The 72,089-nt window shown below is 42.2% G+C and overlaps 1 protein-coding gene and 3 long non-coding RNA genes across 4 annotated transcripts; 3 read left to right on the forward strand and 1 right to left on the reverse strand.

The window, feature by feature from the left end:
- Positions 1-4,198: 4,198 nt before the first annotated feature.
- Positions 4,199-18,807, forward strand: LOC135363144 (uncharacterized). Its single transcript, XR_010408827.1, has 4 exons — positions 4,199-4,416; positions 4,518-4,649; positions 15,530-17,090; positions 18,340-18,807. It is a non-coding gene; the product is annotated as an uncharacterized LOC135363144 (long non-coding RNA).
- Positions 18,808-19,225: 418 nt separating this feature from the next.
- On the reverse strand, positions 19,226-24,252 carry LOC135363146 (uncharacterized). Its single transcript, XR_010408829.1, has 3 exons — positions 23,644-24,252; positions 22,479-22,533; positions 19,226-19,363 (listed from the first exon to the last, which is right to left on the reverse strand). It is a non-coding gene; the product is annotated as an uncharacterized LOC135363146 (long non-coding RNA).
- LOC135363145 (uncharacterized) lies at positions 23,973-38,531 on the forward strand. The gene is made up of 3 exons (XR_010408828.1): positions 23,973-24,106; positions 37,404-37,638; positions 38,318-38,531. It is a non-coding gene; the product is annotated as an uncharacterized LOC135363145 (long non-coding RNA).
- Positions 38,532-39,264: 733 nt separating this feature from the next.
- Positions 39,265-51,846, forward strand: MMP13 (matrix metallopeptidase 13). The gene is made up of 11 exons (XM_045892903.2): positions 39,265-39,384; positions 40,369-40,756; positions 40,845-41,086; positions 41,783-41,931; positions 42,104-42,229; positions 44,184-44,345; positions 45,730-45,847; positions 46,410-46,543; positions 47,495-47,654; positions 49,522-49,625; positions 50,496-51,846. The coding sequence occupies exons 2-11, from the start codon at positions 40,559-40,561 to the stop codon at positions 50,594-50,596; spliced, it is 1,494 nt and encodes a 497-aa protein (XP_045748859.2). The 5' UTR covers positions 39,265-39,384; positions 40,369-40,558; the 3' UTR covers positions 50,597-51,846.
- The last annotated feature ends 20,243 nt before the right edge of the window (positions 51,847-72,089 follow it).

A 72,089-nucleotide genomic window follows, 5' to 3' on the forward strand; every position in this document is an offset into this window, starting at 1 on the left:
TGATAAAAAGATCAAATTGGAAATTTGACTCATCTGAGTACTTAAAAACTTTAAGAAATAGCAACTCCATTATTATCATTGAATTTTCTTATCTATCTTCTCCATTAGATTATACACCCCTTAAGGGAATGGATCATTTCTTATTCATCAAATCTTCACTGACTAGATCACTTTTTAATAGAAATGTCCATTTAATAAGTATTTGTTGAATGAATGAACAGATAGAATTTGGTCAGATGTGATAAAGAACACCCTGGACAGACACAGTTCAGGAAGGCATTTAAGTGAGTTTTGATATGTGAAATCTTCCCTGATTACTTTTCAAAATGCATTTAGGTGGGAAATCTGAAGAGCACTCTTAAGGTGCCTTATTCTAGAAGGCAGTTCTTTGGATAGTGACAACAGCTGGAGGGAAACAACATCAGTTCAGTTGTTTTATGATCTCCGTTGAGCATTTTTTCCTCAAAAGGTACTTTATAGCTTTGTGCAAAGACATTTTAAAGTCTACTGTTTAATTCTCATTATGAGAGTAGGTAGGTTCCATATAGATTTTAAAGCCCTTTGAGAGAGTATCAAGTTCGTAATAGAAAAGGTAAGCTGACTGCCAAAGCAGCACGATAAATCCTAAGGCACTTACAGTGCAGATGCAAGAGAAAGCCCATGAACTGCTCATCTAGTTTTGCAGAATACCAAATGACAAACCTTCAGGGGAAAGCATACGTACTGTTTGTCATCAAAATTGCTTATACTTGCTTGACAGGAGTTCTGCTACCTCGTCTGTTTACTATATAAATTATGTGTCTATCGCTGTGGTTTTAAAAGTCTCAGACAAACACCGTCGGCAAAATCAGAACACATATGTAAAAGAAATACGTGGTCCCTCACCCTCCTCTGACTCTGTGCTGGGTAGATTTTGGATGCCAGAGTTTGAGTCGGAGGATTAAGGGGAAGCCTCAACATTCTGATGTGCAATCTCAGGGCTGGCTTTCCAGACATGAGTGAATATATGGACTGCATTCTCCAAGGAGATCTTCCTAGGGCCGAGAGGCCCTGGTTGTAGAATGAGAACTCCGTGTGGTGGTGATGATGTATTACTTCACGTAATTCTCCTAGCAGCCCTATTAGGGAATATTTATTATGATGTCCATTTTCAAGTGAGGAAACTAAAGTATAGGGAACTATGAAACATGGCCAAGGTCAAACAGGAGGAGTCAATTAGAAATTGGATGTGTGTCCTTCTAGAATTGTTTATGAAGCCATTCATTAGACACACATTTATTGAGCACCTACTAGATGCTAGATACCTAGGTAAAATACGGAACAAAACAGATGTGTTCCAGCTTTCGGGGAATTTAGAGTCTAATGTGGCAGAGAGACAATCTAATCGTACAAAAGTGTATAATTGTAGTGAACGCTGTGAAGAAAATGTACCGGGAGATATTAGCACCTGTAAAGAATGACCATAGCCCTTGGCACTATGGTGGTGTTCCAACTATTTACCACCAGTATGGTGCTGGCATCGGCCACCAGAGTGGAGCTAGCTGGTGCTGCACTTCCAATGTGGACCGGGAGACTGTCTGCTGTGTTTGGCACATGGACTGTGATTGTGGGTCTTTATCCCATTTCCCTGGTGCAAACAAATGCCAACTGAACTATTTATTCATTTACCTAAGTGAATACATTATTTTAATTCCAGGAGCTCTTGCCAATCCATTGTAAAGATGAGGAGCTTTGTCTCTCTGTTTTTATTCATATTCTCACCAGGTCATCCTGGCTTGCAGGAAGGATCTGGCTTCTTGTATCCATCATTTTAGTGGATCTGGCCCTTTCTAAGGATTCAGGATAATTACCCAGTAATATCTGTGTAAAATGTTTAGAACTGTGCTTGGCGCATAGGAAGCACCATGTAGATATAGCTAGTATTATTGTTATTATTTATATTGTTGCTATCATGATTATACCACTGTTTATTTACTACTTTTGTAGGCAATAATTTATGTGACAATTTATGAGCATTATACTCAGAACAATGAAAAGCATCTATTATCTGTATTGAATAAGACATCTTAGGTAGCCATCTGGGAAAAAGAATAGCAGCTTAAACCTCTAACTTCACTTAAAATAACTTCCAGATGGTACAAAGATTTGAATGTGAAATACAAAATCATAAAAGTAATAAAACATATATAGGATAATTTTAATATGATTCGGGAATAGGGAAGGTCTTTCTAAGTCGAAATAAAACTCAGAAGCCATAAAAGAAAACACTGATATTTAATTCAACTGCATAAAGTTAAAAAATAAATCCGTGAGTGAAAAACATAAAGTCAAAATACAAATATAACTGGGGGGGAAATTTGCAACCCATATCATAGACAAATGGCTGATTTCCTTAATATATAAAGAATGCAAATTAATCGCTAAGGAAAAGGTCAATAACCCAGACACAAACTAGCTACGGTTATATATTTTTTAAATTATACAAGTGGCTCTTTAACATAAAATGTTAAAGATTAATATAAATATTCAACCTCATTCATAATAAGAGAAATGAAAATTAAGCGACAAGGAAGACCATTTTTGAACCATCATATTGGCAGAGATTTAAAAAATGAAAACACTGTGTTGAATTGGGGGTTGAGAGTGAGGGGAAGTGGATATTCTCAAATATTTTGGGTGAAAGAGTAAATTGGTGGACACCAATGGAAAGCAATTTTGTAATCTCTACCAAAACCAAGAATGCAGACCATATGATTCAAGCAACTCTATTAGTAATTGATCCTAAAGACAGTTATTTTCACAAATGCAAAATGAAGAATGCACAAGTGTATTCACTGCAGCATTGTCTGTAATAGCAAAAATGGGCAACGGCATCACCATCCATCAGCAGAGGTCTGGTTAAATTTATAGCAATTCCATACTATGGGATACTGTAGGCCTTTTAATAAGAATAGAATTGTCTCAGGGCGCCTGGGTGGCTCAGTCGTTAAGCGTCTGCCTTCAGCTCAGGTCATGATCCCAGAGTCCTGGGATCGAGCCCCACATCGGGCTCCCTGCTGAGCGGGGAGTCCACTTCTCCCTCTCCCTCGCTCCCCCTCCTTGTGTTCCTGCTCTCGCTGTCTCTCTCTCTGTCAAATAAATGAATAAAATCTTAAAAAAAAAAAAAAGAATAGAATTGTCTTTCTGTATTTATATGATCTACAATTTGCAAAGTAGATATTAACGTGGAAAATGCACAATGCAAAACATTGTGTATAACAAGCTATCATTTGTGTAAAGGTACATAAATATAGACAGAGAAAGACATGTATCATATGACCTCACTGATACGAGGAATTCTTTTTTTTTTTTTTTTAAGATTTTATTTATTTGTGAGAGAGAGAACAAGAGACAGAGAGCATGAGAGGGAGGAGGGTCAGAGGGAGAAGCAGACTCCCTGCTGAGCAGGGAGCCCGATGTGGGACTCGATCCCGGGACTCCAGGATCATGACCTGAGCCGAAGGCAGTCGCCCAACCAACTGAGCCACCGAGGTGCCCGATTCGAGGAATTCTTAATCTCAGGAAACAAACTGAGGGTTGCTGGAGTGGGGGGTGGGGTGGGAGGGATGGGGTGACTGGGTGATAGACACTGGGGAGGGTATGTGCTATGGTGAGTGCTGTGAAGTGTGCAAGACTGTTGAATCTCAGATCTGTACCTCTGAAACAAATAATGCAATATATGTTAAGAAAAAAAAAAAAGATAGCGGGAGGGGAAGAATGAAGGGGGAGAAATCTGAGGGGTGGACGAACCATGAGAGACGATGGACTCTGAAAAACAAACGGAGGGTTCTAGAGGGGAGGGGGGTGGGAGGATGGGTTAGCCTGGTGGGGTATTGAAGAGGGCACGTTCTGCATGGAGCACTGGGTGTTATGCACAAACAATGAATCATGGAACACTACATCTAAAACTAATGATGTAATGTATGGGGATTAACATAACAATAAAAAAAAAGAAAGAAAAAAAATATAGACTATCTCTGGCACCTCTGGAGTGGAACACAGTGACGGTGATGCGGGGAGTGGGAGGAAGATCTAAGAACTAATATTTCACCGTACTCCCTTTGCACCTTAAATTTGTCCTTCTATTGTTGCTAATTTAAAATTAATTAGAAATTACAATCTCCATCAATAGCCATTTGATTGGGGTTTTTAAGTAACAGACTCCTAGATGTGGGAGGGACTTTGGAGGTAATCTCATTCGATCTTTGTTCCCAGGGCAGGAAGCCTTTTCCACCACAAGAGCTGCACGTCATCCCTACTTTCTTGAACATTTCATCAGTGGGAGCCTACTCCTTGTTGAAACTGCTTGTCCTACCTCTGGGTAGGTCTCCTTCATCCGTTTATGGATTAGTTAAACTAATATTGATGAAGCACCTAGTAAGTACTCGGCACTGTGTGCCTGTTGTCATTCTCTCCTTATATACACCCCAAATGTGTTTCTTTCTTTGGCATCCACTTACTTTACTTTTGTTTTTCAGAGGATTACCTGGGTATCCTTTACCAGTTGGAGAACCCTCATTCTGTGCTAAATACATCTGCTTCCTATTCTGTTCCTCGTATGAAATATGGAATGATTTTCAACCAGGAAGATTTTATCTCATTTTTTTTAGGTATGCCTTCTACACTGTGGTGCTCTAAATTGATTTCATCAGTAGTCAGGTTAGCAGCCAATAGTTATATTTTGATCTAGACTCTCCACTTCTATTAATACAGTCTAATGTTATATTAATTTGTGCTAGCTCAAGTGAATTTTACAACCAAGAACAGTCAATAAAAATAAAAAGACAAGCCACAGATTGGGAAAAATATTTGCAAATCATGTATTTGGTAAGGGACTTGTATTCCAGTTGTACAAAGAACACCTGCAACTCAGTAATAAATAGACAAATGAGCCAATTAAAATGGGCAAAGGATTTGAATAGACATTTCTCCTGAAAGAATATATAGATGGTCAATAAGCACATGAAAATATGCTCAAAAATTCCTAGTCACTAGGGAAATGTAAATCAGAATTACAAAGTACCACTTCACACCCACTAGAATAGCTGTAATAAAAAAGACAGATAATGGCAAGTGTTAGAGAGGCGGTGGAGAAATTGGAACCCTCCTACATTGATATTGGGATTGTAAAGTGGGGCAGCCACTTTGGAAAACAATCTGGCAGTTCCTTAGAAACTCAAGCATAGAGTGACCCTAGGACCCAGCAAGTCCACTCCTAGGCATGTGCCTCAGAAAAATGGAAACATATGTCCACACAAGAGCTTGTACATCAATGTTCATACCTGCATTATTCATTATGGCCCAAAAATGGAAAGAACCCAGATTTCAATCAACTGATGAATGGATGAATAAATATAATATACTCATTAAATAGAATATTATTTGGCCAGAAAAATGAATGAACTACTAATACATTCTACAAGGTGAGTGAACCTTGAAAATACTATACTAAAAAGCCAGTCATGAAAGATCATATATTGTACGACTTCTTTTATATGAAATGTCCAGAATAGGCAAATCTATAGAGACCAAAAGTGGATTTGTGATTGCCAAGCAGTGGGGACAGGAGAGGGGGAAGTGACTAATGAGCATGGGATTTCTTTTATGGGTGACAAAATGTTCTAAAATTTGACTTTGGTGATGTTCGCATACTCTGTCAATATACTAGATACCACTGAATTTTACACTCTAAATGGGTATATTTTATGGTATGTGAATTATAGCTCAATAAAGCTGTTTTTCAGAAAAGTAGAAGCTGTAGGTCAGGGATTCTTGGCGATTTTGTGCCACGAACTCCATTGGCAACCTGGTGTTGGATCCCTTCATGGAATATTTTTAAATGCAAAAATAAAATACTTTTAAATGCAGAAATAGAATAGTACAAATGAAGGCAATTAGCTGAAATACAGCAAATAAAAGAACATAGTTCTATGGAGAAAAATAAAGCAGGGTAGGATGGATGGACAGGATGTGTGTGTGTGTGTGTGTGTGTGTGTGTGTGTGTGTGGCAGGGGTGTGGATGGAGTTGCAATTTAAAAATAGGGTCCTCAGAGAAAGCCTTACTTTAGCTGCTATCATCTCAGTAAGACCTGAAAGAGTTAAAGAAGCGAGCCATGCTTCCATCTTTTTATTTTATTTTATTTTATTATGTTAGTCACCATACAGTACATAATTAATTTTTGATGTGGTGATCCACAATTCATTGTTTTCGTATAACACCCAGTGCTCCATGCAGTTCATGCCATCCTTAATACCCATTACCCAGTTAACCCATGCCCCCACCCTCCTCCCCTCTAAAACCCTCAGTTTGTTTCTCAGAGTCCATAGTCTCTCATGGTTTGTCTCCCCTCCGATTTCCGCCCCTTCATTTTTCCCTTCCTTCTCCTAATGTCCTCCATGCTATTCTTTATGTTCCACAAATAAGTGAAATCATATGATAATTGACTTTCTCTGCTTGACTTATTTCACTTAGCATACTCTCCTCCAGTCCCATCCATGCTGATGTAAAAGTTGGGTATTCATCCTTTCTGAAGGCTGAGTAATATTCCATTGTATATATGGACCACATCTTCTTTATCCATTCATCTGTTGAAGGGCATCTCGGCTCTTTCCATAGTTTGGCTCTTGTGGTCGTTGCTGCTATGAACATTGGGGTGCATATGGCCCTTCTTTTCACTACATCTGTGTCTTTGGGGTAAATACCCAGTAGTGCAATTGTTGGGTCATAGGGTAGCTCTATTTTTAATTTTTTGAGGCACCTCCACACTGTTTTCCAAAGTGTCTGTACCACCTTGCATTCCCACCAACAGTGTAAGAGGGTTCCCCTTTCTCCACAACCTCTCCAACATTTGTTGTTTCTTGCCCAGTCAACTTTTGCCATTCTAACTGGTGTAAGGTGGTATCTCAATGTGGTTTTGATTTGAATTTCCCTGATGGCTAATGATGATGAACATTTTTTCATGTGTCTGTTAGCCATTTGTATGTCTTCTTCAGAGAAGTGTCTGTTCATGTCTTCTGCCCATTTTTTGACTTGATTATTTGTTTTTTGGGTGTTGAGTTTGAGAAGTTCTTTATAGATCTTGAATACCAGCCCTTTATCTGTAGTGTCATTTGCAAATATCTTCTCCTATTCTGTGGGTTGCCTCTTTGTTTTGTTGACTGTTTCCTTTTCTGTGCAGAAGCTTTTTATCTTGATGAAGTCCCAAAAGTTCATTTTTGCTTTTGTTTCACTAGCTTTGGAGCTGTATCTTGAAAGAAGTTGCTGTGGCCGATATCAAAGAGATTACTGCCTATGTTCTCCTCTAGGATTTTGATGGTTTCCTGTCTCATATTGAGGTCTTGTGAAGCCATGCTCCCATCTTGAGGAAGAGTGTTCTGGGCGGAGGGAAAGGGAAACCAAGAGAAAAGGCCCTGAGGCAGGGTCTTTCCTGCTGTATTCTAGGACAGGGAAGACCCGCCTGGCAGAGAGGAGAGATTATGGTGGGGAAATCTGCAGGAGAAGAGATCAGAGGGGTGCCCCCAGGGTCACACCAAGTAGGATCTTTCAGCCCCTTTAATTACTTTGTCTTGTATTCTACTGAGATGGAAAGCCACGGAGTCTGAGTAGATGAGTTTGTATTGGGAACTTTTAAAGAGTCCCTCTGGGATGCTCTACTGAGCAAATGAATTGAGTGGGAGACAAAGGCTAACTGTGGTACTTTGGGGAGAGGGCTGGGTCCAGGCAGGAGCCCGCAGTGGCCAGAGGCGGGCTGAGTCTGGATGTGAGTGTTACCATGGAGCAGAATGAATCATCTGCTCGTATTAATTCCCCAAATTCCCAACCCTCGGGGAGCAAATGAGCAAATTAGAAAGTTCAGTGGAATTGATTCTAAATAGCTGTTGTAAAATAAATGTGTATTATATATATTTAATATGATATATATTATATATTCTTATATATTATTTTTAACACCAAAGAATCTTGTTCACAGGCAGGAACTCCCTTTTCTCGACCTGAGTAGTTGGTAATATGAATCTCTTGCTGTTCGAAGGGTCATGGGCTTTGAAGTTGGGTAGACCAGGGCTTGCTTGCATCCTTATGCCTTCACTTACAAGGTGTGCGAGTCAGGCTAGCACCTCAAAGGCTTTGCTGTCATGTGTAGGGGCATCAGTGATTCCATGAAACAGCGTGTGTAAGTGTCCGGCACAGTGCCTGGCACGTAGTAAATACACACTCATATTCGTACCTTTTCCTGTTACCGTTCCAACATAGCTCTCCAGCTCCGCCCAGGAACCTTTTCCATAAATCCACTGGAGAATCTAGATCTTTTTTTTTCTTTTTCTTTTAATTTAAATTCCAGTTAGTTAACACACAGTGTAGTATTACTTTCTGGTGTACAATACAGTGATTCAACACTTCATACATCACCTGGTGTTCATCACGACAGGTGCGCTCCTTCATCCCCATCACCTGTTCCCCCATACCCCACCCATCTCCCCTCTGGTGACTATCAGTGTGTTCTTTGTAGTTCAGAGTCTGTTTCTTGGTTTGCCTCTTTTTTTTTTTTCTCTTTGTTCATTTGTTTTGTTTCTTAAACTGCACATATGAGTGAAAATCCAAATCTAAATGTGCCTTTGTCACTTTTATAAATTAAGAAAATGTATTTCAGAAACAGGAGAATAGAAAATAAATATTTTATGATGTCCTTTTCTAGGAAAAACGTTTGAGTCTGATAAGAATTAGTCTATCAAATTTATTATCAAAACCAATCATTTATATTAGGATTTGAAATTGAAGTAGTCCTGCTGTTTTCTAGTAATTCAGAAGTGGAGCTGTCTTCCAAAAAACAAATTTCACAAAGTTTCATTAATTTTATTCCTCTTGAATAAAGATCCTTTTACTGAATCCTAAGATTTCAGAGAGGTAAAGTGAAGTGTAAGAGATTTGTGGTGCATTGGGGAAGTTAGGCTAGTTCATTTTACATTCTGGGAATAAATTAAGAAATATACCTGTGATCATTTAAAAAAAAGCCAATCCACAAGCACGCAGACCTCAACAATTTCCTCCTATATTTGTGCACATACCACATTCAGATAACGCTTTGCACCCTGTCCCCCCAACACGCACACATTCCTAAGCATGCCCTGAGGAAAGCTCACTCTCGTATCCCAAAACATTTTACTTGGCTCAGGTGGCTTTTAGAATGTCACACCAGAACGATGTTCTATTCCCTACCTTTCATTTTCAAAAGCCCCTGTTAGAAAGCTATGTTCCTATTACACCCAGATAATAAGTTCATGGATGAAGACATTAATTTATCTAATAATCTTTTGTCTGCACAAACTCAAAAACCTTGTTGGGTAGAGATTTTGCCCCAATGCTAATTTTGGACCTCAATGCCTTGCTTTTGTGATTGTTCACCACCTGGTCCTTCCTTAACTAATCGTGCCCATTTCTTGCTGAGATGGTGTGTCCCACTGCAGCCAGGCAAATCTGCGGGTGATCCTGGACGTGACTCATCCACTCCTTCCTTTTAGTCATTTTTCTGACCATGCCCTAGCCTGACCTCCTGTTATGTCTCCACTTCATGCCATTTCCTTTCTGGTTTCAAAACACTTCTCAAAACTTCATGTGACCTTCCCAGATTAACCTGCTCCTCATAATTCCATTACCCCCTTAGAATATACACATCTCCATTAAAGAGTGATGTGAGTAAGCCTCTTACCACATCGAGAAGTAGGCAAAGTTTCTAGACAGAACTTTGGGGCTGGGATGTGTCTTAGAGGGTTATCTGGTGTCACCTCTTAACTTTCCAGATGAAGGAAGCTGAGGTCTAGTGAGCTTGCCTTTCTCTGAACACAACTCCAGGCCCTTGACTCCTGGTCCGGTTCTTTCTACCACCCTGAGCTCCATTTTATACTCACCTCCCTCCCTCAGTACACTTATTTTAATCTGGTTACTAGCACAACTTAACGAGTCAGGTGATAACATCAGAGTTTCTATTTCCCATCACTTACTAGCTGTTAATTGTTAATTTCTTTGTCTGTGGAATGAGAAGTGTTAGTACCTACCTTACAGGGTTGTTGTGATGTCTAAACGGGATGATCCATGTACCTGAGAAAGGGCAGGTGTTCAGTGAATATTCGAGGGGGCAGTGATGGTGGTGACTACAGTGATGAGGACAATTGTATTGAGTTGATTTTGTTTGCTCTTTGGGGGCTCTGTCCTAGTTCTTCTCCTACCTTTCTTAAATGTCCTCTCTTTATGAGATTGTCATGGCGATTTATATCCTTATTCTTGAGTATTGCAGGAAGATCTGGAGTGAAGGAAGCCATGAATGTGAGGTCACAGAAGCCGTGAGTAGGTGTGGACCATCCAGCTGAGATAATGACAGAAAAATGGGTGAGACTTGGTTCTCACCGCAGGGACGTCAGATCTAAAACCCCAGAACGCAGCATAGTTAAGTACCCGGTCCTTAACGGGCCTGTGGGCAGAACTGGCTGGAGGAGACACAGCTAAGCCTGGAGTGGCCAGGGAGGACTTCTGAGACCAGGCTGGGGTGTCGGGGAGCGTGGGGAGGGGAGGGCAGCAGGCTCGGGGTGGCCAGCCCTGTGCGCATGGAGGGGAGCGCAAGCCTGGAGATGCAGGACCAGCATTCATGGCCTCCCGCTGACCGGCAAGCGGTGGCCCCTCTCAGACCCTCCTTCCTCTCTGATGGGCTCATGCGATCGGCTGAATCCTGCCTTTCACGGGTCTCCTTTTGCTGTGCCCCGCCCTGTCCTGCATTCAGACTCTCAGTCCCCTCTCTCTCCAAGACTGTTCACTGTCCTCCTGCCAGTTTGTCTGAGCTTGTCCTGGCTCCCGTCCGCTCCCGCACCATGCCAGATACATCTTCCCACAACAGCTGCCATGCACTCAGTGCCTACTGCCTCGCTCTGGCAGCCCCAGGTGGTCTTCTTATCCTCTTTGTGTAGGGAAAGACTCAGAGAGGTTACAGGGCCGGCCGGAGGCTACACAGCTGATGGAAGCTGTGCAGAGAATCAAAACCACCTCCTTCTGACACGAAGGTTCACGCATCACCCAAACCACATGGCCTGCACTACATCAAATAAAGCCAACACTGCAAATAGTGGTCCCGTGCCTCTCCAATCCTGCACCCCTGCATGCTGTCTCCCTCGTGCCCCTCATCACTGGACACAAGCCCCTGGCCCTCTCCCGACCTGCACCCCAGCTATACACGCAAGCATGCACACACACGGGCACACACACTGTCTACTTGTGCACAAAGTGTTCTATAGACATTGTAAGATTTGAATTGTTCCTAAAAGTTTTCCAGTGAACGCCTATAGCCTTCTGCCAACTGGCTTCCGTTTGCTCTCTTTCCCATGTCAACCTTAAGTGTTCAACTACTCCAAATTCGATTCTGGAATCAATAAGGAAATTCTCCCCCTTGTCCTGCACAGACTAGCCCACATGCAGGCCACAAAGTGGCCTCTGTTTTGACCCCAAGAGGAAAGTCCTGAACAACATGTTCTCCTTCTTCCTGCATTGGGAAGAACAAACCATTCTGCAACCCCCTGAGGTTATTGTTTTGTGGATAGAGTTACAAGTAGAGAAAAGCATCCGACTTTGGTCTAAAATATAAGCACTTCCTGTATCCTTGAGCCTTAGCCCCGAATATGCTAGGAGATGTGAAGAGGTAACAGAGAGCCAGCGCAGCCTTCTAAGCAAGCCAGGGGCCCACTCTCTCACAACCTTCAGGTCTTTATGCAAATGTCAACTTCTCAGGGAAGATTCTCTGTGCTCTACTCACCCCAGCAATGACCATCCCCTCCAACCTTCCAAGCTGTTTGCTCCATAATAATTACCACCCTCTACCAAGCTTGTTATTTTTCCAGTTCTCAAAGGTTAGTTGTCTGCCTTCTCTCACTAAAATGTACGTTCCTTGAGAGTAAGTGTTCTTTGTTTATTATATTTACTTCTATTTATCCCCAGCTCCTAGAAGAACGCCTGGCTCATTGGAGGCACTCAATAAAAAATTTGAGAATTGAATGAATGAGTGTCACTGTGGGCAGCTGATTTTATGAGCTCTTCAGGGGTCGCTGAATAGTTACCTATAGACAGTGAGTTCTTTACAAGTATCCACGGGTCTACTGCTTCTAATCCACTCTGTTATGTGCACTTCCTCTCCCCCCTCCTCTCAAGAAGAGCTTACCATCTTTCTCTCCTGACCATCAAGTTTCATAATTTTACATTGACTGTGGTTCAGATTCCTGGCAAAATAAAAACCTCTGGGAGTCTAACCTATAGTTTTCTAAGTATACAAACAGACAGCCTGGTCAACGCAATTACTTTTTCACAGCTGGGTCATCCTGGAGTTAAATCAACAAAAGAGTGTGCTGTTTGCCTGGCATCTGGGCAATTGGTCTGAATACTTCCCATCACAACCTGTGAAAAAGAGCATGTGGAATCAAAATGTGAAAATGATTTTTTAAGTCACACAAATCAAAAAGGCAATACGACGTTTGGTTATTGTTTAGTTCCATTTCTCCCTGACCACTCTGTGATCCTCTTGATCCCTCGCCTGGCCCATCGTGGCTACTTTCTGAGCAGAGTCCCTGCCTCCAACCAGGGCTCACCCTGTCACCAGGGGGATATTTCTGACATGAGACTCTGATGTGTCAACCTATGCTTCCTTGCTCTTGTATGTGAATTACTCATGTCTATGTTGATCCTGATGGGAATACAAACTCTTGGAAGGCTAGTGTCACTTTATGCGCATACTAATATGGCACTCATCATATCATAATTCTGTTCAAAACCCTCTTCTTGCTACCCATTCTCTAGGGAATAAAATATAAACCCACTTGAAGGTTATTCCAGTCCTCTGCAATTTCACCCAATCTTTTTTAAAAAAAAATCCCTATCTCCTCCTTTCTTCCTTCTATACATATGAAGCAGGCTATTCTGGGATATGAGACATTTTGACAAATCTGCTTTCAAAATGGCACATCAGAACGTCCATCACTGTTTTGTTTTTGTTTTATAAATCATCAAGTAACCTGGACAACAGATATTCCCGTCCCCATTTTTGGCACCCACTAATTGAATTTCCCCTACCCTCAAACTTAACCCCATCCTGAGTGATGATGAAATACATTTGCACATTGCTCAATAATTTAAAAAGTTGAAAGCTGTTTGCTTTTTATGCCAAGCCCAAAACCATCCAGATGAAATTGGCCTCCTGCAATGACCCTGTCCCCTGGATACTTGTTTCTTTAGCTCTCCATGAATGTTCATGTTTGTACCTTGGTCATGTTGTTCCCTCTGCCCCTCAGTCCGCTCCTCACCCCACTATTCTTTTCCTGGGTAGACTTGTCCAAACCCTACTCATCTTTTTGAGGCAATTAGACAACTACCTCCCACATATGGTACTACTCCCCTCTATCTGCATCAATTCCTTTCTTTTTTGTGTCTCCAAAAGGCATTGTTCATACCACTTTTAGAACAGGTATCATAGTCAGACTTGAGGCACAGAGAGTTGTGTGTATGTCTTCTTGGGGGTGAAGGTCTCTTTTCTACTCATTTCAATGAAGAAGGATTTTTCCCTTAACATTCCTGGCATCTTGCTCCTCGCTGACTTTTCCTCTCGGAGAAAGTACCTGCTCAGTGGGTGACAGCTTGATCCATGTATCTTAACTGGGTGGAGTTAATCCACTAATTGTCCTGAGGTTGTGTGTTTGGTCCCTTTTCTCATCTCATCTCCACTTTGACACTTACTGAAGTAAGTGTGTCTACTTTGCAGACCCAAACTTTCCCTCTGTTGGGCTGTTCCAAGGTCTAAACTACAGGGTGAAAGAACAGTAAAAAATAGTGACAAAAAAGTGCACCAAATCCAATTTGGCTTTCACACTAAGCTTTGTCCTTCAACCTAGTCTTTGTTGTTAATAAAGTTGATGTATTACTTGTCTACTTTTTATTGTTTTTTTTTTTCATCTTATTTCTCAGTTTGTTCTGAAGCCTGGTGGGGAAGAAGATGCTACTTATTGGGCTTCCTTCATTCCTGTCTTCTCAACATTATTTATTAAGCTTTTAGAACTGAGACCCTGTCAGAATCATCTTGTGTCTGATGCCTCTGGCTCAGGGACTAACATGTGTTTTTTGGATTTAGTTAAGCAAATGAGCAAATCACCTTAAAACTGTGCTGAAAAATCAAGAATAATAGTCCTATACTCTCTCAATTCACTCTTTGTATCTTCAAATGTTTTCAGTTACTATATTAAAAAATTCAATTTAGGGTATGTCTATAATATGCAGTTTATAGTAACTACACACACACACATATATAATGACTATGTATATATGACATGCATGATTTATATTGACAGTATATATATGTGCATTTATATAAAATAGACGCATATGTAACTTTAAGGGAATATATATATTGCTTTAATCATCACATGTTTTTAGACCTTATTCTTTTTTTTTCTTTTTACTTTTTGACCCCCTTCACCATTTCTCTTATGTCCCACTCCCTGCCTCTGACAACCACCAATCTGCTCTCTGTATTTATGAGCTTGGTTGTGTTTGTTTTTAGATTCCACATATAAGAGAGATCACATGGTATTGGTGTTTCTCTGTCTATTTTGCTTAGCATAATGCCCTAGAGGTCCATCCATGTTGTTCCAAAGGGCAAGATTTCATTATTTTTTATGATTGAATAATATTCCTTTATATATATAAAGGAATATTATTCAATATATATATATATATATATATATATATCCACTCGTCCCTTGATGGACACTTAGGTTATTTCCATATCTTGGCTATTGTAGATGATGATGCAATAAGATGGGAAGGCATACATCTTTTCAAGTTAGTGTTTTTGTTGCCTTTAGATAAATGCCCAAAAGTGGAATTGCTGGATTATGCAGTAGCTTATTTTTCATTTTTTTGAGGAAACTCCATTACTGTTTTCCAGAGCTGCTGCACCAGTTTGCACTCCCACCAACAGAGCACGAGGGTTCCCCTTTCTCCATATCCTCACTGACACCTGTTATTTCTTGGGTTGTTGATTTTACCCATTCTGGCAGGCGTGAGATGATATCTCATGGTGGTTTTGATTTGCATTTCCTGGTGATGAGTGATGTTGAGCATCTTTTCATGTACATGTTGGCTAAATCTATGTCTTCTTTGGAAAAATGTCTATTCAGGTTCTCTGCCCATTTTAAAATCAGATTGCTTTTTTGCTATTGGGTGGTATGACTTTTTAAATATATTTTGGATATTAGCCCCTTATCAGGGATATGATTGGCAAATATTTTCTCCCATTCTATAGGTTGTCATTTCATTTCATGGATGGTTTCCTTTGCTGTGGAGAAGCTTTTTAATGTTGTGGTCCCACTTAATTATTTTTGCTTTTGTTGTGTTTGCATTTGGTGTCAGATTCAAAAAATCATCACTAAGACCCATGTCAAGGAGTTTATGGCCTCTGTTTCCTTGTAGGAGTTTTATGGCTTCAAGTCTTCCATTTAAGTCTTCAATCCATTTTGAATTGATTTCTATGAGATGGTATTTGAGTTCCATTCTTTTGTTCGTGACCATCCAGCTCCCCCAACACTGAGTATTGAAGAGACTGTCCCTTCCCCATTGTTATTGTTGGCTTCTTTGCCGTGAATCAACTGAGCATGTAAGTGTGACTTCTGGACTCCCTGTTCTGTCCCATTGATCTCTGCGGCTGTTTGTCCCAATGCCACACTGTTTTACTTACTCTAGTTTTGTAATATAGTTTGAAATCAGACACAGTGATTCCTCCAGCGTTCTCATTCTTTCTCAAGATTGCTCGGGTTATTTGAATTTGCCCAGCACCTGGTCCCCATCTGTCATTAGGGATCCAGCCTCCTCACATGATTTTGTGTCTTCTCCAGGTGGTAAATATCATCAGATTGGGGATAAGTCAACTCTATGCTCTGTTGATCAAGCTATCCCAGAGGTACTTTAACCACTTCCTGTGCTGCTACTTCCTTGCATGAAAACACATGCCTCGGTGTTGAGGACGCTGGCTCCCGGGGCACTCCACGTCCCCAACCTTGAGTTGCCAGAGCAGAGCTGGGACCTGTACCGCCTTTTGTCACCAGGGAAACAATACAGAGAGAAGAGCTGAGGCCAGAAAATTGCCTACACCTTGGAGACTGGTTACCCCTCCTGAGGGGGGGCGGAAGAGGGAGGAAGCTAACCAGTGAGAGACACTAAACATAAAAGTTTCCAGAGGTGGCTTGGCAGAAAAGCTCAAACATGTCTTAAACTAATTTTTTACCAATTTATTTTTAAGGCTATCATCATCTTCGGAGATCCTCATGAACATGTGACATATGGATGTTTATTTCGACATTATTTATATGAGTTACTTCCAGTTGCACTTCTGCTTAAGTGGTAGGACAAAGGTCAGACTGTAGTGGTGAGGAGGGAGCAGAGGGAGTGAGACCAAGAGGAGGAACATGACAGACCTGGAGGAGAACAGCAAACATCCACAGTCATTCGGGAACAGAAGGGAAGCCCGAGTTGTGCGCAGAGGGGAAGACAGGGCATGTATGGATGGGGCTGGGATAGGACAGCTCAGGACTTCATAGGCAGTGAGAGTGGGCTCGGGCTTATTTTGAATGAGATGGAAAATAATTGAAAGATTTTAGCCAGGAAGTGAGATATCCTGACCACCTGTCAGAAGACATTTGCTCAGGCTCTTATTGGAAGAATAAATTTTAGGGGGAAAGAGTGGAGTCCATGGGGACCAGGTAGCAGGATCCAAGAGCCACCAGTCAGCTTGGGTTTTATTACAACCATATTTTTTTCCCAGTTATACTAATAACCCTGCCATAAACAGAAGGATATAGGTTTTTCCAGACTTTAGGTTATTCTCTTTGGGGAGAATTCTTGAATTAGAATGACTGAATAAAAGATAGGATTTCTTTCTTTCCTGAAGGTGGTCTGTACCAGCACTCTTCACAATAGCCAAGAGATGGACACAATCCACATGCCCACCAGCGGAGGAATAGATGAGCAGACTCTGGTACGTATACACAGTGGAATATTATTCAGCCATCACACAGAATGAAGTACATGCGTTAAGGGGATGAACCTCCAAAACACAGTGTTACATGAAAGCAGCCAGACATGAAAGATGACACATATGAATTCATTTATAGGAAATATCCAGAAGAGGCAAATCCAAAGAGACAAAAAGCAGACTGGTGGTTGCCAGGGGCTGAGGGGCTGGGGGACTATGGAGTGTTATGGTTTAGCGCACCCAGGCTTTTCCTTGGGGAAGACAGAAAGGTTTAGGAACTCGGTGTCTAAGTGCTCCTTGTGCAACCCTGTGAGCGCACTAGATGTCACAGAATTGCACACTTTACAGTGGTTAATTTTGTTGTATATGAATTTTATCTCAATAAAACATGTTTTTAAGTCATCTGTACATTTCTGAACTTTGAGAAACCTTAGAGTGTTTTCTAAGCAGGTGGCAGCAAGGTGAAGGATCCCGGTTTCTCTCTGTACTCCTGCCCCTATGTTCGCAAATAATACTTCAGTGAAAAAGTCCCATTTCTTTGACTATTTGTTTCTCACATTTCCTCGTCTAAAATTTTTCTTTTTTTTACTTACTTGCCTATTGCAGTCTGTGCTTCTGTTATCATTTTGTCTGTGCCTTGTCAAATAAACATATCCCCTTTTCTGTTCTGTGTGTTGTACATATTTTTCCCCAGTCTGTCTTTTTAAAGTGTCCAATTTTTTCCTCCATTTTTATACCATTAAGTTTATTTGTCTTTTTCCATCTTAATTCTTCTTTTACCTCTAGGTTGAGAGATTCATCCTTTACAAGAGGTCTGACTAAATATTCAATTCTACTTTTCTCCCCAGATTTTCTATGGTTTGGCCCATCAGGAGTTTATTTTTAAGAGTTAAAGATTTATTATAAGGTTTCTTATGGGCAAATGAGAAGTTATAAATTGTTGTTCTTACCAGATGATATAATCCTGAGCATGGTTTCTCAAAATTAAGCAATATGCAGACCACTTTTAAAGGGGAAAAAATATTTGGGCTCTTTAATGATGTTTCAAATTATTTTTATTATGTAATTTCCTGTTTTGGATCGAATTGTGTCCCCTCCCTACCAAATTCATATGTTGAAGTCCTAACCCCTAGGACTTCTAAATGTGACCTTATTTGGATATAGGGTTGTGGCCGGTGTTATTACTGAAGATGAGGTCATACTGGATGGAGTGGGGCAGGTCCCTCATCCAATAGGACTGGTGTCTTTACAGAAAGGGGGAGTTTGGGTGCAGACGTGCGCACAGGGAGAGCGTCATGTGGAGCCCGGAGTCACAGTCACACGCCAAGGAACTACCCAAAGCAAGACCTGGAACAGATCCTCCCCTAGTGCCTTTGGGGAAACACGGGCCTGTCAACATCTGGATTCGGCCTAACCGTGAGATAATGGTTTCTGTTGTTGGAACCACTCAGTCTGCGGTACTTTGTTACAGGTGCTCCAGCAAACCAGTACGTTCCTGACACCGCTCACACGTCCATAGAGCAGCGGCTCTTTTATGGCTGCCCAAGCAAGACAAGTTTACAGAACACACACATTTAACACCATAAACCCAACAGGTTTTAAATCCGCTGCATTAAATTAATGCGATAGTCCGTACCACTCGGCCGCAACCGTGTCATGACTGGCCAAGTGAAAACGGTCCTGACTGCCCTCGTTCACGTACAGGTGGAACGCCTCGTTTCTCCCACCTTTCTGCCGCACCAGAAACCCCCCTATAATGCTCATTACATCAGTTAGCTTTTACCAGCCCTGTTCAGTTCTTCCTGTGTTTTTTTATTTTTTTCAATAATTCTCAGCCATTTGTAGGGACAACTACAAACACGGACCCCGAAATCATGCCTAGTTCTTGGTTACAAGGTGGGCATCCACATAATCTTACACTGATTATTTTTAGGCGACCATTAAAATGGAAACAGAAAATTAAAAAAAAAAAAAGTCTCTCAGGAAACTTGCAGACCCCCTGAGAATAAACTAGCAAGCCCGCGATGAACTCAGTTTGAGAAAACCGTGATCCCGAAGGGTTCTCTCACTGGCAAGGTGACTCTCCCTCTCCTTCTATTTTCAGTTAATGAACGAGGTTGTTGGCACAGACATCGTCCTAGTGCCTCACTCTGGTTTGCTGGTCTGTGTTACGTTGACTTCTTCATGTCCTATTCCATGCTCAGAGGGTCCTGAGGCTGCTGTGATTCTCAGGCAAAGCCAGCTCTCTTGCTGCTAGTGGTCATAAAACACGTGAGCTGTAAATAGGGTTTAACACAGTGTTTCATAATTGAGTGAAAGCTTTTTTTGTTTTTTTAATAACTTCACTTCAGCCAAGAATCTGAGTTGCAAACAAACTAGTCAAAAACCAACAGGAAAGGATGGATTTGTATAAGCATTTACTGAAAAAAAAAAAAAAAATCCCAACAATGTAAATCTAGACTCCTGTGGTCTCACTTCCCAAAATGCACGGAGCAGGAAGCAGAAAGCTGGAAAACCACTTCTCACGCTCTGTAATTTGGGAGAGGAGAGAAACTAGATTTCACAGTGTTTGGACACCTTTGCTCAACTATATTATAAGCACATTTTCCCTTCAAATTTCTGGGAAAACTAGCATTTCTCTAAAATAAATGCGAGATTTTGCCCAAACCTGGTTCTTCCCTTCCCGCCCCCTTCAAATGACTTGAAGAATTTATTCAAAGTTTCTTGGAGAAAGAAGCATTCAGTCTTTGAAACGTTCCACATTAATTGTAGCGATGTTTGCTAAGGGGCCGAGCACACACGGGACATGCTGACTTCTTCCCTTGTGCCATACCATGTCCTGGGAAAGGATGTGAGAGGAGACATCTGCAAGCTTGGGAGCACTCAGCCAGCTTTCTTCTCAAGGAGCCTCTGAAGTCCAGAGGATTCAGTGGTCTGAATCAAGTAGACCATGCAGTAGGCCCCGTACTAGGGAGCATGTGACCCAGGGCTAGAAATCAGAATTGAAATCCTGGAAGACCTCAGGGAAACAAGTTATTGGATTTTCTTAGCTCTTGTTTTCAGGTGCATACCTCAAAGAAATGGACCTGCCTTACAGGATATTGTAGATTTAATTGGAGTAAAGCATGCACAGTGCTTCTGCCTCACACACGTGTACGCATGCAAAGACACATTATATAATACATACACATACTCACACACCAATGTCAGGCCAGACCTCTTAAAAGCACCTGTATTGACCATGTTTATGTACAAAAATGGCAATTTCGTCTGTTTTGATCTAATATGTATATAAGGAATGATGGGCAGTGGCAGAAAAGTCAGAAGGATGCTCGTTGGGATACAGAAAGCACACACCCATACTTCCGGGCATGGTGGATGGTTCCTGCCCCAGTGGGACACACAGATGGCTCAGTGGGCGAAGAGAGGACAGAAAAGAAGAGCAGTACACACATGTCTGTCCCTAGGATGTGTCTGACAAAGAGTGAAGAGAACCGAACCAGGCACGAGGGCCATTTTGGCACCTGGATGTTGTGTGAATGTCAACTCTTCAAAAAAGTCATCTGTAAGACGAAAAAGAGAATATGCCCAACTTTCCAAGGCAAATTAAAAATACATCTTGGCATTGCCTTGATATTTGTTTTTTATTTCCTTTATTAACCTTGAGGTGTTGTCTCATGTTGATGCCAGGATGTGAGTCATAATATTTTTCTCTGTAGCCTTCATTGGCTATCACAATGGAATGGGCCAGCCCCAACACAGGCACGATTACATTGTTTTTCAGCCTCTCAGACCTGCAATGAGCAATGTTCTATCAATTCGCCACCCCCTTGTTCAGCCTCCTGGAAATGACTTGCCACCCCGGGTTTTGTCTCCTGATTAATGGTTCAGATCTGGATTATTCAACTAGGGGACTTTCCTACCCAGTGGCTTGATGGGTCCCTGTGGCTTCATCCAGTGAGGAGACAGGTGACCACTAATAGGAATTGGGTCAAAATGGTGAAGAGTCAGGTCAGGAGTGTTTTGTTTTTCGCAGCCAGCGGGGATAGAATGAGGTCCGGAGATCAGTTTAGTGTCTGTATTGAATTCTTACTCTTTGGGCTTAAAAAAGGAAAAGCCCAAGAAATGTGGCTTTGCAGGGGCTGGGACCAGAGGGGAGCGGTCAAGGAGAGCTCCAGCATGCTCTCCAATTCCAATACCAATACCCCAATTTCTATTCCCTTCATGAGTTCTCTGGAATTAGGAGTTCAGGGAAACCCTCCAATGGTTTAGCAAATACAGAGATTTCATCAGGCTTCTTACCAGATAAACATAGACCCAATGCATTGCTCAATGTCTCTATGGTGAAAATTATATGCTGTGGGTATGTAAAAGAGAAAAAGCCGTAAGTGGAGGGCATTTCATCCCACAGTAGAGTGGTGCCAACTTTCTGTTGGTAGCCCCACAGTGGCTTCCAGTAACCTAAAGAAAAATATTATGTGAGACTATTTTCCTAATGTGACACTTTCTTCAAAACAGAAACAGTGAAACGTTTACCTTGATAACAATATTCTAGACCTTATAACGGGATCTTGACAAACCTTTAATTATTTTTGCTTGTTTTGAGTCTCTTGTTTTTCTCCTGGTTGGTTTATTGTTGGTCATTTTATAGAGAATGGAGATCTGGGTGACAAGTCCTCTTTATTTTGACTTGGCATTTTGTTCTGCCCAAAGTTTGAAGAGCTCTTACCCAGCAATTATTTAGGGCAGGTTTACCCAAATGGTGACTAGTAGCATTATGTATAATTAACACTTGTCTAATAGAAGCCAATATGCACTTTGGGATGTTAATTTTGATCTGGACAAATTTGGCTTATGTTATATAAGACAAAATCTGTCGTAGTGAAGACATGATCAAGTTCAGAATTATGCAGTACAACTAAGCATATACTTAGTTTTCAAGATGCCTATTGGTGATTATTGTAAAATGCTTTAGCATGTATCAGCAGGTGAAAAGTACTGGAGTAATACCTCACTAGGAAATCATGAGTCTGGGACAATTCTCATTTTCTCCCAGCTTGGCCGTTGAGGCCGGTCTTTGTTTGCTGCCCCAGGACTCTCAAAGCAAACAAGTTCCTGAGTCACCACCAGCAGAAAGCCATTGGGCTGGTGTTTGTCCCCTACCAGACTGATGGCACTGACCAAGTGTTATATAGAGATCTTTTGAATCTTTCAGTCTTGAGTATTGACCTCTTCATATATCCCCCCGTGTTGATCTCTAGTCTCTGGTTTCTTCTGTGAGATCTGCTTCTCCCCCTAACCCCATATTATTCCTTTTAGTTGAAAAGTGATAAGTGATTAAGCCCATGGGCTTTGGTGCCAGAAAGAGTGAGGCTCAGATCTTATACCTACCATTTGTTGGCTCTGGCAAGTGAGACTTGACTTCTCTGAATTTCAGTTTTATTATCTGTAAGAAAGGAATGAAAATAATAATAAAATGTAGTTATATATTGTTACATAAATAAGATTATTTAGCCTAGCTACTAAATAAATATTAGTCATTATTGTCATCATTCTCATTTAATTTCCATATGAGTGTGTATAATGCAGCACAACTGTGTAGGGACACATCAGCCAACAAGAAAGCTCCTTAGCACAAAAGTGATTGATTTAAGGGCTATTCTCTTGGGAACTGTTAACCTTGACTGCTGCCTCTCCCTCTGGCCATCCTATACCATCTTCTATATTCTAATAGGAAGATTAGCCAACCTCACTGAAGACTGTGAGACAGCCCAGAATCTTAGAGGAGTTAATGTTGTGCTCCATGGCACCTTGCCCACAGCCACCTGCCCAGGACTGACTCCTTATGCCATACTTTATGTTGGCCACCATAGCATCATCTTGGCCACCTAATTTAGTGGGACCCTTGACCCAAAGGGAGCTGTTTCTAGGCTTGCTGGAAAACTTTATGCAGGAGGAGCAATTCTATGTTGGAGAGTTCTCTAAATGAACTAATCAGATTCTCTCTTAGAGTATATCAGAGTGGGAGGGGGGAGAGGGAGAGAGAGAGATGGGAAGCGGAAGAGGGAGGAGGGCAGAGAGAGAGAGGGAAGGGGCAGGGAGAGAGATAGAGAGAGGGATGGAGGGGGAGAGAGAGGGAGAAAGAGGAAGAGAGGGATGGGGAGGGGGAGAGAGGGAGGGAAGCAGGGAAGGGGGAGAGATGGGGGAGAGAGGGAGAGATGGGGAGAGAGAAGGAAGAGGGGAAAGAGAGGGAGGGAGGGAGGGAGACCACCAATCTCTGGGTGGTGCCGGCCCTTACAGATGACCACGTTCTGACTTCTTCCAGTCCCTTTACTTCCTTTCTTTGGCCAGCAGACAGACTGCCAACACATCTGGGCCTCTGCCCAAGCATCTGGCAGCACATCTAGCTAACCGCGTACCTTCAGCCACTGTGAAAACCCCTGCACCCCATACTCAAAGTCAAGACTGGCGAGGAGAAAGGTCAAGGGGGAGACTCCTGTGAATGCATTAAAGCCAGAAAGAATGTGATTTGTCAACCGGAAAACATCCTGCTTACCTCTGTGCGTAGCCATGTGTGCCATTTTGTCCACCCACAGTGCTCTTTGCCCTTGTCTCTGCCAGTCCAAGCCCCTCAGCAAACCCCTGCAGAACCCCGTGGGAATTCACAGCCTCCAGCCGACAGACCACCTCTCTGCCCTAGCTCCCGCATCTCTCTGCCATTCTACAGGAGAGAACGAGGGTCCGGTCAGTGTGTGTGTCCCCTTGTTTAGTGTCTGGAAGGTTGCATCTTCTACGTTGTGCACGTCTTCTAAAACCTCAGGTGCTGTGCATCACGCATGGTGGACGCTCCGCGCGCACTGACGAACCTTCAGTGACCCAGAATGCCAGCAGTCCTGGCGTGAGTGACGTGAGGGTGGACAGACCGCCGCGTGTCCGCTGTGCTTCTGTCCCTTCAGCCACGTGGCCCCTGTGCCTCACGCAGGGACGAAAGAGGACCACTGTTCACTCCTGGCTTTCAGGTGAGGAAAAGGAAACTCAGTTTAAATAATTTTGCCAAAGTCGCACAGCCCTTAAGTCACCCCATCAAGATTAAACGGGGCGCCTGTTCATTGTATGCGGAGGGGCCGTGTTTCCAGTGTTAACTGAGGGGACTCTAGGTCTCAGGTGCTGCTGTCATCCTAGCCTGAAATGTGAGTTTTTACCGCTTTCTGCTTTATTTTGAAAACATTCTGCATTTCTGAACTAAGGTTTCTCTTCCTTAAATGGCGCTTAAGGAAATAAAAAGTCATTTATGTGTTATCTATAGTTCTCTCTCTCTTTCTGTGGTTGTGGAAAATCCAGTGGTGATTCATACACACAAAATCAATTTCAAAGTTTTTACTAAAGGTATGCAGCACCCTCCTCCCTGTCCCAAGGGCATGGTTCACAAACTCCTCATATCATTTAAATTTTCATTCATTTTAAGCCACAAATATTGTCTAGAGCTGAAGTCAGACAACATGACTCATATTATTTAGTGACTCTTTGTACCTTAAATCTTATCAACGTGCAAAAGATTATAAACAGCCTCTTCAAACTGTATGTATTCATGCCCATCAGAGAATAATAATATTTAGGTCGCTAACATTCTAATAGAATAAGGTTACTTACAATTTGTTTATTTGGGGATGAAAATTCTTTTTATTTGAGTCTGGTTGACAGACAGTGTTACATTAGTTTCAGGTGTAAAACAGAGTGAGTCCCCATGTCTGTAGGTTAGGCCGTGCTCACCACAAGCATGCATACCATCTGTCCCCACACAGCGCCATCACAATATCATTAACTCTGTTTCCTGTGATGTGCCTTTCCCTTCTGTGACTTATTCATTCCATCACAGCAGGCCCAGACCTGCCACCGCCCCTCACCCGTTTCACCCATTCCCCCCACTCCCTTCTGTCTGGCAACCGTCAGTCTGTTCTCTGTGTTTGTAGGTCTGATTCTGCTTGTTTGCTTATTCATTTTTCCCCCACATATGAGTGAAATCACATGGTATTTGTCTTTCTCTGATTGACTTACTTCACTTAGCATAATACCCTCTAAACTCATCCAACATCACAATCTCATCCTTCCTTATGGCCGCATAATATTTCTCTGTGTGTGTGTGTACACATTATCCATTCATCTGTTGATGGACACTTGGGCTGCTTCCATATCTTGGCTACTGTAAATAATGCTGCAATAAACATAGGGATGCATCTATCTTTTCAAATTAGTGTTTTATTTTCTTTGGGTAAGTATTCAGTGGAATTACTGGGTCACATGGTAATTCTATTTTTAATTTTTTTTAGGAATCTCCCTACTCTTTTCCACAGTAGCAGCACCAGTTTGCACTCCCACCAACAGTGCACGAAGGTTTCATTTTCTCTACATTCTCGCTAGCACTTGTTATTTCTTGTCATTCTGACAGGTGTGAGGAGTTATTTCATGTGGTTTGGATCTGCATTTCCCTGATGATGAGTGATGATGAGCATCTCTTCATGTGTCTGTTGGCCATCTGTATGTCTTCTTTGAAAAAAAAGTGTCTTTTCAGGCCCTCTGCCCATTTTTTAATCCAATTGGGTTTTTTGGTGTTGAGTTATATTAGTTCTTTATATATTTTGAATATTAGGTTACTTGCAATTTAAATTGAAATTGGGCCTAGGCGATTTTTATGCTTTTTTTTTTTTTTAAAGATTTTATTTATTTATTTGACAGAGAGAGACACAGCGAGAGAGAGAACACAAGCAGGGGGAGTGGGAGAGGGAGAAGCAGGCTCCCCGCAGAGCAGGGAGCCCAATGCGGGACTCGATCCCAGGACCCCGGGATCATGACCTGAGCCGAAGGCAGTCGCTTAACCAACTGAGCCACCCAGGCGCCCTATGCTTTATCTATCTATCAACCAAGTTATTTTTGAGCACTGACTTCAAAAATTCAAGAATTAAAAAATGATTGCAAATAGTATACAGCTCACAGGAAAACAATTATGAATTAGAAGGATGTTAGGTTCACAGAGAACGCTCTTCAGACAACTAAAAAACATCTTTAAAAAACCCCAAAACCCAATAAAAACAATCTCTAGAACTCCTCCTGGTTCATTATATCCTGATCAGGGAGCTGCTTGCGTCCCATTCTGTTGCCTCTGTTTTCCTGAGCTCACATGTGTGTGTACTTAAAAGGGTCATTGCATTTCGACTGCAGAGCAAAGAGTAGGTAAATACACTTGTTAACAGGTAAGGTAGGTCAGGCTGGTGTGGATGGAAGGGTAGTCACACAGCTCAACCAGGTTACCACCGTTTGTTTTCTTATATTTCCTCTGCTCTAACATCCTTTACCCTAAAAATCATCTTTAGATCGTAGCAATTCAATATGGACCAGAGCTATTCACAAGAGACTGACGAATCAGTGCTCCAATGTTAATTTAGACCGAGGAACACAATTGCTAGGTAAACGTATGATTAATAGAGAATCATATCCAATAGCCTATATATTCTTTTCCACTGACAGATATATATGAGATACATATATATATAATAAACATAATCAAGAGCAGAGTTTTCATAGTTTATTTGGAGGCAGAGCAAAGGGCTCTGGGTGACCATAATGGATGCTTCCTTCAGACCTGGCCTGTTAACTCTCTTCTCCCTCACAGACTGGATACTCCAGGCAGAAGACAAATTTGCCAATATGTAAATCCTTACTCTGTTAAAATTATATAGAAGAAATAACATTCGTAAAGCCCAGCAAAACCCAAGAGAATGGGAAGATTCATTAGCACTTGAGAGATTTCAATAAATTTCTGAAATGAACAAAATGAGAATACTTGTTTCATAAAATTTTGTTTAATCCTCACATTTTTTTAAGGAAGCCTGGGTGGCCCAGTCAGTTAAGCAACTGCTTTCAGCTCAGGTTATTATCCCATGGTCCTGGGATCGAGCCCCATGTCGGGCTCCCTACTCCGTGGGGAGTCTGCTTCTCCTTCTCCCTCTGTCCCTCCCCCCGCTTGTGCTCTCTCTCTCAAATAAATAAATAAATCTTAAAAAAAAAACCCTCATGTTTTTCAAACATGTTCAAAATCTATAACATTTAAAAATCATTGAAATTAGGTAATTCTAGCATTTTTTAAAGATTTTTATTTATCCACTTGAGAGAGAGAGAGACAGAGTGCACAAACAGTGGGAGAAACAGAGGGAGAGGGAGAAGCAGACTCCCCGCTGAGCAGGGAGGCCGATGTGGGGCTCGATCCCAGGACCCTGGGATCATGACCCAAGCTGAAGGCAGACGCTTAGCGACTGAGCCACCCAGGCGCCCCAATTCTAACATTTTAATTTAAAAATTTATAAACCTATTATAGAACCTAAAATGTATTAACATTTAAATATGTTATCTTTCTAAAATAAATTATCAAAATAAATTGTTAAAAAGGGTATTATTGAAATAAAAGACAAATTGTTTTCATAGTCTTTAGTTTCATCATTTATAGATGAAATTTCCCTATATCGATTTTCAATATTCTCATCTTCATATCCTCTGTTTTGGGTAAATCCTCCATTTTGCTGCTGGTTATAATTTAATCATTTGTCTCCTCATGTCAGTCATGAATAAAGTGCTGAATTTTTCAAATGATTGATATTTTAAAATTTGTTGTGTTCTGGGTTGCCCTGTGTGATAATGTCACTCTGACTGGTTTCTAGTATGTTGTTTTGCAGTGGAGAGAGGGAGGGTTACAGGTGATGTCCTGTGCTGGTCCAGGAAACGTGCAGTGCGTATGACTGTCCGCTGTCACTTGGGACGACAGGAGACAGGCCGAGAGTGGGTGAGCTCACTTAGATCTCATCAGCAAGTCCTCTTTGACCACCCTGGTTTCTGAGAACCCCCTTCCCGATGTAATGCCTCAGCTTGGAGGGTGGGTCATCTTAATTTGGGGGACTGTGACCTGCCTCCATCCCTATCAACTTGGGGTCTATAATAAGATCGTGGCTAGTGATGGAGCACCCTGGTTCAAATCATTTATTTAATCTGGATATGGAAAAATACCCTGGGGGCAAATGAAATATCAGGATGATGGTTTCCATTTTTGCTAGTTATGCAACGTACTTGCCTCTTCGAGCTGACGGCACTGTGAGGTCAGCCGGAAACTGGCAGGTATAGGCCTTTCAACATGTGTAAACTGTGTATCATTGGAAGAACAATGGATCAAATGCCGTACTTAACCTCTTGCTTGATCATTTTCATCAGCTGCACATTCATACAAGAAGGGGTCAGATCTTAATCACTTGTGTTTGTCAGTGTTTTGGAAATTATGGAAGAGTTTTGGTTTTGGAAAAAACTGACACATTCTTAACGATGCTTTCCTGGGCAGATGGCTCATTTCCTACATCTGGATTAAGTTATCCCATTTAGGGTTGGACCCATGGTTACCCTGGTCCCAGCAACAGGGGATGAGATGGGTTCCATGCTGAGGCACGTGGTGCGAGTGTCCTTGGTCCTGGCTGGTGGGACAGTTTTTGCTCGCCCTGCAGGCCTGGCTAGCTGTGTTTGTACTGTCATGTGGGCGCTGGGACAGACTCGCTCAGATTCTGGCTGCTCACTAGGACACAAGAGGGAAAGCCCCAGGGCAGTGCCCGGCCCTCTGTTGTTCCGGGATAAATGCCCTGTCTTCCCTAACCTACCTCCCTTCCTGCCCCCCTCTTCTCCTTCCTCCTTTCTCTGTTTCCTCTCCTTCCTTCGTCTTCTCCTTCCCTCTCTTCCCGGGTCAGAGAGCAAATTACAAGTTCCCTGCTGCTCAACCAATTTTAGAGAGAACATCCTCAAAAAAAGCAAAACTGACATTCTGCCTTTAGGGTCATTAAACAAGGAGTGAAGCTTTTGTTTTTATCCATAAACTTTTCCTTTGGACAAAAAAAAAATATATGCTAAATGTTCTCTGTCCTTGAATGGAAAGTAACAGAAACAAAATCGGGACAAGCAATGAATCCTCTGCTAATATTCTGACCTGTAAAGGCAACTCAAGGAGGCAGAAGTTTAAATGATCTCCCTCCAAACCCTCAGCCCCAAATGAAGGTCTCTGCAGACCCCATGGGAGCAGAGCCACCATGTGCCAGCGGCCTTGCCGCTCACGCATCCCGCCATCTGCCGGCCCCTACCAGGCCGTCAGCTACTTCTAGAGAATGAGATTCCCTCACCTGGCCAGCACTGCTTCTCACAGAGGTGACAGGCTCCTCCACTGACCGTTCTCCTAACTTAGCAGGTAGTTTTCCCGTTTAAGGGGCATTGTTGTGTGCTTGGTTTCTAGTACCATTTGAAAGCCTTTCCTCAACTTCCCTTGAGATCAACACATGGGCAGAAGAGAAATCTGAGCTCCCAGGGGATAGACTCCACCATATGCAAAAGCCTTCCTTGGCCTATCAGCACGTGGCCAACTGGATGCCGAAACTTTAAACCCTATGAAGCCGCTAAGGGTTCCTGATTCAGTGGAGTATAATTTTTTTCTCCAAGAAAATGAAGTGACTAACTGATCACTTGACCCACGGGTAAAAAGATAGCTCGTGATTTTTCCTCTCCACCATGTGTGATGTTACATTAGCGGGCAGGATGACTTTTGGCAGATCATATACTTACGGGTTAAGTAGTTTGGGATAACACATAGTATCCTGGACTATCCTAACTGGGAGGCTGGGATTCTAATCCTAGCATCAACTTTATTTTATTGTGTGGTTTTGAGGAAGTTTCTCAATTTGTTTCCCAATGGAATATAAGGGGATTAGGCTAGATGATCTCTGGAGGTCCTTCTGGGGTCTATAAGCCCACGTTATCCCCACATCGCATTCTTCTGTGTTCCAAACCAGGCTTTGTCTCTCTCACTTGAATATTGAGTCAGTAAATCTTGTCTACATGGCTTAAAATACCTTTAAGAGTATTTTTTTCAATTAAAAAATATTATTGAGAACTAATGTTTCCATTTTTTATCCTTACATAATAATTTTCAGTAAGAACTGAATTTTAAGTGAAAGTTAAAATCGGTTTTCTCTTAACAGTAGTACAATAGACTTTTCTTGCAAATTTGGAAAGTTCAAAAACAATGACTCTTGAACCCATGTTCTTGGGTGGATCTGATTCTTTCTCAAGGGAAGCAAACAATTAGGACATGAGATAATTTCAGCAAGAAATCTGTAGATAATCATCTTGAGCCTATCCTTTATTTCTGTCCATCCATTCAACACATTTTAATCAAGCTCCTAACATGTGACAAGCATGGGTCAAATATTTAAGGATATAAAGATGAGTATGAGACATTTTGCACTCAATTTCAAGTACCTCAGAACGATATGTGTCTACTGGTGAATGCCTTTTACAGTAAACCCTCACTGATTTCATGGCTGCTGATAGAATTAAGCATTTTACAGAGTGTATGTAAATCTCATTTAGCAAAATGTTGGAGAAACACTTTATTGTCTCTCTGTGCTAATGTTTAGCTATGCTTGAAAGAGAAAGCAATTTAGGGTGCAGTAGCTAATTCTTTGCAAGAATCCATAAATGTAAAGATTTTCAGTTTTTTAAAACAATATTTCTGTAAGGCTGTGCCTCAGAACTCTGGGACCACTAATTCAGTCTTTCGTTGTCACTTACTGATACATAGCATAGGTTGAACGTTGATTTTTGAATAGTTCTCAGTTATCTCTGGCCTTACCCTGTGATGAAATTAAACCAATATTCAAATGTTTTATTGTAAGTGGAATTTTTGTAACCTTATTTAACATTCATGTCTTACAGTAGTTTTTTAAAATTTTTAAAAAGATGTTATGTATGTATACATGCATGCATGTATTTATTTAGAGAGTGTGAGCAGGGGAAGGGGCAGAGGGAGAGAGAATCTTAAGCAAACTCCAAGCTGAGCTCAGAGCCCAATGCCGGGCTCGATCTCATGGCCCTGAGATCATGACCTGAGCCAAAATCAAGCGTCGGACACATAACCGACTGAGCCACCCACACGCCCCCAGTAGTTTTTAAATCTTGGGTGATTATAGTGCAGTTCAGATTTTTTTTTTTAACCAAGAATACTTGCAAATACATAAAAATTAAGGCTATCTCTAGAGAAACTTTATTATGCCATGGTGTATCTAAGATTTTTGATTCTATAAGGAAATTAAAAGAATCATCATCAAATCCATCAAAAGGATAGATTCTCAAAGTACAACAATCTTTAAAATGTCACATTTGGGAGCTTCCCAAAATGCCTCCGTGCATACGTGTGTTAGAACAGTGAATTACATTCCAATCTTTCCCCTGGAACTGTGGACCATGCTCTCCGAGCATCATTCAAGTTTGGGGAGATGAGACCCAACTCAATTTCACTAGAGTTTTCTGGGACCCTGCTGGCATAAGAATCTTCTTTGGAAACAGAAAATAATGATGAACAGATTGTCTTTCTTGAAAACGTCCCATTTTTTAATACCTTCTACTCAAAGTGATTGGTTTTATTCTTGTTTTGACCATTTTCCCAGTTATTTTCTGTCATTTCCCTGTTAGAACATGGAGTTTTCTTCCCCATCTGATGGGTCCTCTGGACAGAGGGCTCATGCCTTTCCTCCTGGTGACTGTCTAGGAGGCAGGGTTCACTTGGATGACAATGAACTCTGGGCAAGTGATTCCAAAGGTGAGGGTGAATATTTTCCAGTTAAGATTGGTGTAATCCTAGTCACTGGCCTTGTGTAGTCATTGACCTTGGAAAGTGGTCGAAGTAACAGAAATCTCCCATTTGGGAGAGCATTGCTTTGTTCCTTTCATGTACATAAATGGTTGAAACCCTGAGGTTTCCATATCATATCCCCACACAGCAACTGAAGCAATGAAACAGAATCAGCCCAAATGCTTTCTGAGGTCTTGGAGGGTCACACTAACACCACAGGGATTGTGTGGTCACACTATAAAGCTTGACTTGAACCGGTTTTCACCCCCTGTGGTTGAAGAAAGTGTAACAGAGTTTACCAATTGTTGATCATTTAAACTTCATGTGGTGAAAATAATTTATAGTGATTCACAAATAAAACGTTGTCATTCAGATATAAAACAGTATCTTTATTGCATGTTTTGCTGCTTTATATTACATTCCTTCTCTTCACTAAATACTGACTAAATATTACATATTTTTTAAAGATTTTATCTATTTCAGAGAGAGAGAGCAAGAGAGCACAAGCAGGAAGTGTGGGAGAGGGAGAAGCAGACTCCCCGCTGAGCAGGGAGCCCGATGCGAGGTTCAATCCCAGGACCCTGGGATCATGACCTGAGCTGAAGGCAGATGCTTAACCAACTGAGCCACCCAGGTGCCCCTTAATATTGTATTATTAAGAGTTAGGCAATACAGGCATTAAATGTCTTCCTACAATTTCTCTGTTTTTATTAAAGAAAGAATGGGTCATTCTGGCTCCCGGCTAGCACAAAAGATATGTCCCTCTGAGTAACCTAAGGAGCACTAGGAAACATCTGATGTAAAAACGTCCCTAACTGGGGCAAAGGTGGAATTAGGAAGGGGTGTGTGTGTTTGTATCAACCACATACTAATATTTATATTTGTCAAGTACTTCCTGCCAGAAGGCTTTCCTGAATCAACAAAAATTCTTGTAATTGGCATGTTTATCATTTTATGCAAATGTCGCTAAATTCTTTGAAACAACCTAATGCCTCAGATATGAATTTCCCTCCTGTGCCCATTATTGCTTGCAGCTCAGCAATTGTTTTTATAAGTGCCCAAAACACAAACTTTGGATAAACTCCATAATCATTAAATTCAGATTTTAATCTTTGTAGTTACTTTACCCTGAGCATTTAGTATTTGCCAGGTGCTTTGGATAGTAATAATTTAAGTAGCAACAAAGCTAATTGGAGTCCAGGGGCACCTGCGAGACAAACCGTAAGACACTTTTAACTCTAGGAAACCAACTGAGGGTTGCTGGAGGGGAGGGGGCTGAGGGATGGGGTAACTGGGTGATGGGCATTAAGGAGGGCACCTGATGTGATGAGCACTGGATGTTGTGTACAACAGATGAAGCACTGACCTCTACCTCTGAAACTAATAGTACACTATATGTTAATTAATTGAATTTAAGTTTAAAATGGAAAAAAAGAATATTGTGACACTGGAAAGTGTTAATATCATAATGTATTGAAGTAGTAGCATACAAAATTGAGCATAATATGCAAACAATTTAAAAATTATATGTAAAGATTAGAAGAAATATTAACACCAGTTATTTCCAGGACATAAGATTAGGAGTGATTTTTATCTTTTATTCACAATATCCTTATTTTTCAAAATTTTTACAGGGATTGTTTTAATAGTAAAAACAAATTTTTTTTAATAAAGGTTAACACTAGGTCATCCCAGGAATTTTCCAGGAAACACTTAGAATTCTCTCAGTTTCTTGAGATGTATTTTGTAATAATTCATTTTCATTGTCAGACAATTCAGTCTTCATTAAACTGAGTGCCTGCCTCTACCGATAATATTGAGTTAATTACCTGAACAAGATGTGCACATTTTCTTATTGTATGGTTTATGTGAGTCTTATGTTCCAAAATTACCTAGTAAAACCTTCATATATACTATTTTAAATTGTTTTACTCTAAGTATAGTAATAGTTTAATTCCAAAGTGAAATGGGGCTTTATTACAATGCAAGAGAAGCCATAAATATATGCTTTGTAGGCTCTCTGGTCATAGTGCAAAGAAAATGGCATCACTTCACATACAAGGAACATGATTATATGCATAGTGTAATTATACTCACGGCAGAGAGGTGCCCCGGCATAGGGCTCCTCAGATGTTGGAAATGAGCTGGTCCAACAGGCCACTGCAATGGCAACAGCTGAATACACAAGTATTGGGAGAAGCAGAATGATGGGCGTCTCTGAGAGTTCCTCTGGCACGAACTGCATGGAGCACTGGGCGTTATACGCAAACAATGGATCGTGGATCACCACATCAAAAACTGATGATGTAATGTATGGGACTAACATAACATAACAAAATAAAATTTAAAAAAATAAAGTGAAACATCCAAACTGAGCTCTAACAGTGCTCAAGAAAGAAGAAACAGAAGAAAGAAAAGGAATCAAAAGAAGCTCTCCAGTGGGGAAGAAAAGGGAGACAAGAGAAGTTGTCCACATTGGGGTCAGAGGAGCATATCAGGAGACAAAGTTTCCACCTGGGTGTTGAAGGTCATAGAGGAGCACGTGGAAAAAGACCACCTACCCCTAATCAGGTGCCCCTGCAACAATCAAATGCATGTCGCCAGGGGTAAGATTATAGAGCAAAAAGTTTCATTCTGAGGTGCAGGATTTCAGGAGCAGAGAGTGAATGACTTCATCAGCATGTTTTTAGGTAAAAACGTATTGATCATTGGACATTTATGGGAAGAACATACATGTCCATAGTTTTCCTTTGAAGTTTGACCATTTTTGAAGGAGCTTATCATTTCAGCATTGTCATATGATCTTCTCTAATAAACCAATTTTCTTTTTTTTAATGAATAAATAAATTCTGGTTAGCTAACAGAGAGCGTAATTCATGTGTAATCTAATCAGCGTCAGTCTTCGGCCACACCTAGGATGGAATGTTCCTTACCCGTCCATAGACTTTGGGACTAGGGTAAATAATAATTACATTTGCCTTCAAAATAAAAGTTTTATTTCATTTTATTTTCTCACTCTCTGTGAGATGTAAGAGCAGGGAGCAATTATTATCCTTATTCATATCTGAAAATAAATCTATAATTCGTACATGAAGATACATGTTAAGTGACACAAGAAGATACAGTAAATCAGTGCTGATTGGAAGTGGAAAATGTACTTCTGTTTTCCCTTTTTATTTTTTTATTTAAATTCAATTAGTCAACATATAGTACATCATTAGTTTTTGATGTAGTGTTCATTTATTCATTTTTCTGTCTTCCCATTTTAATCCTCATCTTGTCACCTGTATTAGTCAGGATCCAACCAGAAACCAGAAGCCACGTTATGTATTAAACAGAGGATTGAGTTTCACAGGTGATGGACGATAAACAGAGAAGAGTGAGCCAACCTGGAAATTGGCCCCTGGGGCAGCAGCGACCTGGGGAGCAGGTGACCTGACCAACCCGGGAGCCTGAGTGACCCCCAGGTGAGGGGCCAGGGGCTGGACCCGCAGTGGGGCTGCCCGGGGGAATGGACATGAAAGTCAAGGTTTGGGCCCAATGCCTCTCTGAGACATAGCGGAACAGGCTGGGAAAAGCAGCAGTGTGACCCTCTGTGAGGTCCCCGGCTTGGCCTTCCCCTCACTTTCTGTCCACTGTGTTCCAGCATGCACTTCTCTCTGTCCCCGAGCAGAAGCTTGCTTCCATCCCAGGGCCTCTGTACCTGCTCTTCCTTTTGCCTGGGCTAGTGCTCTGCTCCCCGATATTCGCATGGCTGAGCCTCTCCTGTCCTTCCTGTCTCGGATCCAGACATATGTCCTCTGAACGAGCTCCCTGCAAACATGGTTGCTGCAGCGGGCCCCTGCACCTGCCAGGGTGCCGAGCATAGTGGTTTGGCTGAGTGCTGTGTAGGTGACTTACCGGGAATTAAGTGCTCACCACGCGCCAGGCACAGTGGCTCTTCGATCATTATGTCCTGTAATCATCATATGACCTGTAAGACAGGTACATTGATGATCCCATTTGTAGCCAGACGGACCTATAGGAGTCTTTGTTGGCCGCTCATGGCTGCAGTGAACTCCTGTCTACAATTTTCTGAAATTATCTAACTGGAGCTTATAGAAAAATTTTAAAAATTAACCTCTTTAACACATAATATTATTAAGATGTATTTTGTGCAGTTTTGAGTTCATTCTTAATTTTATGATAGATTCATGAAGAAGGGCAAACTATGGATCATGGCACCCCAAATTCATTCAAGACGGCTTTCCTGGAATTGAAAATAAAGCTGATGCAACATACCAACAACATGGCAAGTTATTCTATTCTAGAAAGTACTGCTTAAAAAACCTTGAAGATTGCCTATCGTCTAAATAAAACTTAAAAAATATATATGGGGGGTGGGGCGCCTGGGTGGCTCAGTCGGTTAAGTGTCTGACTTTTTTTTTAAAGATTTTATTTATTTTTTTGACAGAGAGAGAGACAGCGAGAGAGGGAACACAAGCAGGGGGAGTGGGAGAGGGAGAAGCAGGCTTCCCACCGAGCAGGGAGCCCGATGTGGGCTCGATCCCAGGACCCTGGGATCATGACCTGAGCCGAAGGCAGACACTTAACCGAATGAGCCACCCAGGTGCCCTGAGTGTCTGACTCTTCATTTCTGCTCAGGTCATGATCTCAGGGTCCTGAGATTGAGCCCTGCATCAGGCTCTGCACTTAGCAGGGAGTCTGCTTGAGATTCTCTCTCTCCCTCTGCTTTTCCCCCCACATGCCTGCATGTGCGCTTATGTGTGTGCTCTCTCTCTCTCTGTAAAATCAATCTTTTTTTTTTTTTTAAAAGAATATATATGTGGGAATTATCTAAAAAATCTTGGGATATTATGGTAATTTTTCCTTCTAGGTTTCTCATTTTCCAGTCATTATGCAATAAGTTTATTACTTTTTTGTATATTACTTTTTAAATCAGAAAATATACTGTTTAAGAATATATAATAACTTATACTTTAGTGTATGAGGGTAACAAGGTGAGGCCAGGCTGCTTTAAAAATAGACTTCTTGCTCCACTTGTTTAAATATTAGGGATCTTTAAATATATTGCAATTGCTCGTTGTTAAAACCACGAAGGTCCCATTTCTCTAGTTTGTTTTCATTTCCATTATTCATTGCCAAGCAATCCAGATTTTTCCCTTTTCAAAGACATTTGGACAGGGATGGGCTAGAATGGGTGTTCTATTCCTGGTTGTTTTCTCTTGCAGTTCTGGTTAAATCTGCCAGAGGTGGACATCCCAGCAACCACTCTTTTTAACAAAGCACAATAGAATTATAATTCATTAGAAAGTGAACCCAGGGGGCCACCTGGGTGGCTCAGTCGGTCAAGCATCCAACTCTTGGTTTTGGCTCAGGTTGTGATCTCAGGGTTGTGAGATCAAGCCCCCCGTTGAGCTCCACGCTCAGAGCGGAACCTGCTTGAGTTTCCCTCTCTCTCTCCCTCCATCCCACTCTTGCTCTCTCTCTAAAATAAATAAAATCTTTTTTAAATATTAAAAAAAAAGGAAAGTGAGCCCAGAAAATTAAGTCTTGACTTTCAGATGTCATCCTCGAGTAAGAATTAAAAAGAATTTCCTTTTTCCTTGCAGATTCTATTTCTTTCTTTAGGGGATTCACGCAGGACCAGCACAGCCATCTCTGTGGAGTGTGTGGTTCAGACACGGGCAGTCAGTGCGCCCGTAAACTGCTGGCCTTCTGCTTGGCAGCTGCAGGTTCTGACCTGAGTCCTTCTGCACTCGGCACCTGACCTGGGGACAACGCCACGGCTGTGCATTAGCAGGTCGGCGGGGCGCTCATGTCCGTGATCGAGTCTTTACATTCCAGGTTCGTGCTTCCGTTTATGGGCACGGAACCCGTTCCCTGGGGCGGTGGGGGGAAAATTCAGAAACTAGAACAAAGCAGCCATCAGAGGGTATTTACAAAAACCATTACTTCCTGCACTTGCACAGTCAGATCACTGGGCTTTCAGAAAAATAAAGATACTAAGTGTCATTGTCAACATCGTTAATGTACAACACTCTAAACTGAAGCCAAAACTTTTATCCTAAAGGCTCTTTGGCTTACAGAATTTTCATAATTTTTATCCTACTCCAGTGGCCTTTGTTCCTATTTTTCCTGGTCTGGAACCACCCCCCCGTGCTTTACTCAGGGGTTGGTCATGGACATTCCTGCTTCTCTCTTGAGTGATGTTTTGGACTTAGAAACAGATGACGTCTGTTTTAAAAAGTCCCATATTGCTTATGTCTGAATCAGCAGGAGATACACATTTCTTATTCAGTCCAGTTTTGTTTGCGCATTCTACAGGCTTTCAAATTTCCAGGGATCTGGTAGGCTTGTGAGAAGCACTTGTAAATACCGGCTCAGCCTCATTATGTTAAAGGTGTCCCTTGAAAACCACAAACCACTTCACCAGTCATAGCCAGAAGGCTCGGCTTTCATTCTCACAATTAGCCACCCGAGATAAGGACTTGTGTTGACAAGAGATTTGCCAACACATTTCCAGGTGATGACACATCCTGATCACCAGATGAGCTCACTCCTCCGTGACCGGTAGCTACAGACAAGCAGTCCGACTCTTTCCTGAAGGAATCAATTTCTATTTTAATCTTCCGGATGACTTTTATTTACCTTACTCAGAACACTACCAAATGTGAATAGCATGTTCTCACTGACCTGTGTGTGTTTTTTATTTTGCACTGTGTATGTTCTTAGGTGAAATGAGAAACTAATAAAACAGTAATGCTGTCTGATAATAAGCATCATTTCTGAAGTTGATAAAAACAGTTATTTTGTTAATAAATAAACATTTATTTGTTTTCATTGTTCATTGAAAATGTGTTCTTTGCAGGGAGATAATATTGTAATCATCCCAAGAAAAAGGCTCTTATCCTTCATTCTATCTTCTTAGTGACCAGCACGGTATCCCCCATAGTTGATGCCTGATCAATATTCATTGACGTAATAACTAAAGTGACTCTTTAAAAAATTCTAGCTTAAAGTGGTAACATCTACAAATAATGTGAGAACCTACAAGTACAGTCAGCTATTCGATTCATCTATCCCACTTCCAAACATTAATGTCATCTGTTTCTTAACTTTTTCAGGACTTCTTTTTTAAAATCTAATGAGACTTTAAAAGGTTATGAAATTTTATTGGTAAAAATAAATGATTTCAAATGAATTAATTTCCTATAAGCTCAGTAGATGAATCAAACTTTTCGATAATTATCACTTAATCTAAAATTAACTGCTGTTCATGGAAGAAGCTTAAAACAAATGATAGTTTTGCATTGCTGGTTGAGCCTAAATCTAATCTTGAACTCATTGGAAATATTTATTGTAGGGATCTATTTGGCTCTGTTTTGGAAAAAGCATGATAAATTGCCCTCTACTGATTGCTTCCATTTCATAGGTTTTTCTGGTTACGTCTGAGGTGCTGGCCAATCCAGATGACAGCATGTCACTCACGTGTAGGGTACCACTTCCCTGCCCACCCTCATCTGTACTCAATGCTCCTTGTCTTTGCCTTCACGTGTTCTGGACCTGAGCTGCTCTCTGACTCCTAATCACGTAAATTAACTTGCATTTTCAGTCATTCAATCAGAAGATCATTACTCGTATTTTTCTATCCATTTACATCTATGGGGCACTAAGGATGGCACTCCGACATCATGGTACTAAAGGTGGGACGTTCTGAAGGCCCCTAATGGATGATTTCCCTGAGGTTTTGGACCTCAGGTACTTCTACTACTTAAACTTAAAAATCAAAATCAAGAAACTTGAAATTGGCCATGAGCTTACCTAGAGCCCTAGTTTTCCTGGGTACTCCCAGAGGTGTGGGAACAAAGCAGCTCCATTTTTGAGAAAATTTCTGAGAATTAATGAGGTAGAAGCCATACCAGATGGTGTTTAAAAACATGAAATCTTGAGTTTATTGGCTTGGATTCAAATGCTGACAGCACCATTTAGTAACTCTATGACCTCAAACAAGTATTTAACATCTCTGTGTCTCAGATTATTCATATGTAAAGTGAAAACAAGCCTTCTTGTTTCAGATGTGCTTCTAAGGCTGTTGTACAGATTAAATGAGATCATGCCTTTTAAGCCTAGCAGGTAGTAATCCTTCAGTATGGGTTAGCCGTTATATTGTATTCCCATGTAGTCTTCTACCTCTTCCTGGACCTGTAGGGAATTCATGCAGGATTCCGTGTTCGCTGAGAGTCACACCAGTGCCTTTAAATTTCAACTGTAGCATTTAGTCCTGTGGATGTGCCCTAGTCCTTCTGAGCCTCCAAGCTGGGGTCTGGTCCAATTCTGTGGCCCTCAGGTACACACAATGTCTCCCTCTGGAATCACTCTAGGGAAAATGATGTTTAGAAGTCACCAGGTTATAGATCTTCTAGAAGCAGGACTAAGTGTCTCTTTAAGGAAGTTAAGAGCATCATCTTGATACTCTCATCTGAAAAAAAGTAAAAGTAGCTGCTTTCCTCCAGAGGGAAAAACATTTTTGCCCAGTAAAGTGAAAATTTTACTACTCTCTGCTTCTTCCCACAGTATCTGTAAATATGCTGAGGCCATTTATTTTGCCAGATGGTTTTTGAGACCCTGCTGAAATGAGAGACGCCCTCATTTTATATTTCCCTCAAATTCTACCACAAACCACACTTCTTGGGAGAAAAAAAAAAAAGTCGCCATGTAAGCATGTTTACCTTCAACGGACTAGGAAGTGGGAACTTGTCTATAAATGATGAGTCACCACTGCAGGTCTATAAAAGTAAAGGTGCTTGTCTGGGAGAAGGCAGAGGCTCCAGGCACAACCATCACGATGCTCCCAGGCGTCCTGGCTGCCTTCCTCTTCTTGAGCTGGACTCAGTGTTGGTCCCTGCCTCTTCCCAGCGATGGTGAGGATGATCTGTCCGAGGAAGACTTCCAGCTCGCAGAGGTAGAGTATCTTGCCAGTCCCAGCGGGATGTTACATCTCACAAGTGCCCTTCTCTTTTAAAAGCAGGCCATTCTGGTCTCTTTTCCAGCGCTACTTGAAATCCTACTACTATCCCCTGAATCCCGCTGGAATCCTGAAGAAGTCTGCAGCAAGCTCCGTGGTTGACAGGCTCCGAGAAATGCAGTCCTTCTTTGGCTTAGAGGTCACCGGCAAACTTGATGATAACACCTTGGACATCATGAAGAAACCAAGATGTGGGATTCCCGATGTGGGCGAGTACAATGTTTTCCCCCGAACTCTCAAGTGGTCCAAGACGAATCTAACCTACAGGTAAATCAGAGGCTATCTTTCTTTAATCTTTGTTACTTTTTAAAATAGTATTAAATGCCTAATTTTCAGCACAAGCTATAAATGACAGAACATGTGTGGTCCCATTTTTTTTTTAAGTAGGCTTTAAATATTTAACTAGAAGTTAAATGATTCCAGCAATAACTTTAATACTATTGGTGAGAATGTCTCATGACATCTATTATTGTTACATTAACCCAGCATTATTTTTCAATGGAAATCTCAAGGTATTTTTTTTTAGAAAAGAAATCAAATTAGAAGTAAAAGTAGGTGTAATAAAATTGGCAAATGTACTACATGAGGCATATTTATTAGGAGTGCTTAAAAATGGAGAGTCCTACTCTCTCTAGGAACTTGACAAAGTTATTTCATTTATTTAGATCATAGTCATACAATTCCAAATCTGTATCATACAATACAAGTTTCATTAAATATCTGAATACTTTAAATGTAAGATTCCAAGTGGTCCGATATTTGGAGATACTCAAATATCTGATTGAATTCATTTTGTTATCTTTGTATGGCATCATAATTGATAAGTTCTTTGAAACTTTGGACCTCTAGTAGAACTTTTAAAGAAGCCACCTCATTTTGAGTTGAAAAGCAGTATTCCAAGAAAATATATTCTCAAATATTTCTCCTTCCAAAAATGTAATTGAAACTTTCTCTGTTGAATAGGATTGTGAATTATACCCCTGATCTGACTCATTCTGAAGTTGAAAAGGCATTCAGAAAAGCCTTCAAAGTTTGGTCAGATGTGACGCCTCTGAATTTTACCAGACTTCATGATGGCACTGCTGATATCATGATCTCTTTTGGAACTAAAGGTAATGATGGAGAATCATTTTTAAGAGACATTTTTACATTCTGCTCCCTAATTGTCTCCATTCTTTTATTCCTTCTTTCAGTCATTCATTACTTTTTACAGAATTCACCAAGCATTTGTGCCAGGCATTGCTGGATATAATTAGATTCTTAACTCTTGCTTTTTGTGTGTAGAGCATGGTGACTTCTACCCATTTGATGGACCCTCTGGTCTGCTGGCTCATGCTTTTCCTCCTGGACCAAACTATGGAGGGGATGCTCATTTTGATGATGATGAAACTTGGACAAGTAGTTCCAAAGGTAATATTTCTTATAAAGGTATGATTCATGATTACTAGATTAGGGTTAGACAGTGATCGCATTGATAAGAAGTTAAGAAGCATACTGTAAATTGTATTCGATAGTTGGTTATGTTTTTCAAAAAAATTAAAAGTTTATCTTATACTTATTAGTCTCACAAGTGACATTTCTACAAACCTATTTGTGAAACATTAAAAGTGAGCAGTTTAGTTTAGTGACTTGAGGGATACTAGCTAACTTTGATTTAGGACCAAAATGTCTTTCTGTCAATCAAGGTATTGCTACTGTGGATTACCTTTCAGTGTGTTTAGGAAGTACAGTTTATTACAAATACATACCTGAAAACTATTAGGGCTGGACAGGCAGGTCATAGATGAGTTGGATGTGAGTTGAAATAGTTTTTTTTTCCTTGACAGAAATATTAATGGCACAAGTGTAGTCTGTTTTCTGTTCTCTGTTATATGAGTTACTTGTTTCAGACATATCTATATCACTGATTTTATAAATACTCTTCCAACAAATCAAGATGGTGTCTTACTCCAAACAGCATGAGACAGACCAGATAAAAATTATACTTATAAGAGCAAAATGAAACTCAGTGTTGAATGCATTAGTCAGTAAATGAATCTTCAAACTCAAAAGAATTGGGAATATTAATTTAAGAAGAAGAGCGAGATTGTTCCAACTAGGACTTACCTATGGAGCTATATTGACCCTTGGTTGTGACAGTTAGAGGTAGTCTTCATAGATAGCTAATTGTTATTATTCATTTAAATCGGAAGAATTGTTATTCCAAAGAGTAAAACTGGGCCTTGGCTGACCAGTGCCTCTGTTTCAATGCCTCCAATGTATCTTTGGAAGGAGAGGTGAGAATTTACGTATTTACGTTCTGAATATTACATGGGTAAGAATGATTTTAGGAAGAAAGACTAACATCTAGTATTGTTATGAGAGAGAGCCACAGTAAACCTCAGTTTTAGACTCCTGCATAAGTTCTGTATTTGAAATATTAACGGAAATGAATGAAAATATTCATAAACAAACCATGATTGATTTTTCAGCTAAAGGCCAGGAATGGGATCTATCACTAGTCATTTCAATGAAGAATTGCTTTTTACTCAGATTATGGGAACTTTGATCGCTCTTAGGGTCTGCATGATTTACTAAGTTGGTTGTACATTTTCGTCAGGCATAGGCTTAGCAATTGGTATTTAAGGTCAAATTGAAACCACTGACTCCAGCTTCCATGTGGTTTTTTTTTTTTTCAACTTTTTATCTTTTTTTTCAATTTAAAATATCAGTATTAGGAGGCTCAGAAATTGGTGGTAAGAATGACTAGAGGAAATAATGTAAATATAGTGACACAGTGGTCTTCTAAAATCGAGGAAAGTTGGCCAAGCATTTCCAGAGTTTCTATTCCTTTAAGCTTTAGAGTCTAGAGATATTCTGGAAAGGATCACTTGGTTGGAATTTATTCCCAAGTAGATTCCCAGAGATCCTATTTAGTGCATGCTCCATACTTGGTCATCATCCATTTGCATGATGCCTCTTGTTTAGACGATGTTCTAGAAACGCCCTGATAGCTAGCACCCTATGTGACTTCCCATGACTCCTTCTTCAAGGCCTCCGTTTTCCACTTTCCTCAGCTGCCCTGAGAAAACAAAGAGCACATCAAGATTCTTAGCGTCTTCCCAGTAAATCCTCACTGATTCCTAGTTATTTGAGAGCAATCTGTTGCTATTCTAATTAGGTAGGCAGCTATAATCAAAGAGAACATTAAATTATAAGGATTAATTCAATATTTTGAATCTTCCTTCAAGCAACCAAATATTGAATATTAATTTTTTTTAAAAGAGTGAAATAGCCAAGAAAGAGAAAGAGGCAAAGAAAATAGCATTCCATCCATTAACTGGTCACTGCCTTGCTTTCTCATCGTTGCTTTGTTTTCTTATAGGCTACAACTTGTTCCTCGTTGCTGCCCATGAGTTCGGCCACTCCTTAGGTCTTGACCACTCCAAGGACCCGGGAGCACTCATGTTTCCCATCTACACCTACACTGGCAAGAGCCACTTTACGCTTCCCGATGACGATGTACAAGGGATCCAGTCTCTCTATGGTAACTCTTAATTTATCAGTCTAGAAACAGAATAGATGCATACATTTACTTGCAAAATTATCAGTGAATTTATCATTACTATTATTGCTGTCGTGGTTCTGTTATTAAAACCTGGGAAGACATGCCCAGTTTTCCTTTCTGAATCAGACCATCTGCTCAAGTAGAAAATATTCTATTCTCCAAAGATTTTGCAGATTCCTATTTGTATTTTATACCTTGCAAGGTACGTTTGATTCCCACAAAACACCTCTGACATAAGGAAGGAAAATATTTTATTCCCCATTTAACCAATGAAGAAACCACACCCTGTAGCACTTAAATAGTGTATCTCTAGTACCGTGGCTGAGGGTGAAAGTGTGGTCTTAACCAGCTTTTATAAATTCTGGGTATTCCTTCAACCATGTCAGTTTGCCACAGTAGGAACTGTTCAGGTGGCCTGTAGTAACTTTTAATCAACATCTACAATGACCATTGTAAGAATCTCTTCCTTCTTTTTTCTTCCAAATTTTCAGTAATATTTATAAAATAATTAAACCTCACCTCAAACCAGCAAAACTGCCTCTACTAATAGAGTTAAAGTTATCAATGTAAACCTTTCTAGAGCAGCGAGATCAGAAACCTTGCTCATGGCACCTGGCCCATCATTCCCCCTCCGGACTGAAATCTACTATAGCAGCTAGTGTAGATGTGGGCAAGTGCTTTGCGTTTCTTACTATTTCTACAATATTGTGACCAAGGGGGGACTTGATGACAGAACTAATACGAACCGGGTGGAGAAGAAGCAGCTCAGAATTGTTACTGTGCATGCATGGCATCTGTTTTGCACTCACCCGAGCTGGGGGAAAGCTACAAACTCGTGGCACATAAGGGCTGCTGAAGGCCTGGCTGCTCACTCACGGCAGCGGTACTGGGGTTAACTGGTGAAGTGACCGTGTCGGACGTTGCTAGCTGGTAAAAGAGGCAAGAGATAGAGCAGAGGTGAGGACTCCCACAGGGACGGTGTGCCCCCAGGAGTGGCTTGAAAAGAAATGTGTATCTCAAGAGCAGCCTGTCTATAGCTCATGCCAAGGATGGGGAAGGTTTCCTCTGAGTCTCGCTCCCTTCCCCATCCACCCATTTCTATCACCAACCTCAAGAAACCCAAAGATGTAGTTGAGAAGAATCTCAAGGGGTCTTGAGGATGGAAGCAGGAGGAGCAGGCCCACCCACAAGAGCTTGGTGACCCCGCAGGAAGGAAGTAGAATTGCATGGTGTTTGGATCCTGGTGTAGAAGCTGAGGACTTCCTGCCCTCCCTGGAGGGGACCCTGCGACTCTCCACTAGTAGGGGTGGGGCATCAGGAAGTCCGGCCTCACCACCTTCTTCCCTTCATTTCATGCCTGCAGGCCCAGGAGATGAAGACCCCAACCCTAAACACCCCAAAACACCAGACAAATGTGACCCCTCCTTATCCCTTGACGCCATCACCAGTCTCCGAGGAGAAATGATGATCTTTAAAGACAGGTACTCTTGATCTTATTTAACACAATCTGCATGTCATGGACATTTGTGAGGCTGTGTCTGCAAATAGCCAAACATCCAGTCACATTTCCAAAGGTGACATTAACAGCAAAACATAGATTTTTGGTAGTATGGGTTTTTTTTTTTTTTTTTTACATGTTTCAGATGAAATAAACGACTAATGGATAAACACTTTACTTTTCCATGGCTAATCTTGGCATGATGCAGCTTCTCTTTACAACGCTGGTGGCACTCTTCCTCATAAAGATAATCAAGTAAATATACAAACCCAATTTATTTATTTGAAAACACAAGTATTGAAATCAGTTACCATATCAGTAAACCTTGACACCATCCACTTGAGTTCCTTTGGGTCTGGAAAGACTTTTGTTCTGGTGACATATATGGAAATTTGAGAGAGTGTTTACAACCTAAACCTAGGGGTAACGAAAAATGAGATATGAATTTCTCACTTCTACCTTGTTCTAGTATTGTTTGTTCATTTGTTCACTTATTCATTCATCAGTTGCTCACAGCAACCTCTGTATTTTCGCTTTGGTGCTAGATTCTTCTGGCGCTTGCATCCTCAGCTGGTTGATGTGGAGCTGTTTTTAACGAAATCCTTCTGGCCAGAACTTCCCAACCGTATCGATGCTGCATATGAGCACCCCTCTCGGGACCTTATCTTCATCTTTAGAGGTAAGCCTTTCCCCACGTGTCCAGGGCAGGCAGTGATGAGCTTGATGCTGCTGGAGTCTTAGCACAATGACCGCTCCTGAAAAAATACCCAAGTTGAGAGCCAAGCATAACAAAATATTAAGCAGAACATACTTGGAACCTTTCTACCAAATGTCCCCAAATTTGACAAGTAAAAATCTGCATTATTACTTATCCTTACAAATGTACTATTTGTTGTACAGCAGTCGTGTCAGTTTTTTCTTACTTCCTCTTAAAAACTATTTGCTGAGCAGACAGTATGACAATGTACCTCTTGAAACATTGAAAAAAATATTATCCATAATTCCCCTTTCTGAAAAGTTGATTTATTTCATTTTCTCACCTTTTTTGGGTAGTCCTTCACCATATGTAATATGTGGTTTTGAATATTTGTATTCATAGTATATATACATTTTCATATTTTACTTGTTCTCTTGACACAAAATGACGGACAGTTTTCCAAAGTGCTATTCCGTCTTCATGATCATCATTCATCATGGCTACATAGCACTCTACTGACATTGTTTCTGTTGTTTGACTATTACAATTAATGCTATAATAAAGTCACTTTCTATCTGGTATAAAAAATCTGAGTTTTCAATCTAATTCACTGTTCCCTCTGCCCTGCTTATTCATGAAGAAATTTTAATACATTTTTCACCCCGCTCCAGATTAACAGTCAGAGGTAATATGTTGCCAAATTAATTATATTTGGTTGGTAATTATACTCAGGAAGTTAGCATTTTAAGTCTTATTTTTTTGTTTGAAGAATGCTCATATTTCTGTGTTTCATAAACATGGTGACCGCAGACCCTGATTTCCAAATGTATAAAATGTATAAAATGAGTCTTTCTTTGTTAAAGTAAATATCTACATAATGTGAGTCCTAATAGATTCCCTTGGATAATAAAACCATTCTTTCACTTATTCTAGGCAGAAAATTTTGGGCTCTTAATGGTTATGACATTCTGGAAGGTTATCCCCAAAAAATATCCGAACTGGGATTTCCAAAAGAGGTTAAGAAGATAAGCGCAGCTGTCCACTTTGAAGACACAGGGAAGACACTCTTCTTCTCGGGAAACCAGGTCTGGAGGTACGGCCGCCATGTTTACTGTGTTTACTGTGTCACACGGGCCAAGTGAGTCCCACACTGCTCTCACTGGTTTAAACAATTCTCCCATGCTCATCCAGTGGAGAGCTTGGCCAGGAAGCTGCTGGGCCCACGGTTTTTAAAGTCAGCCCCTTTTTGAAGGACGGGGGGGTTGGAATATTTAGAACATATGTCGATATGAAGGCAGCCCTGACACTGGCAACATCGCCGAGCTTAGAGCCATAAATATATTTGGGGATGAGAGTATCTCATAGGACTCCCACACTTGAAAGATTTAAATTAGTAGCTTTACTTTATGTGTACACACACATGCACACATTCTCATCTGTGTCATCTTTGCTGTTTGGCTTCTTTATTTCTGACAATGACATTCACTACTGTCTAAATACTATGACCAAGTTCTCCCCAGTACTGCTGTTCCAGTCCCTATGCCCTAGATAAGGTCTGTGGTGCAATGAGGGAGTGTGACTTACCAGACTGCAAACACACTGTGCTTTTATCCCCCCATTTGGCTGGAAGCTCTTGCCCTTGCATCTCTCCCTCTTAAAATTCTACCCTCTGGTCAAAGTTAACTGGAAATACCATTTAACCTCAAAGTCTTTTGGAACACCCATTCACAGGCTATGTCTCTTCTCGAAGCCTCTCATGGCACTGGATGTCTCCTTGTCATGATGCTTGGCTTCCATTGCTTAGTGTTGCCGTGTAGACACGTCCCACCTCTCTCCACAGTTCAGTGGTTCTTGTCTTTCACCTATTGGAACATATCTCAAGGGAAGGAAACTCTTATCAGTAACAGTAACAGTGGTACATGATGGGAGGCTGTTCTAGGCTAATTTCAGGATGTGTGTGGTTTGCTAGGGTGTGCCTGTGTGCAGGGGAGGTGGATTATGGAACTGTAGCAATGGTAGGGCGAGCCATGCTCCCCTGCCTAGCTTCAAAACCACCAGATGCCCTGATAACTTCTTAGTCCAGGAGTTATACACCCAATATTCTGGCATCCATTATCGCACTTAGAGAGTTGTCTCACCCACGGTGGGAGATCAGTACATAGTTGTTCAATGCACAAACATGTATTTATTTTGGTCTAAGAACACTTTCCTAATAACACACTTTTATAACAGATATGCAGTTTGTGAAATGGAAATGAGCTTGTGACTATCTTTACAAAGATGGCCTTTAGACAAGGTAACAAATGCTCAGCGAGCATCCACAATGCACCCAATATCATAATTCCTAATTTGCAAAAGCTACCAGATGTTCTAAACAGACTTAAAATTTTACAACTCTTGTCAATTTTTTTTTAATTAAAAAAATTTTTTTAATTAAAAAAAAATTTTTTTTTAAGATTTTTATTTATACATTTGACAGAGAGAGACACAGTGAGAGAGGGAACACAAGCAGGGTGGGTGGGAGAGGGAGAAGTGGCTTCCTGCCGAGCAGGGAGCCCGATGTGGGGCTCGATCCCAGGACCCCGGGATCATGACCTGAGCTGAAGGCAGACACTTTTTTTTTTTAAAGATTTTATTTATTTATTTGAGAGAGAGAGAATGAGAGAGAGCGAGTACATGAGAGGGGGGAGGGTCAGAGGGAGAAGCAGACTCCCCGCCGAGCAGGGAGCCCGATGCGGGACTCGATCCCAGGACTCCAGGATCATGACCTGAGCCGAAGGCAGTCGCTTAACCAACTGAGCCACCCAGGCGCCCTGAAGGTAGACACTTAACGACTGAGTCACCCAGGCACCTCTAACTCTTGTCCATTTTGAAAGGTGTCACGATATCCACTGTAACATTTCTGAAACAATTTCTAAGAAATACGACCTACTTAAGAGTTTCTTTTTCTTACTACATAGCTATGATGATACTAACCAGGTCATGGATAAAGACTACCCCAGGCTAATAGAAGAGGACTTCCCGGGGATTGGTGATAAAGTGGACGCTGTCTATGAGAAAAACGGTAACTAGTTCCATCACGCTGACCTCAATGGGGGGTTTCTGTAGCCCCTCAAAGTATTTCCCTTAGAGAGCAGTTTTATACAGGACTTAAAGGTGCTAAGAAACTTATGGCAGTTAAGGAATAGTTATGTAGGCAGCAAACAAAACATAATACATTTAGAATAAATGAAAATGTTGCTCAAATGATTGCTAATTCTACAAATAATAATGCCAAACTTTAAACACGATCTTAAACTGTTTTTTAAGATTTTATTTATTTATTTATTTATTTGAGAGAGGGAGAGGAAGAGAAAGTGGGGGGGCAGAGGGAGAGAGAGAACCTCAAGAAGACTCCCCGCTGAGCATGGAGCCGGACGTGGGGCTCGATCTCATGACCCTGAGATCATGACCGGAGTCAAAACCAAGAGTCAGACGCTTAACCGAGTGAGCCACTCAGGTGCCCCAGCACTATCTTAAATTATGCTTAATGATGCCAAGAGTCAAAAATTATTGCCATAATTTAAATCAGGGGTAGAGTGGGGAGTCATTTATATAGAAAGACCAATGACTACAGTTATTTTTGCTTTAATTATGAAAAGGGGCATTTTTCCAAACTCAAATAACTAGTATCAATATGTCAAGCATCAAAACTGGAACTCATGGCAAGATGACCACGATTTCAAGGTGACAATTCAGGGGACCTGGGAAACTTGTACTTTTTTTCCTCCCTTAAACCATAAGCAATATAGTAAGGCATTAGTAGGGTTTTAAACACAAATGTTGGCGTCTTAAAAAACAATGGGATCTAACATGTTGTACTTTTAATGTGAGCTGGCGTAAACTCTTACCGATTTCAGACTCTGAAATTTTCTTTTTGGTCATTTCCTTATAGGTTATATCTATTTCTTCAATGGGCCCATACAGTTTGAATACAGCATCTGGAGTAAGCGCATTGTGCGCGTCATGCCAGCAAATTCCCTGTTGTGGTGTTAAGTGTCTTTTAAATATTGTTATTTAAATCCTGGAGAGCATTTGAGAGAATACTTCCAGCGATACTGGGTGTGGGGGACGGGGATGTCGGGGGAAAAGCTTAGTTCTGTGAACAAGCTTTGGTAACTTATCTTTGAATAGATGGTATCTGGACAGTGATACGTGGCTGGAACCACAGTGAATTTTAAAGTTATGGAATATTCAGAGACTGTAAGGATCACCTAATTCTTGTGCGCTACACAGAAGCAGCAGTCGACGGTATTTTCCACAACAGAAATGGGACATATGGTGTGTCAAAGAGAGTTAGCATAATGTTTAAATATATTTATAAGGAAACTTTGCAAAGGCATAGAAGCAAGTCACAGTTATGTAATTAATGAATCATCTTTATTAAAAAGTGTAAAATAGTATGAGAATGGAATTTGCAGGGAGCATGTGGTACCACGAACAGACAGAAACCAAAGGGAAATATCTGTAATAAAGCTATTGTGGACAACTTTCCAAAGAAGTGATTTTGGTTTTGCACTGAGAATATTTGAATGTACATGCCCCCCTTCCTACTGACACTAGGATCAAAGTCACTCCAGATGAGAGACAGGGCCCAATGCCGAGGACAGTAGATATGGCCTGTGGATTCGGTTTAATTCTCACTGTTGACCGTGATTCCAGGCCTACTCTCAAAGAAGACTTTTTTTTTTTTTTTTGCATGTTCTACAAGATAAAGAGAGCCCATCTCTCTTTGTATTCAAACATTTCAGGTCTTCCAAAAACATCAAAGAATTAATATGGCTATCGCAGCAATGAAAGGCCACGGCATCATTCTTTCATAAACCAACTGATTCTTTAAGATGAAAGGTAGTATTCTAGCCCTGTCTTACCTAGATAATTGCTTTAATTGTCCAGTTCACCATGGATAAAGAGGCTCCTTTCTTAAAATATAAAGTGTATCTTATAAATTGGAAGCATGCTAAAACGGAGACATCCAAAGTAAAGAAAACATCCCGCTGGACTGCAGTCCTCCTGAAGATGTGGAAATGTGCTTCTCCCTCTCTTCTTGCTCTTCTCTCACCCTTGGCGTGGCTTAACCTGCCCGGCATGGGGTGCTCACTGAGTGGGGGATCAGCCACAGGTGATCTCAGACATGCTGGGACCTCTTGTTCACAGAAATTCAGGCGAAGAAAATAAAGTGTATCATATTTGCAAGATGTGTCAGGAAGCGTTTATACTGTTTATAATAAAAAGGATATTTTCAACAGACATTATTATATAGTACATTTTGTCTTTTGGTGTAATTTTAGGCTTTCTTCACACAAAGAGAATCCATTTAAATTCTTCCTTTTTCTTGCCCATATTTCTTGGTGAATGTAATTCACTCACTGTTTTGCTTTGTAGAAAGACTACATTCAGAATTAAGAAGTAACTGTCCCAGCCCATGTTAACAGGAGCTCTGCCAGGGTTTGGTCGGCCTCGGGCTGATGGGCCCACTTCCCCAGGTGGAGCTCACAGTTCCTCAGACTCTGCCCTGCTGGGAGCACTATTTGGAAATGAGGTGGGGAGAACACTAGATTGGGAGCAAGGAAGATTGGGTTCTAATGTGTACCTTGAAGCTCTTGGGGCCTGACCCTCTTGAGGTTTAAAACGAGACTATTGCACGTTGATGAAGTTGGGAAATACGGGGAGGCAGGGAACTCTCATGAGGAAGGCAAAAACTTTCTGGGAACCTCAGGGTCCCCTGAGCTTAAGACTAGGTCCCTTCTGTTTTCCTAAACACTATCCATCTCCATTTAGTAAGTGTCTGTTAAAGGTCAGGCAGCTAAGATGTTGAGATGAACTAGAAAAACTTGCTCTCTACCCCTTAAGAACTTATATCCTACAATGGGGGCAAAATGATTAAAATTTAGTAAGTTAAGTGATTTTGAGGGGAGAATGAGCAGTTACTGTAGGTGTAAGGAGGGCTGCTGATTGTTTCCTCCCAGGGCACCCCTCAAAGTCAGTCTCTGCACTGTTCACCTTCCCAGAATGTGTCATAAGATTCTTCTAAGGCTTGCTATTGGAGTAGAAATGCCCATCCACCCATCCTCCACCCATCCACCCACCCACCCATCCATCCCATCCAACGCATCCACCCACCCACCCATCCATCCCATCCAACCCACCCACCCACCCATCCCATCCAACCCATCCATCCATCCATCCATCTACCCACTCATCCATCCATCCACCCACCCATGCACCCATTTAGCCATCCATCGTCCCATCTACCCACACATCCATCCATCCATCCATCCATCCATCCATCCACCCACCCATCCCATCCAACCCATCCATCCATCTACCCACCCATGCACCCATTTATCCATCCATTGTCCCATATATGCACACAGCCATCCATCCATCCATCCATCCACCCACCCATCCCATCCAACCCATCCATCCATCCATCCATCTACCCACCCATCCATCCATCCACCCACCCATGCACCCATTTATCCATCCATCGTCCCATCTACCCACACATCCATCCATCCATCCATCCACCCACCCATCCCATCCAACCCATCCATCCATCCATCCAACCCACCCACCCATCCATCCCATCCAACCCATCCATCCACCCACCCACCCATCCAACCCACCCACCCATCCATCCCATCCACCCATCCAACCCACCCACCCATCCATCCCATCCAACCTATCCATCTACCCACACATCCATCCATCCATCCATCCACCCATCCCATCCAACCCATCCATCCATCTACCCACCCATCCATCCATTTATTCATCCATCGTCCCATCTACGCACACATCCATCCATCCATCCATCCATCCATCCATCCATCCATCCACCCCATCCAACCCATCCATCCATCTACCCACCCATCCATCCATCCACCCACCCATGCACCCATTTATCCATCCATCGTCCCATCTATGCACACATCCATCCATCCATCCACCCACCCATCCCATCCAACCCATCCACCCATCCATCCACCCACCCATCCCATCCAACCCATCCATCCATCCATCCATCTACCCACACATCCATCCATCCACCCACCCATCCCATCCAACCCATCCACCCATCCATCCACCCACCCATCCCATCCAACCCATCCATCCATCCATCCATCTACCCACACATCCATCCATCCATCCATCCACCCACCCATCCCATCCAACCCATCCATCCATCTACCCACTCATCCATCCATCCACCCACCCACCCATCCATCCATCTACCCACACATCCATCCATCCACCCACCCCATCCAACCCATCCATCCATCTACCCACCCATCCATCCATCCACCCACCCATGCACCCATTTATCCATCCATCGTCCCATCTATGCACACATCCATCCATCCATCCACCCACCCATCCCATCCAACCCATCCATCCATCCACCCACCCACCCATCCCATCCAACCCATCCACCCATCCATCCACCCACCCATCCCATCCAACCCATCCATCCATCCATCCATCTACCCACACATCCATCCATCCACCCACCCATCCCATCCAACCCATCCATCCATCTACCCACTCATCCATCCATCCACCCACCCACCCATCCAACCCATCCATCCATCCACCCACCCACCCATCCCATCCAACCCATCCACCCATCCATCCACCCACCCATCCCATCCAACCCATCCATCCATCCATCCATCTACCCACACATCCATCCATCCATCCATCCACCCACCCATCCCATCCAACCCATCCATCCATCTACCCACACATCCATCCATCCATCCATCCACCCACCCATCCCATCCAACCCATCCATCCATCCACCCACCCACCCATCCTATCCAACCCATCCACCCATCCATCCACCCACCCATCCCATCCAACCCATCCATCCATCCATCCATCTACCCACACATCCATCCATCCATCCATCCACCCACCCATCCCATCCAACCCATCCATCCATCTACCCACTCATCCATCCATCCACCCACCCACCCATCCAACCCATCCATCCATCTACCCACCCATCCATCCATCCACCCACCCATGCACCCATTTATCCATCCATCGTCCCATCTACCCACACATCCATCCATCCATCCATCCGTCCATGCAGTAAATAGTAATCGACCACCTAGGCTGTGTCAGGAACTTCAGCAGACGCTGTGGATACACGGAAAAGGAAATCCTTATTACTCTCATGGCGCTCGAAGTCTGGCTGGGGAGATGGGTATTAATCAAGTAAGTACGAAACGCAACTATGGTAAGTGCCATCAAGAAAAGAACATGGTGCTCCAGTTAGAGGGCTTCTCCCTTCCGCGTGGATGGGGCGAGGGGCACGGGAAGGCGGCTCGAGAAAGTCCTCCCGGTGGAAGAGACACCCCAGCAAGGATCGAAGGCGAATACAACGGGGGCAGTGAAGGGAACCAGGCAAAGGGCTCCAGATTCAGCCCTTGAGACTCCAGAGGACTGTCTGGAGCCGAGCGGAGAGCGACAGGCGCGCCTGGGACGGTTTCCGCAGAGTCAGGCGGAAACATCCCGACCCTCCTGTCTTTCCCGATGCTACGCACGAGTGGACGGTTTCCTCCGGACAGACAAACCAGCGCGCAACAAGAAGCTTAGCGATGGCGAAAGCCTGTTGGTTCAAAAACGCAGCGCGATCCTCCTAAGGCCCGGCATGTGTCTGCGAGACGGCGGGCGCGTGTCCGCGAGAGCGCGGCGGGGGCCCCTCGCGGCCCGGGGCCCCGCGGGCCGCCGCCCCGCCCCCGCGCCGAGGACTCTGGCGGGACGGGCTGCTTTGGAACAGCGCTTGCGCGACGAGCGCCGAGCGCCTCGGGCCGGCGGCCGCCCCGCGGAACTGCGAGCGCCGCGCGTTCCGGGCCCCGCGCCGGACGGCCCCGGCGGACCGGCCCCGGGAAGTCCGGCTCGGAGGCCCTTCCGGTCGCACAGGAAGCGGCCCGCGGCGCGCGGCCTGGAGCGCGGGCTGAGAGGGCGGGGGCGCGGGCCCTGCGCTCGGCTGGCCCCGCAGCGCGGCCGGTCGTCGGGTTGTTCCGAGCCGCCAGGAGCCAGTCGGACTTCTGAGGGAACACAGCCCGCAAGGCTACAAGCAGGAGGGCGGCGGCCCTTTGGGAGGCAGGAGGTGCGGAGGGTCACGGGGGCGGGGGGCCGGCGCGCGGAGGCCCGTGCCGCGGGGACGCCCCGGCTGAGGGGCGCTCAGGCGCGAGCGGCCGGCCCCGGCAGTGGCAGGGCGGTCGGAGGAGCCCCGGGTCTCGGGCAGCGCGCGCTGGGGGGCGGCGGGCGGAGGCGCCGGCCGGAAGCCGCGGGCCGCCGCGTCCTGCCGCCGCTGCCGGGCGCGGGCGGGCGAGCGGGGAAGACCCGCCCTGCGGGAACCGCGCCTGCGCCGCCGGCATCCCTGAAATCTGGTTTTGAGACTCGGCCCACGCCTGAGAGAAAAAGCCTCCGTCGGGGGCAGGGAGAACGCGGGGCTCAGGCGGAGACGAATAGGGTGCCTGCTTTTCAGTGGGGGGCACGGGCTTCCGGCGCTGGGGCTAGAGAGCGGGGCGCCGCCGTCAGCGCTGGGAGCCTTCGGGGGCACAACAGCGCCACCCGGTGGCGGCCGATGGCGCATCCCGAGCCCCGCCTCGCCGCGCCCTGGAGGCGCATTTCCCTGAAACCCGCCTGGGAGGCCGCGCAGCGGGCCCCTCCCCCAGAAGACCAGCACGCACAGCTCGCTGGCCCCAAGTTTACCGGTCGCAGAGGGCTGCAGACCTTCAGCTCCGGGGGAAGGAGGATCGACCTGCCATTTTACTTTTATTCATTATTTCCTTTATTACAATTTTTTTCATTTATTACAGTTTCCAAATCCTTTAAAAATATTTCATTATTAATTTATTTAATTTTAATTTTTATGTAAATACTTTTTGTAAAAAAATGTTTTTGTTTACTTTTATCTTGTTTTATTTTATTTATTTTGGGACCTAGATTCTTTTAACAAGCTGACCAAAACATACTCAGGGTCTACTTTTTCTTGTTTTTGTTTTGTTTTTCTTGTTAATTTTCTTTTTCTTTTCTTCTTTTTTTTTGTTTTGTTTTATGTTTTGTTGTTGTTTTTTCTCTTTATTCATTTCTTTTCTGGACAAAATGATGAGATGGAGGAATTCACCTGAAAAGAAAGAACTCAAGGTAGAAGTCATGGCCAGGTATTTAATCAATACAAATAAAATTACGATGTCTGAACTAGAATTTAAAACAATTATTATAAGGATACTAGTGGGCTTGAAAAAAGCATGGAAGACACTAGAGAATCCCTTACTGTAGAGATAAAAGAACTAAAATCTAGTCAGGCCAAGATTCAAAATGCTATAACCAAGACACAATCCCAAATGGAGGTCATAAAAATGAGGCTGGATGAAGTGGTGGAGTGAATCAGTGAATCAAAAGATAAAATTATGAAAAATAATGAAGCTGAAAAGAAGAGGGAGAGAAAGGTAATGGACCACAAAGGTAGACTTAGGGAACTCAGCGACTTATTTAAATGTAATAACATTTGTATCATAGGAGTCCTAGAAGATGAAGAGAGAAAAAAGGAGGAAGAAGGTTATTGGAGCAAATTATAGCTGAAAACTTCCCTAATCTGGGGAAGGACACACACATCAAAATCCAACAAGCTCAGAGAACTCACACTGAATTCAACAAAAGCTGACTGTTGCCAAGGCATATCATAGTCAAATTCACAAAATATATTAACAAGGAAAGAATCCGGAGAGCAAGCAAGGGAGAAAAAGTCTTTAACCTACAAGGGAAGACAGATCAGATTCACAGTGTATCTGTCCACAGAGACTTGGCAGGCCAGAAAGGAGTGGAAGGACATATTCAACGTGCTGAATGGGAAAAACATGCAGCCAAGAATTCTTTATCTAGCAAGACTCTCATTCAGAAGACAATAAGAGAAAATGCATAGAAAGAGACATAAAGAGTTTCCCAGATAAACAAAAACTAAAGGAGTTTGTGAACACTAAACCAGCCCTGCAAGAAATTTTAAGGAGGACTCTTTGAGTGGAGAAAAAGAGACCAAAAGCAACAAAGACTAGAACAGACCAGAGAACATCACCAGAAACACCAACTCTATAGGGAACACAATGGCACTAAATTCATGTCTATCAGTAATCATTCGGAATGTAAATGGACTAAACGCACCAATCAAAAGACATAGGGTATCGGAATGAATAAAAAAATAAGATCCATCTACATGCTGCCTACAAGAGACTCATTTTAGACCTAAAGACACGTGCAGACTGAAAGTAAGGGGATGGAGAACCATCTATCATGCTAATGAACATCAAAAGAAAGCCGAGGTGCCATACTTATATCAGACAAACTAGAATTTAAAACAAAGACTGTAACGAGATGAAGAAGGTCACTATATCATAATTAAGGGGTCTATCCATCAAGAAGACCTGACAATTTATGCCCCCAACTTGGGAGCACCCAAATATATACATCAATTAATAATAAACATAAAGAAACTCATTGATAATAATATAGTAATAGTTAACACCCCACTTACAGCAATGGACAGATCATCTAAGCAGAAGATCAACAGGAAATAATGGCTTTGAATGACACACTGGACCAGATGGACTTCACAGATATATTCAGAACATTTCATCTAAAGCAGCAGAATACACATTCTTCTCAAGTGCACATGGAATATTCTCCAGAATAGATCACATACTGGGTCACAAATCAGGCCTCAACAATTACAAAAAGACTGAGGTCATACTGTGCATATTTTCAGGTCACAATGCTATGAAACCTGAAGTCAGCCACAAGAAAAAATTTGGAAAGACCACAAACACATGGAGGTTAAAGAGCATCCTACTAAAGAATGAATGGCTTAACCAGGAAATTAAAGAAAAATTTAAAGAAATACACAAGGAATCAAATGAAAATGAAAGCACAGACAGTCCCAAACCTTCAGAATACAGCAAAGGCAGTCTTAAGAGGGAAGTATATTGCAATATAGGCTTACCCCAAGAAGCAAGAAAAGTCTCAAATACCCATCCTAAACTTACAGTAAAAGAGCTAGAAAAGGAACAACAAATAAAGCCTAAAGCCAGCAGAAGGGAAATAATACAGACTACAGCAGAAATAAATGATACAGAAACAAAAAGAAAACAGTAGAATGGATTAACAAAACTAAGAGCTGGTTCTTCAAAAGAATCACTAAAATTGATAAGCCCTTAGCAAGACTTAGCAAAAAGAAAAAAAGACACAAATACATAAAATCATGAATGAAAGAGGAGAGATTACAAACACACCAGAAATACAATTATAAGAGAATACTATGAAAAATCATATGCCAACAAACTGGGCAACCAGGAAGAAATGGACAAATTCCTAGAAACAAACTACCAAAACTGAAACAGGAAGAAACAAAATTTGAACAAACCCCCATAACCAGCACAGAAATTGAAGCAGTAACCAAAAATCTCCCAACAAACCAAAGTCCAGGGCTGGATGGCTTCCCAGAGGAATTCTACCAGACATTTGAAGAAGAGTTAATACCTATTCTTCTCAAAGTGTTCCAAAAAATAGAAATGGAAGGAAAACTTCCAAACTCATTCTACCAAGCCAGTATTACCTTGATTCCAAAAGCAAAGACCCCACTAAAAAGAATTACATGCCAATATCCCTGATGAACATGGATAGAAAAATTCTCAACAAGAAACTAGCAAATCGAATCCAACAGTACATTAAAAGCATTATTCACCATGATAAAGTGGGATTTATTCCTGAGCTGCAGGATGGTTCAATATTAACAAATCAATCAACGTGACACACCACATTAATAAAAGGAAGGATAAGAACCATATGATCCTCTCAATGCAGAAAAAGCATCTGACAAAGTACAGCATCCTTTCTTGATAAACCCCTCAACAAAGTAGGAATAGATGGAACATACTTCAACATCATAAAGGCCATCTATGAAAGACCCATAGCTAATACCATCCTCAGTGTAGAAAAACTGGAGTCCTTCCCCTAAGGCCAGGAACAAGACAAGCGGGGAGAAACTGAGAGCCTTTTCTGAGAACAAGACAAGGATGTCCACTCTCACCATTACTATTTAACATAGTACTTGGAAATCTTAGCTTCAGCAATCAGACATGACATAAATAAATAAATAGATAGATTAGATAGATAGATAGCATCCAAACTGGCAAGGAAGAAGTCAAACTTTCACTGTTTGCAGATGACATGATACTATATGTAGAAAACCTGAAAGACTCCACCAAAAATTTGCTAGAACTCATACATGAATTCAGCAGTGTCGCAAGATATAAAGTCAATGTGCAGAAATCTGTTGCATTTCTATACACCAGTAACAAAGCAGCAGAAAAAGAAATCAAGGAATTGATCCCATTTGCAATTGCACTACAAATAGTAAGATACCTAGGAATAAATCTGACTAAAGAAGTTAAAAGATCTGTATTCTGAAAACTATAAAACACTTATGGAAGAAATTGACGAGGACACAAAGAAAGGGAAAAGCATTTCATGCTCATGGACTGGAAGAACAAACATTGTTAAAATGTCTATACTACCAAAGTAATCTACACATTTAATGCAATCACATCAAAATACCACCAGCATTTTTCACAGAGCTAGAATAAACAATCAAAATTTCGTATGGAACCACAAAAGACCCTGAATAGCCAAAGCAATTCTGAGAAAGAAAAACTAAACTAGAGGCATCACGATTCCGGACTTCAAGCTCTGTTCCAAAGTTGTCATCATCAAGACAGTATGGTACCGGCACAAAAGCAGACACATAAATCAATGGGACAGAATAAGAGAACCCAGAAATGGCCCCTCAACTCTGTGGTCAACTCATCTTTGACAAATCAGGAAAGAATATCCAGTGGAAAAGACAGTCTCTTCAACAAATGGTGCTGGGAAAACTGGACCACTTTCTTACACCATATACAAAAATAAATTCAAAATGGATGAAAGACCTAAATATGAGACCTGGAACCATAAAATTCTTAGAGGAGACAGGCAGAAACCTCTTTGACTTCAGTCGCAGCAACTTCTTATTAGACATGACTCTGTAGGCAATGGAAAAAAAAAAAAAAAAAGCAAAAATGAACTGTCGGGACTTCATCAAGATAATAAGCTTTTGCACAGTAAAGGAAACAGTCAACAAAACTAAAAGGCAGTCTATGGAATGGGAGAAGATATTTGCAAATGACCCATCTGATAAAGGATTAGTATCCAAAATCTATAAAGAACTTACCAAACTCAATACCCAAAAAACAAATAATTTAGTTAATAAATGGGCAGAAGATGTGAATAGACACTTTCCCAAAGAAAGCATACAGATGGCCAGTAGACACTTGAAAAATGCTCAACATCACTCATCATCAGGGAAATGCAAATCAAAACCACAATGAGATATCACCTCACACCTGTCAGAATGGCGAAAATTACCGACACAAGAAAAAACAGGTGTTGTGAGCATGTGGAGAAAGGGGAACCTCTTATATTGGTGGGAATGCAAACTGGTGCATTCACGCTGGAAAACAGTATGGAGTTCCTCAAAAAGTTAAAAATAGAACTACTGTATGATCCAACAATTTCACTACTAGGTATTTACCCAAAGGATACAAAGATACTGATTTAAAGGGGCACAAGCACCCTGATGTTTATAGCAGCATTATCAACAAGTTATGGAGAGATCCCAAATGTCCATTGACATATGAATGGATAAAGAAGATGTGGATATATAGACAATGGAATATTACTCAGCCACCAAAAAGAATGAAATCTTACCATTTGCGATGACGTGGATGGAACTAAAGAGTATTATGCTAAGTGAAATAAGTCAGTCGGAGAAAGACAAATACTCGTATGTGGAATACTCAAATGTGGAATTTTTTTTTTTTTTAATTTTTTTATTCTTATGTTAATCCCCTTACATTACAACATTAGTTTTAGATGAAGTGTTCCATGATTCATTGTTTGTGCACAACACCCAGTGCTCCATGCAGAATGTGCCCTCCTAAATACCCACCACCAGGCTAACCCATCCTCCCACCCCCCTCCCCTCTAGAACCCTGTTTGTTTTTCAGAGTCCATCGTCTCTCATGGTTCGTCTACCCCTCCGATTTCCCCCGCTTCATTCTTCCCCTCCTGCTACCTTCTTCTTCTTCTTCTTTTTTTTTTTTTTCTTAACATATATTGCATTATTTGTTTCAGAGGTACAGATCTGAGATTCAACAGTCTTGCACAATTCACAGCGCTTACCAGAGCACATACACTCCCCAGTGTCTATCACCCAGTCCCCCCATCCCTCCCACCCCAACCCCCACTCCAACAACACTCAGTTTGTTTCCTGCGATTAAGAATTCCTCATATCAGTGAGATCATATGATACATGTCTTTCTCTGTTTGACTTATTTCACTCAACATAATACCCTCCAGTTCCATCCACGTCGTTGCAAATGGCAAGATCTCATTCCTTTTGATGGCTGCATAATATTCCATTGTATATATATACCACATCTTCTTTATCCATTCATCTGTCGATGGACATCTTGGCTCTTTCCACAGTTTGGCTATTGTGGACATTGCTGCTATAAACATCGGGGTGCACGTAGCCCTTCGGATCCCTACTTTTGTATCTTTGGGGTAAATACCCAGTAGTGCAATTGCTGGATCATATGGTAGCTCTATTTTCAACTTTTTGAGGAACCTCCATACAGTTTTCCAGAGTGGCTGCACCAGCTTGCATTCCCACCAACAGTGTAGGAGGGTTCCCCTTTCTCCGCATCCCCGCCAACATCTGTCGTTTCCTGACTTGTTAATTTTAGCCATTCTGACTGGTGTGAGGTGATATCTCATTGAGGTTTTGATTTGGATTTCCCTGATGCCGAGCGATATTGAGCACTTTTTCATGTGTCTGTTGGCCATTTGGATGTCTTCTTTGGAAAAATGTCTGTTCATGTCTTCTGCCCATTTCTTAATTGGATTCTTTGTTCTTTGGGTGTTGAGTTTGATGAGTTCTTTATAGATTTTGGATACTAGCCCTTTATCTGATATGTCATTTGCAAATATCTTCTCCCATTCTGTCGGTTGTCTTTTGGTTTTGTTAACTGTTTCCTTTGCTTTGCAAAAGCTTCTTATCTTGATGAAGTCCCAATAGTTCATTTTTGCCCTTGCTTCCCTTGCCTTTGGCGATGTTTCTAGGAAGAAGTTGCTTCGGCTGAGGTCAAAGAGGTTGTTGCCTGTGTTCTCCTTTAGGATTTTGATGGACTCCTGTCTCACATTGAGGTCTTTCAACCATTTGGAGTCTATTTTTGTGTGTGGTGTAAGGAAGTGGTCCAGTTTCATTCTTCTGCATGTGTCTATCCAATTTTCCCAACACCATTTGTTGAAGAGACTGTCTTTGTTCCATTGGACATTCTTTCCTGCTTTGTCGAAGATTAGTTGACCATAGAGTTGAGGGTCCATTTCTGGGCTCTCTATTCTGTTCCATTGATCGATGTGTCTGTTTTTGTGCCAGTACCATGCTGTCTTGATGATGACAGCTTTGTAATAGAGCTTGAAGTCCGGAATTGTGATGCCACCGGCTTTGCTTTTCTTTTTCAATATTCCTCTGGCTATGCGGGGTCTTTTCTGGTTCCATACAAATTTTAGGATTATTTGTTCCATTTCTTTGAAAAAAGTGGATGGTATTTTGATGGGGATTGCATTGAATGTGTAGATTGCTCTAGGTAGCATTGACATCTTCACAATATTTGTTCTTCCAATCCATGAGCATGGAACGTTTTTCCATTTCTTTGTGTCTTCCTCAATTTCTTTCATGAGTATTTTATAGTTTTCTGAGTACAGATCCTTTGTCTCTTTGGTTAGATTTATTCCTAGGTATCTTATGGTTTTGGGTGCAATTGTAAATGGGATCGACTCCTTAATTTCTCTTTCTTCTGTCTTGTTGTTGGTGTATAGGAATGCCACTGACTTCTGTGCATTGATTTTATATCCTGCCACTTTACTGAATTCCTGTATGAGTTCTAGCAGTTTTGGGGTGGAGTCTTTTGGGTTTTCCACATAAAGTATCATATCATCTGCAAAGAGTGAGAGTTTGACTTCTTCTTTGCCAATTTGGATGCCTTTGATTTCTTTTTGTTGTCTGATTGCTGTGGCTAGGACTTCCAATACTATGTTGAATAGCAGTGGTGATAGTGGACATCCCTGCCGCGTTCCTGACCTTAGGGGGAAAGCTCTCAGTTTTTCCCCATTGAGAATAATATTTGCTGTAGGTTTTTCATAGATGGCTTTTATGATATTGAGGTATGTACCCTCTATCCCTATACTCTGAAGAGTTTTGATCAAGAAAGGATGCTGTACTTTGTCAAAAGCTTTTTCGGCATCTATCGAGAGGATCATATGATTCTTGTTCTTTCCTTTGTTAATGTACTGTATCACATTGATTGATTTGCGGATGTTGAACCAACCTTGCCGCCCAGGGATAAATCCCACTTGGTCATGGTGAATAATCCTTTTAATGTACTGTTGGATCCTATTGGCTAGTATTTTGGTGAGAATTTTTGCATCCATGTTCATCAGGGATATTGGTCTGTAATTCTCCTTTTTGATGGGGTCTTTGTCTGGTTTGGGGATCAAGGTAATGCTGGCCTCATAAAATGAGTTTGGAAGTTTTCCTTCCGTTTCAATTTTTTGGAACAGTTTCAGAAGAATAGGTATTAATTCTTCTTGAAATGTTTGGTAGAATTCCCCTGGGAAGCCATCTGGCCCTGGGCTTTTTCAAATGTGGAATTTAAGAAAGAAAACAGATGAACATATGGCAAGGGGAAAAAAGGAGATCGAGAAACAAACAATAAGAGACTCTTAATGATAGAGAACAAACCAAGTGTTCATGGAGCAAGGTGGGTGGGTCATGGGCATTAAGGAGGCACCTGTTGGTATGAGCACTGGGTGTTGTATGTAGATGATGAATCACTGAATTCTATTCCAGAAATCAATATTGCACTGTATATTAACTAACAAAATTTAAAATGAAAAATTAAAAAATAAAACAAAGAAGCATTCTTTGCAGCACTTCTGAGAAATGATATGGGTGTTGCTGGGGCTCAAATCTTCCTGGCAAGATCTAGGAGCATGGTGTTCTACACCCTTTTCCAGAAGATTCATAGTATGTGCTAGTGTATTAAAGGCTACAAATAGTCCTGTGGCAAAGAAACTGTTTAACTTTGTTGAACAAGATTTCCCAAACATATCTGAACATAGAAAATTATTTTCTTTCTTTCATTCTCATTTTTAAAAAGATGCTTAACATGATTTCAAAAAAAACTTCATTTGCTTGCATGGTCTCTCTTCGACAGATAGATGATAGATAGATAAGAATTATTTCCCAACTCCCATCTCTGCTGCAGTCTCAGTTTCAAATTCTCAATTTGATTGATGTTACCTGGATCAGTGTCCCTTCTGTTGTGGCCAGAACATCAAATTCAAATTACACCAAATGTCTATTTGGAACTCACCAATGAGGGTGAGAGTCATATTTAAGGAAATCTCATTATGAGATGAGCACCTGGTCCTCATAGGATCTGCTAATAACATGTGTTAGCTCAAATACAGAGTGCCCATTCACACAGATGTTCATGAAGGACATGAGGAAACCAAATGACTTTATCTTGAGAAGTGATACTATGTCCACAAATGTTGGAGTACGTATAAGAGCTAATGTCCAACCTTGCGCAACTGGAAGATCACCTAGGAACAGTCTCTGCACGGGGGTGAAAAGTTTGGAAAACCTCACAGAGTGAATCTGTAGTCCAGACGCATTTGGACTAGGAGCAACTGACAAGATCCCATGCTGGGGTGACACAGTTTGCCCCTGAAATTGTCCTGGGAGAATTTTCATGTCAAATTAAAAATAGTACCGCAGTGAGCACTGGGTGTTACATCAAACAATGAATCATGGAACTCTACATCAAAAACTAATGATGTACTGTATGGTGACTGACATAACATAATAAAAAAAATAGTGTTCTGGATCTGCACATCCTCGCGTCAGAATAAAAACGCCGAAACATACAGAGCAGTATCTCACAGAAAGAGACAGCCACTGTGCCTAGCAACCAAATCTAAGTCCCAGTCACAGGAAATAGCCAGATTTTAAGGATTCTTTGTAAAACTGTGAAATTTACAATAGTTGCACTAGGTGGCACTGGCTATACTCTTTTGAAAATGATGAAATGTTCAGATCATTTGATTAAATCGCAAAACTAGGGCTTTCTTGTTTAGTGTAGGATAAGGAACTTGGCCAAATCACCGATGGTTTCATTCCTGACATGATGCCATTGATTTTCGAATAAGGTTTGTGTCCCTGTCACTCACCCCTCAACTGTGAAGTTTCCTTCTCAGAGATGGGAGTCAGAACCACATGTCCTGCCAGGCCACCAAGACTGCGGCAAGCCCAGTGGAGCCAGAGCTTGTGAGTCATCACAGGCCCCTGGGGGACAGACTTGAACACGAACCACAAGCTACACAACGTGCACGGAGCACAGAGCTGTCCTCTAGAGAGGAACCAAACCGACTGACAGCAAGAGGGAAGAAACCCCCTAACTCCTTACTTGGGACACTCACCTCTTAGGGGAAGAGAATGCTTAAGGTTTCCAAAGTTTCTTTCTCTCACATGACTTAGTTTTGCTAATTTTGGGGGACTATTTATACCTGATATTCTGGAGTGTGACGAATGCTGATCTCGAATTCCTCCCTGCTCATAAAGCGCTCTTATTTAACCTGAAAGGCAACATTATGCCCCAACATTATGTACCGAGAGAAGGAAAATTTCTCTTCCATATATTTCAAGTTCATTATAACCCATTCTAGAATCAGTCAAAAAATGGCACCACACATCAGCTGAGCAAGAAACAATCACGGCGTACGTGATATCCCGCCAATCTGTGAGTCTCTTAAGTCTTGGTTGTCCTGGAACTGGGCTCGTGTGAATCAGAACCCACCTGCTAGACCTTAACAGTTCTTTAGAAGTGAAGATCTTACCGTTCCCATGTTTCTAGCTTCACGTTGGCTTAAAGGCGTAATCCATGCATCCTCGTCGATGTCCCTGACTCCTGTGCCAAAAACATTTGCAATCAGTAACTACAGGTGTGTTTTGGTTTGTTTTTTTAGTATTTACATATTCCGGCAAAATTCCTTTACTTGACAACCTTACCTTTGCTTGAATATGCTGAGCCCTAAAAGCCCAGTACTGGTCACAGACAAAGCAGTTTAGGGGACCCTTCCAATCCTAACTGACAAGGACTTACTGTTTGTGGTTAAAGGCATGGCCTTTCTGGGTTGTGTACTTGAGCCCCCTACGCCTCACTTGATGAGTACCCCATGGCTTGTGCCTTTGTTTGCAAAGCAGTGCAAGGGAAACAGGATTCTGAGAGCTCTAAGTACCTCTGAGCATGTGGGGAACAGTGTGTACGTTTATGTTGGCTCTGTTTCTGGAAAGCTCTGGTTTGGATCATTTCAAGCTGAGCAGAGAGAGGAATGGCTCACGGAACCATCTATGCCTGCAGCCATGTGCTCGCTTTTCTGAGTGCACTCATCAGGCTTTATCTCTTCTAAGTAAGATTCCCTGCTAAGTGGTTTACTGCTGATTTTGTAGGGCACATCTGAACAGGTTCATGGTTTGAGCAACAGCAGGATAAAATAAAGGCCAAGGAAGCCAGGCAGTGGGGAAGTGAAATGCTGGGTGGTATTGTACCGTAACAGTAATGGGGGCAGAGTATTTGGACAATAAAATGACTCAAATTATGTGGGATTTGCTGGAAAATGAGTAAGTCAAAGCAGTTTTACTGGAATTGCATTATACACTATGTATATGTACCATGCTTCTGCTTGACATTTACACTGAAGTTCAAAACATTTCCTGAAATCTTCCAATGCAGCCAATTTGGGCGTGGGGAGACATGACAGTATTGTATGTCCTCTGTTTACTGAAAATGAAAAAAAAAAAAAATGAGGAACCAGTTAGATCATTGGATTCAGGTCTTTTCATTTTACAAATAACAATGCGAGGCCAAGAGAGAAGAAATGATCTCTCCAAGATCATACAGTAGTAATGTTGGAGATTGGTCCATGGGAATCATCCCACCTTTCTCCTTCTGGCTTGCCAATTCCCCTGCCTTCCACAGGCCAGGGCACAATGGGTTGAGACACCCATTGCTTATCAAGGGTTGTGAAATATACTCACTTCTTCCAAAAGGAGATCACTAGTGTGATGGTACACGGGGAGCTGCGTCTGTCTCTCTGACCTTGGTTAATTGCTGGGCTCTGCCACATTCTCCACCTTCATGGCTCATCCTCTCCCCACGGCTGAGGCCGCTTGATCCCCACTGACCTTGGTCAGGAGCGATTGAGGGAGCCCCAGCTCAATGCCTGGGACCCAGCGAAATATTTTCTCTGCCAGAACAGCTTTGGCTTTGCCTCCAACTTTGACAACTATATCTGTTTCTGTGTTTTTCTTGAGTTGGAGTCCCTACTTTTGCTACAAACCATACCCCTCTTTATTTCCCGTACAAGAGTCCCTACTTTTTAATGCTCTGTGTCCAGTGCATTCTGCTTTCTTTTTGCCGGCTGCTTTCTTTTTGCCGAATTGGGAAACTCAAGGTCGGGTCCTTGCCTCAACCCAGAGGCTGGGGCCCCCTACTTGCTAATGAGGGGCTGGCCTTTTCCTTCGGTGAAGACGTAAATACTGAGAAAAATACATACGTCTATTGCAGTTCAGTTTGGTCTATCCTGCATGTCTTAAATTTTTCTTCCCCCTCTTGCTCTCAGCAGTCAAGCTGGCTTCTTCATGAAGAAAAGAGCTGCCAGCTACACAGACCTACACCTGCACAGCACTTGGGCACCAGGCCCCCTCCTGGGGGTCCCACTCTGGATAGTGTCAGCACAAAGCCAGTCACACCCTCTGCTCCTTCCAGCTCTATCAGCGTCACCTCCTAGAATATACCAGTTCTGGGATCCCCTCCAGACCACCTTTACCCAGAGCCTATGCCTGTCCCCGACATCTCTGAGGCCCCTCTTTCTAGCAGATTCTTCTTCTCTTCCTCTCTTTGGCTTTGTTTGGCAATTCAGGAGACCCCAACACATACGTAGGGACACCCAGACCTGTAGACCATCCACACCCACCGTATCCTGTAGCCCCTGGGCCACCACTAGGGATTAGCCCATCATTGAGGGGTCCATCCTTGGTAGATCAGCCAGTGAAGGAGGCCCATCCCAGCCTTGGCAGCCGGGAATTCAGGGGACCTGTGATCTAGAGCAACCCTGTGCAACAGAGATAGGACACAATTCACATATGTAATTTTAAATTTTATAGAAGCCTCATTAAACAAATTAGGAAAAAACCAGGTAAAATAAGCTTTAATATATTTTATTTCACTCAATATATCTAAAATATCAGTATTTCAAATACTAAGATTTTGGAAAAATTAATACAGAGATACTTTACATTCTGTTTTTTGTACGAAGTCTTTGAAATCCAGTATGTATTTTATACTTACAGCAAATCTCAATTATGATTATAGCTGCATTTCCTGTACTCAGTAGCCCCCCGTCCAAGCAGCTGCCAAGGACACAGAGCAGGAAGGAGTGGACGTCGGCCGGCCACGCCCCTGCACCTTGGAAGACAGAGGAGAGCAACGGGGACCCTCCATGTGCGGTACTGTCCATCCTTCCATTTTCTCTGTATCTGTTAGCCACCTTTTGTCTTCACTGTATGCCAAATCTAGCCCCGACCTTGTGAGAACCCTCAGCGCCCCCATCCTGTGTCCTTCCATCGCTCCAGCTCACCAACCCTTTCCAGTCTCCCTTCAAGGTACGGAACGTGGAGGGGCTGTGGGAGGAATCCACAGAGCGCAGCGGTCTGTGTGTGAAGTGTCCATCCTGGGGAGCATTAGCGGGTGGTGGGGAGGCTGCCCCCGAGGTCAGAGCTGAGAGTATAATATGCCCAAGTCACCATTGGTAGAACACGGTGCCTCAGGGCAGCACCTAACCTGCCCCCGGGATGCTGGCGTGCCACCCGCAGAGAGACTCAGCCTCTCTAGGTCTTGATGACAAACCTCATCTCATCTAAAATGACAGACATAATAACAGTAACATACATGCTCTCCTGGGTCCCACAACTGTTTAAGTGTTTTACATGTGTTAATTTACTTATTGTCACAGAAGTTCTATTTTCATGCCTCCTTTATGTGAACAACCAAGCACAGAGAGACTAAGAACCTTGTCCTAAGTCACACAGCTGGTGTGTGGAAGGCTGGGGATCTGAATCCACATAGCAAACTGAAATAATGCATGTGTAGCTTTTATCGTAGACTCCTGGGCATGTAGCTGGGTCAAATAACAGCCGCTATAGGGCAGCACAGAAGAGGCTGGTAGGGGTGGGGGGTGACATGCAGCGTGTCCTCAGACCAGAAGCTGAGGTCACTCTGTCAATTCACAGTTGTAAGTCCTCCACACTTCCTACTCACACAATCCGCAGGCCACTTCCCTTCAGTTTAGTCCAATGACTAAGTGTTTCTATATCTGTCCTGCTTCTTGAGGGTATGTAATTCTGTCTTAAAACTTCCAAGAAGGAGCACTACAGAATCAACAACAAAAACTCCCATCATCCACTTCTTCACAGTTAATGAGTCCTGCCTCCTTCCAGTTCTAGGTGAAGTGAGGCTTCTTCCTACAGTGGGAAAGACCATCTGGTCAACCCTATCCTAGCCATACCAAGAGCAGGGATTAGCATAGGAATTCATGAGCTTAGAAACAAGGAAAGAGTACCCAATACGGATTTTTTATTATTTGTGAAATACCTCTTAAGGCTTATTAGAAGAAAGTTTTCCTTTAGGAGATGTCTTTTTTAGGCTAGTTTCAAATGTTACCTGCATTTCCTAGATATTCCCTAGGGGAAAGACCCAGTGGCTTCTCAGTTGTAAGGAAGATTAGCCAGTCATCAAGGATTTCTCCTGAGGAAAGGTGAGGATGAGGTGGGATGACAGAGGCACTGTGCTCTGGGGCATAGCCCAGCAGAGCCTAAAATCCTGCTGTATCCTCAGGACGGGCACGAACGGGAATGTTGGCATCCTAAACCCATTTCCTCCCACACTCACACCGCACAACCATGCCATGCCATGTGACTCTGTCAGCTGAAGCACACATGGTCCTATTTTCCAACCACGTGCCTGACTTTATTTCAGCATCAGTAACTGAATCACCTTTGAGCATTCATACCATAGCCGAGCACACCAAATCCTCTGAGTCTAAATCTCATTGTTTTAAAACCATAGGGAGTAGATGTAGTCATTCCATGGACGGCACACTCACATGGTCTCGCCCTTCGGGTCCAGCATTAGAGGCCTGTCTCATGCTGCCTGCAGGATGTCCTGGCCCATCTCTTTGCCCATCTCCAGCCTGAACTGACAGCTGGGGCCATCAGTTCCTGAATTCCACCTCCTTGGGAAAAGGAAGAAGATACATTAAGGTGTTTCCTTTGGCAGAATAATCATTGATGATTCTCTACTTAGAAGAACTAAGACTTTGGTCCTGGGGGCAAAAACACGCCATGTGGCAGTGTGTTTTACACCCGTTGAATGCCTGTTACCAGACATGAAATCACGATCATCAGAATTGAGTCAAGCTTGGGAAGGCCCTTGGTCTATGCCCTCGAGACTAGTTCCCATAGTCAAAGCTCTGGGAGACAGGGACACTACCGACGATAAGACCATCACCCAGGTTTCTTAGAGTCAAATTTAGCTTTGAGAGTTTTGTCCATTGCTTCCTCTTCATGACACAGTCATTTTGTGTATATAGCAGACTATTGCTCTTTCCTGAGGTGTTGCTGGTATAATTCTCAGAAAAGAACTGAAATGAGGTTTAGTGTAAAACTGGGCCAAGCCATCCAAGCAAGAAGTTTTAAGAAGTTTAAGTAAAAGGTGCCAGAAACATCATTAGTCATTTGAATTGATAATGCAGGTGAGAGTTATAAAATACCCGGTTATTTTTACAAACGGATTAAACACCCCTTCACGGCAGAGTGGGTGAATATTTAAAAGTCCCTGACCACTGGGAACATCATTGGTGGTTGAGGGTAGAGTAGTCTGGAAAACGGTGGGCCCCTGAAATTGGCTGGCCCTCTGCTTTCACCCTCCATGAAAGCGCCAAAGTCCCAGTGATTCCTGAAGTAGCTGCTCTCTGGGGTGGTCTAGTTCTGTAAGACAGGAGACAATCCAGACAATCACTGAATTAGAACAGGTAAAGACAGGTGCTAATTTTCTCACTGTGGCACTGAGCAGTTTCAATCCTTATCTGCAACAAACAACAGCAACTTCAAAGGAGTCCTCCCATGGGTGGTGGTCCCCATGGAGGGTAGTCCCCATGGGTGATGGTCCCCATGGATGGTAGTCTCCATGGAGGG

This window comes from Mirounga angustirostris, unplaced genomic scaffold (assembly GCF_029215605.1).
Source record: "Mirounga angustirostris isolate CCGP_5_RB_7025 unplaced genomic scaffold, mMirAng1.0.hap1 SCAF_32, whole genome shotgun sequence".
NCBI lineage: Eukaryota > Metazoa > Chordata > Mammalia > Carnivora > Phocidae > Mirounga > Mirounga angustirostris.

Bases quoted from the DNA above. Each gene is read 5' to 3' on its own strand.
- MMP13 (XM_045892903.2), top strand. From the start codon at position 40,559: ATGATGAGTCACCACTGCAGGTCTATAAAAGTAAAGGTGCTTGTCTGG. The intron at 45,848-46,409 runs GTACTCTTGATC...CTTTGGTGCTAG, and splicing joins ATGATGATCTTTAAAGACAG to ATTCTTCTGGCGCTTGCATC. The intron at 49,626-50,495 runs GTAACTAGTTCC...ATTTCCTTATAG, and splicing joins CGCTGTCTATGAGAAAAACG to GTTATATCTATTTCTTCAAT.